This window comes from Pristis pectinata, chromosome 31 (assembly GCF_009764475.1).
Source record: "Pristis pectinata isolate sPriPec2 chromosome 31, sPriPec2.1.pri, whole genome shotgun sequence".
Lineage (NCBI taxonomy): Eukaryota > Metazoa > Chordata > Chondrichthyes > Rhinopristiformes > Pristidae > Pristis > Pristis pectinata.
The window spans coordinates 5,681,968-5,754,056 of record NC_067435.1 but is presented as its reverse complement, the minus strand read 5'-3'; the positions used below and the strand labels follow the sequence as shown (position 1 = coordinate 5,754,056).

Here is a 72,089-nt window from a genome sequence, read left to right as displayed (position 1 = left end):
TAGACTCATTCAGCACGGAAGCTTCAGTCCGCCGATTCCACACACACATTTACCCTAAATCGATTTAATTCCCCTCACGTTCCCACCAAATCCACACCCCTCCGCCCCCCCCCCCCCCCCCACCACCACTCCAGGGACAACTCACTGTGGACAATGAACCTAACAAACTGACCTCCTCCGCGCTGCGGATTCCTGTGGTTCTACAGAATTGAAGGCCAGAGCTGAGGGAAGGGGGAGGGATGTGGAGCAGCACTGTGTCACACCAAGGGTACCAGGAGATAGGGCAGTGTACTTGGGTGTCAGTTTGTGGGCAGTGGGACAGTCATTCCTCGTGTTTACTGTTCTCTTTACTGGAGGTTCAGTCTCACTAGGGACTGCCTCTTTGATCTGGCTCTTAACTTCATTACCCGTCCAGTTCCACTCGTCCATATTGGGGTTCCTGCTTTATAGTTTATTTGATTTTTATTAGGGGTGAAGGGAGGTCACAGATGGGTGTCCCAAGCATTGTGTGTGTCTGTCTGTGTGTGTGTCTGTCTGTGTGTGTCTGTCTGTGAGTGAGTGCGTGAGAGTGTGAGAGTGCGTGAGAGCGCGTGAGAGTGTATGTGTGTGCATGTGTGCACGCGCGTGTGTGTGTGCGCGTGTGTCCCTCGATGTTCTCCATAGTTCAATAGGGTCATGCCTGATCTTTTACCTCAGTGTCACTTCCCTGCATGAAACCTTTCATGGAATCTGCCTGAGGAAGTGGTGGAGGTAGATACTCGCACAATGTTTAAGAAGCGTCAGACAAGGACTTGAATTGTCACAGTAAGGAAGGCTATAGACCAAATGGGACTGTACGTGTGCACAGTAGTTGACATGGACATGGGCTGAAGGCTGTGCACAACTCTCTGGCTGTACATGCAACCACTGAACATAGTTCATCACACAGACCCTCCTGAGAATGAGAGTACCGTCTCTGAAAAGACTATAAGACATAGGAGCAGGATGAGGCCATTCGGCCCATCGAGTCTGCTCCACCATTCGATCATGACTGATTTACTTTTCCCTCTCATTCTCCTGCCTTCTACCATTGACGCCCTTACTAATCAAGAACCTATCAACCTCCACTTTAAATACACCCAATGACTTGGCCTCCACAGCCGTCTGTGGCAGTGAATCCACAGATTCACCACCCTCTGGCTGAAGAAATTCCTCCTCATCTCAGTTCTAAAGGAACGTAAAGACTGAGGAGGACAAAGCTTCGAAAAACAAGTCAGTTGTCTTGCTGTCCCCGTGATAATTCCATCCACTGCTCGAAGCCTCAATGCTAACAGCTGCAGACAAGGCTCAACGGCAGAGATTTGCAGTTGGTTTGGTGCGAGATGTTTATCTTCTGTATGACTAACTAGCAGTACTCTGTGCTGAGGTGGGAGGTGGGAGAGATCCCCGCTCAGACATACTGGATGTGGTCAGCAACGGTTGAACTGGTGGTTGTGGGCATTGGGTTTGTGGTTTGCATCTGTTAGCTTTTCGTTGGATGGAAACAAAGAGGCTGCCTCTATATTTAGTGCATCTTATTTAAACTTGCTCTGATGGCTGGAGGGGTGAGGGGAGGGATTTACGTTTAGGCTTATTCCTGACTTTCACAGGGGACTGCCAGACATCGAGAACCTGTTCTGGTGCCCACCAGCCCAAGTTGGAGCCCGCTCTCCTTACCACATCTCCGAGGGGGAATGATCTCACCACTGGGGCGGAGAGGACCGTGGGTTTGAAGGCCCTTGGCACTCTGGCATGGTCCTGAGAGCAAACAGCCTATTAGCTCCGTTGCCTTGCTGATGAAACAATGGCGCTCCAGGTGGACGTGACCAGTTCCGGATCAATGGGGCTGCCGGTTGAGGGGGAGGGGTGTAGAAGAACTTAAGAGTAGAAACAGGGGGAGGTCACCTCTCCTTGTCATAGAGTCACGGAAACAGGCCCTTCAGCCCAACTCGTCCATGCCAACCAAGATGTCTATCTGAACTGGTCCCATTTGCCTGCATTTGGCCCATATCCCTCTAAACCTTTCCTATCCATGTACCTGTCCAAAGGTCTTATAAGTGTTTTGATGCCCAGCTCTGCCACTTCCTCTGGCAGCTCGTTCCATGTACCCACCACATTCTGTGTGAAAAGGTTGCCCCTCAGGTCCCCCTTAAATCTTTCCTCTCTCACCTTAAACTTATGCCCTCTAGTTTTAGACTCCCCTACCCTGGGGAAAAGATTGTGACCTTATCTACACCCCTCATGATTTTATACACCTCTGTAAGGTCACTCCTCATCCTCCTACATTTCAGGAAAAAAGTTCCAGTCTATCCAGTCTCTCAAGCAAGTTGCAGACGAACAAGTCATTTGTTGCAAAAAAACCAAAGGCTGAGGAATGAATTCTCAGTCTTCTTTCTGTAACCCTTCTCTCTGTCATTCCCCCCTACCCTGCCTGCTTTCTAACATTTATACTGATTTTTTCACTTAGTTGACATCATTGGCATGTGATGTTTTTTCAACCACATTTTCAGGTCAGATGACTGGAGTGTTTAATTAAGTAAACGTGGATCCCATTGTTCTCTTGTTTATGTTAAGAGGCTGAGTAGGGAATGTTGGTTAGAAGTTTAACTCAGCAAACAACAAACATCTTGAGCCTTGGACAATTTCTGCAGTTTCTGCAAAAGGGATTTTACCTTAATGAGCAACTACTCCTTGACCTTTGGACAGGTCATGTTGCTGTGCTAAGGAGCTGAGGTTAGCAATAAGCCTTTTTGGGGTCTGGAAGGTGAATGTCCATCACAAGTTGAAGGAAACTGTTGGTAACTAGAGCATGAGATGTGGTTGAGGATTAGTTTTAATGATAACTTTCAAATGGAAATTTGGAGGAATATTTGAAGGGGAAAATTTGCAGGGCTGTGGGGTAAGAGCAGGAACTTTGGACTAATTTGGAAATCAGCATTTGGGAAACTGTAGCCTAATTGGGGACAGTCAGCATGGCTTTGTATGGGACAAGTCGTGTCTTACTAACTTGATTGAGTATTTCGAGGAGGTCATGAAGGTGATTGATCAAGATAGAGCTGTGGATGTTGTCTACGTGGATTTTCGTAAAGTGTTCGACAAGGTCCCTCATGGGAGGCTCATCCAGAAGATTAAGCTGAATGGGATCCACGGTGAAATGGCCATTTAGATTCAGAGATGGCTTCCCCATATAAGACAAGAGGGTAGTGGTCAATGGGACTTAATCTGGCTGGAGGCCCATGACTAGTGGTGTTCTGCAGCAGTCTGTACTGAGACCTCTGCTGTTTGTGATATTATATAAGTGACCTGGATGAAAATGTAGATGGGAGGTTTAGTAAGTTTGCAGATGATATGAAGATTGGTGGTGGTGTGGATAGCATAGAAGACTGCCAAAGGATATAGCAGGATGTAGATCAGTTACAGATATGGGCGGAGAAATGGCAGATGGAGTTTAGCCTGGCCAAATGTGAAGTGTTGCTTTTTGGCAGATCAAATGTAAAGGGACAGTACACTGTTAATGGTAAGACAGCAACAATGGTGTTGATGTGTAGAGGGATCTTGGGGTCCAAGTCCATAGCTCCCTAAAAGTGGCGACACAGTTTGATAGCATGCTTGCCTTTATTAGTCGAGGAATTGAGTTCAAGAGTCGAGAAGTTATTTTTCAGCTTTATAAAAATCTAGTTAGGGCGCATTTAGAGAATTGCATTCATTTCTGGTCACCACATTATAGGAAGGATGTTGAGGCTTTGGAGAGGGTGCAGAAGAGGTTCACCAGGATGCTGCCTGGATTAGAGGGCATGTGCTATAAGAGAAGTTGGACAAACGTGGGTTGTTTTCTCTGGAGCGGCGGAGGCTGAGGGGAGACCTGATAGAAGTTTATAAAATTATGAGGGGAATAGATAGAGTGGACAGCCGGTATCTTTTTCCCAGGGTTGAAATGTCTAATACTCAAGGGCCTGCATTTAAGGTGAGGGGGGGAAAGTTGAAAGGAGATGTGCGGGGCAAGTTTTTTACACAGAGAGTGGTGGGCGCCTGGAATGCACTGCCAGGGGTGGTGGTGGAGGCAGATACAATAGAGGCTCTTAGATACGCACATGAATGTGCAGAGAATGGAGGGGTGTGGACATTGTGCAGGCAGAAGGGATTAGTTTAGTTGGGCATTTTATTGCTAATTTAGTTAGTTCGGCACAAGGGCCTGTTCCTGTGCTGTACTGTTCTATGTTCTATGTTCTTAACTGAAGATCTCCTTCAAAGCTTTGGCTTTGATATGAACAGGTTGATTGACCTTCCGATCCAATACCTTCTGGTAGATTGGCAACAGGAATACAATGCAGGAGAAGTTATTCACTCATCTGATCCCCGCAGATGTCTCTTTCCCTGGTGACACAAGAGGCTGTAGATACAGGAATCTGGGGCAACAAAAAATCTGCTGGAGAAACTCACTGGTTCAGGCAGCATCTGTGGGGGGAAAGGAATTGTTGACATTTTGGGTTGAAACCCTGCATCTGGGGTGAGGGTGGAGAGGGGAGAGGGGAGGGGTATTATACTGGCCATCTCCCCTCTCCACACTCAGTCAAAGACAGTCGAGTTTATTGTCATCTGCACAAGTCCATGTGTGCACAGGTGCAATGATGCAATGAAAAACTTGCTTGCAGCAGCATCACAGGCACATAGCATCAGATAAGCAGCATTCACAAGAAAAACATAAACTTTTTTACAAGAAAGAACGCAGTTAGAACAAAGAAAATCAAAGTGATCATAGCAAATCACTCTCATTGCTGATGCAGAGTTTCAACCTGTGAGATCGACAGTTCCTTCCCCCCCCCCCACCCCCACAGATGCTGCTCGACCCGCTGAGTTCCTCCATGACATTGTTTCTTTCTTTGGTAGTGGGTGAGTGTAAAGGAGGAATACATTTGTTGTTCTGCAGCACCCTGCAGGAAATCCCAAAGGAAGTTGCAGCCTTGTTAAGAAGTTTTCAAAGTGTAGCCACTGCTAATGCAGGAGTGCAAGAACTGTAAGGGTCAGGAATCCTGGATAATTTTCCTTATCTCATCCTGGGAGTGAATGGGCAATGCAGAGAGCAAGAACCAGGAATCAAACTTGGAACTTCCCACATAAAGTGTTAGGACACAGAGGGGAATCTGCCTGTTCTGAATCCCCATCATTTCTGATTGCTCTTTCCTTTAGGGTCATAGAGTCATAGGGTTATACAGCATGGAAACAGACCCTTCAGCCCAACTGGTCCATGCTGACCAAAGTGCCCCATCCAAACTCGTCCCATTTGCCAGCGTTTGGCCCATAACCTTCTAAACCTTTCCAATCCATGTACCTGTCCAACTGTCTTTTAAAAGTTGTTATTGTACCTGCCTCAACCCCTTCCTCTGGCAGCTCGTTCCACATAGATACCACCCTTTGTGTAAAAGAGTTGCTCCTCAAGTTCTTATTTCCCCTCTCACCTTAAACCTGTGCCCTCTAGTTCTTGATTCCCCAACCCTGGGAAAAAGCCTGAGTGTGTTCACCCTATCTACACATGATTTTCTCCATTCCATTTCTCTTTAGTATTTTGTACCTTTGCTACCATTTTTGTTTGAATATTTTGAGCGGAGTTGGAAGCTGGGAAGGAATAATCATTTCCAAGTTGTAAAGGCTGTTCTCTAACTTAACGTCTCACTCAGTCATTGCCCCATGAGACATACCAATCACTGCAGACATCTCAACTTAGTTCAGATGTCAGGCATTTCGACACCCCAGGATTTTTTCCTGGATCTTGTTTTATTACGAGGTGCTGCTGTGAGTTAAAATAACAAATCTGAAAGTGATTGAGGAGGGGAAGATGTTCAATATCCTTCCACAAGTGGGGCCATACACACACCCTTCACCCATGCTCCTGATTACCCCCCCCCCCCCCCCCGTGGTATTATGTGTCATTATGAAGTTATAATAAAGAACTACAGTTCCCAGTAGGCAATGCAAGGGGTCACATGGGGGGAACAAGAAGTGGCTGTAAAAAGAGAGGGAAAGCGAGCCAGTCTGGTGTTGGTTAATAAAAATGTTCAGATGTTAAACCCACACAAAGTTTCTCTCTTGATGAAGAACAAACATAACACGCCCAGTACAATAAGATGGACTCTTGACCTCACAATCTACCTTGTTATGGCTTTGCACCTTATTGTCTGCCTGCACTGCACTTTCTCTGTAACTGCAACACTTTTTTCTGCGTTCTGTTATTGTCTTACCTTGTACTACCTCGATGCACTGTTGTAATGAAATGATCTGCATGGACGGTATGCGAGACAAGTTTTTCACTGTACCTCGGTACCTGTGATAATAATGAAGCAATTAACCAATTTAATTTACCAATTTATCTGACACCAGCATCTCCACCAGGCCCCACGAATCACAGGGAGGAAGCTTCAGAAAATTGAGAACAATTTTCTGAAGCTTCCTCCCTGTCCCTTTACAAGCACTTGACCAGCTCCCAGGAAACCCAGAATTCCCTCTCCCAGGAAACTAGCCAACAGTGGAAGAGATGTGACCAAGTACCCAAGCTCTGAATAAAATATGACAACGTTTACACAACAATCTGCCTTCTGGCTTACCAGCCAAGAAAACTGCTTTAACTTAAAATCTGTAATTAAATAAAACTTGCACACTTTGGAGTTAATTTCTTTGAAAACTGAGGCAGAGCTTTCTATTAATGAGGGAACAGAGAGAGAACTTTCCCTACAGGTTAGACAACAGGATGACAGACGTAGTTCTGAAATCCAGCAAAAAGTGTAGACGTTGGAAATCTCAAATAAAAATAGAAAACGCTAGAAATATTCAGCTTGAGCTGTTGAATCTTTCCAGCATTTTCTGTTTTTATTCCATCTAGTGACCGACCAGCTTTAATGAGACTACAGGCCCAAAGTATTTCTTTACTGGGTTACTCCATGATGTTTATCCATGTCACTCTAATACACCCTGATACTACCATGGTATTTTCTTACTTCAGGCCAATAACTCCAAAGTAATACTCTGTTATCATTTCTCATCGTGTTACTCATGACATGATGTTACTCCAGGATACTGCTCCAAGCTGTAACTCCAACCTATTACTCTATCGCACTAACTGGAGACATTACTTCATTTTAGAAATCCACAGGTTTACTCCCATGCTTTGTCCCAATGATACTGAGGCTATTACTCATGGTATAGTCACACAACAGGCTGGGTTTAAGGCAGATTCTCAAGCCAACCCCTTGAGAACTAGACTCAATAATGCATCTTCTCTAACTTGTTAATCTGCCCTTTTTCAGGAGCTGAATAACTTACTGAGTATATGGCTTTTTTTCCCAACATTGACTTCAGTTCTAACCAACTTCTACAGGTGTACGGTGGAAGGCATTCTGACTGGTTGCTTCACAGTCTGGTATGGGATCTCCTATGCACAGGAACGCAAGAGGCTACAGAGACTGGTGGACTCAGCAAGTTTCATCACGAGCACAGATCTCCCCACCATCAAGGACATCTACAAGAGATGATGTCTCAGGAAGGCGACATCCTTCATCCGGGACCCCCACCATCAGGGCCATGCCCTCTTCTCGATGCTGCCATCAGGCAGGAGGTACAGGACCCCAAAGACCCACACCTCAATGTTCAACAACAGCTTCTTCCCCCCTGCCGTCAGGTTCTTGAACCCACCTGAAAAACCTAATTCTACCTCGGACTATATTTCCCACAACTTGCACTGGTGTCGTTATTTTAGTTTTTGTTTACTGTGCTGTGTAAATTATCTATAATTTAATGTTCATTTAAATTCATGTAATTTATGTTGGTCAGGTTTGTAATGTACTGTGCTGCTGCTGTAAAAGGCTAAGTTTCATGGAATTTATACCCTGGATATGCCTATGACAATAAACTTGAACTTGAGTTTTTTTTGATGGTGTATTTCCTTCAAATGAAGATTCACAGCTGAGCGTGCGCTGACCTTCTAATGGTATGGGGCTCTCCCCACCACGATCCGTGGGTTATGGAGACGGGCTGAAGACCTTGCGTGGAAGGTGTTCAGGGATGGAATGTAACTGTGTATTGAACAATGAAGCCACAGTCCTCGGGGATGCTCTTGAAATGGTTTCAGGTGCAAGACGGTAATGGTAAAAAGAAAGAAAGTGTCCCCAAAGTTCCCCTGAGAGAGACAGAAAGGGAAAAGCAGAAAGCATCGTGGACACATCAAGCCGCACACATAAAACTTCCTAATTATAGCTTTTAGCAATTTGAGATGAGAACAGAACTCTTTCTCTGATAACAGATAGTAGTCAGTAGCCTTCATAGGTGCAGATCCCAAGTGCTTGACTCAGGGTGGACAATTCAGAGGGGCAGCTGATTCCCAGGCTAAGCACAGTGCCAGCAAAAGACAATGTCTTGTGTTGGGGGCTCCCGTCCACAGCTAAAGGCACAGACCTCCCAACAACGCAAGAAACTGAGGGACAGGAAAGGTGTTCAGCAAACGGCCCCATGAGTCTGCTCAGCTAAAGATCTGTAGCTTGTTCAAGTTTATTGCTGCCATAGAGTATAAATGCCATGAGAATTAGCTTTTTACAGCACGGTACATTACAAGACAAGGACAAACATAAATTAACATAAACTTAATGTAAATTGTACAAAATACAAAATAAACATAACGACACTAATGCAAGTTAGAAGAGAGAGAAAAAGTATAGCTCGAGGTAGTGTTAGGGTTTTCCAAGCGGGTTCAAGAACCTGACGGCAGTGGGGAAGAAGCTGTTGTTGAACCTTGAGGTGTGGGTCTTCAGGCTCCTGTACCTCCTGCCTGATGGCAGCATCGAGAAGAGGGCATGGCCTGGATGGTGGGAGTCCCTGATGGTGGATGTCACCTTCCTGTGACATCGCCTCTTGTGGATGTTGTCGGTGGCGGGGAGAGCTGTACCCGTGATGGAACCGGCTGAGTCCCACCACTCTCTGAAGCCTCTTGCGTTCCTGTGCATTGGAGATCCCATACCAGGCCATATCTGTGGCTTGTTCACTATTCTGCCCAATGCCCATTCACCCTGCGGTCCCCAAAAATATCTTACATTTATATTTAGAAGGTGCCACTCACAAGACTAGTATTTATTACCTATCCTTAAATGCCCTTGAGATGGTGGTGGGTGGTAACTGCAGGTGCTGATGGTGAGAAAGTTTCAGGATTTAAAGACCCAGCAGTGATGAAGGAGAAATTATATATTTCCAAGTCAGGGTAGCGCGCGACTTGGAGGGGAAGCTGTAGGTGGTGGTGTTCCCACGAGCCGGCTGCCTTTGGTGGCAGAGGTCATGGGTTCGGGAGGTGCTGTAGGAGTAGCCTGGGTGAATAGCTGCGGTGCATTTTGTAGATGGTGCATGCTGCACCAATGGTGGGTGGGAATGGGGTGGCAGTCGAGTGGGTTTCCTTGTCTTGGATGGTGTCAGGTTTCATGGGAATTATTGGAGCTGTAGTGAGACAGGCAAGTGGAGAACATCCCATCACACCTCTGCCCTGTGCCTTGCAGATGCTGGAAGGACTTTCCATCAGGAGAACATTCCTTTCTTTTTGCACTACTTCAGTTTGCACTATCATATTTTGCACCCTTCTGGGGCTTAGAGCTCACCATTGTATTTACTGTTGTATTAAAATTTCTTTAAGATTTCTTTATTAATCACGTGTACATCGAAACACACGGTGAAATGCATCTTTTGCGTGGAGTGCTCTGGGGGGCAGCCCGCTAGTGTCGCCCACGCTTCCGGCGCCAACATAGCACGCCCACAGCTTCCTAACCCGTACATCTTTGGAATGTAGGAGGAAACCGGAGCACCCGGAGGAAACCCACACAGACACAGGGAGAACGTACAAACTCCTTACAGACAGCAGTGGGAATTGACTCCGTGTCGCTGACGCTGTAATAGCGTTACGCTAACTGCTACCTATCACTGTTTATACTCTTGAGCTTCACAGGAGCAAGGAATTTCATTGCACCCTGGTGTATGTGACAATAAACTAATCTAATCTGAGTCATTCCACAGGTGAGGGGTGGGGTGGGGGGGAGGGAGAAGGGGTGGGTCAGACATATTATCCCTGCCACAGACCCACACCAATTCTGGAAAACAGGATTTCCTTGGGGTTAGCAGGTACATCTCGACATTGTGCTGGCTTCAGAGTGAAGCACTTGACTGAATCCTTTTCTAAAGTACCCAGTAATTGCTGGAGAGACCAGCTGCCTGATGACCTGTCATCAGAAATGAATTGATGATTTGTTCTGATGAAGGATCCTTAACCCAAAACTTTAACTCTGTTCTCTCTTTGTAGATACCTGACCTCGGATGCTGTCTGTGTGGAGCTTCTCTCTGATTGCCCCCCCCAATGTTTCATAGTTGTTTCTTAGAGTGACACAGCGGCGCAGCAGGTAGTGCCGCTGCCTCACAGCTCCAGAGACCCAGGTTCACTCTTGAACTCGGGTGCCATCTGTGTGGAGTTTGCACGTTGTCCCTGTGACCGTGTCGGCTTCCACTGGGTGCTCTGGTTTCCTCTCACATCCCAAAGACGTTGAGGTTGGCAGGTCAGATACAAAAGCTTCAGAGCACGTACTGCCAGACTCAAGGACAGCTTCTATCCTGCTGTTATAAGACTCTTGAATAGACCTCTCATATGCTAAAAGATGAACCCTTGAACTCTGACCTCCAACTCTACCTCGTCGTGGCCCTTGCTCTTTATTTGTCTTCCTGCATTGCACTTAACTGCAACACTATAGTCTGCATTCTGTTTTCTTTTTACTACCTCAATGTACATATGTATAGCATGATCTGTCTGGATGGCACGCAAACTAAAATTTTGCACTGTATCTTGGTACATCTGACAAGAATATACCGATACCAGTATAAAGTGAAGATAGTATGTAGGTGAGTGGCAGATTCTGGGGGGTATTGGGTGGGAATGTGGGGACAATGCTAGAACGTAGGAGATTGAGGGATGACCTGATAGAGGTATATAAGATCATGAGGGGCATAGACAGGGTGAAAGCACACAGTCTTTTTCCCAGGAGGACTGCTAAAAAGGGCATAGGTTTAAGATCAGAGGCGAGAGATCTAAAAGGGACATCAGGGGCAGCTTCTTCACGCAAAGGGCGGTGTGTATTTGGATTGAGCTGCCAGAAATAGTGGTTGAGGCGGGCACATTAGCAACGTTTCAAAGCCATCTTCACAGATAGCAGAGGTTTAGAGCGCTACGGGCCAAACCCAGACAGATGGGACTAGCTCGCTGGGCAACACTGTCGGCATGGATGAATTAGGCCGAAGGGCCTGTTTCTGTGCTGTATGACTCTAATAAAATGAGGAGGTAAGATTAGTGCACATGGATGGTCAGTGCAGACTTGGTGGGCTAAAGGGCCTGATTCTGTGCTGGATTCTCTCAATGACTCTTCAAAAGTTAGCTGGCAAGGGTTATGGAAATGTCCTGCAGTTGTGACGGTGGCCAATAGTTGCAAGCAGGGTGTTGTAGTTCAGTGTGAATTATATGGAACATCTTACCCTGCTCTCTGACCCATGTGGGGTCCAGTACAGGTAATTCTTGGCTCTCCATGATACTTGCGAGTTAGAGGTGCTAACTCTGACTCAGAATATTCCAGGAACTTCAATCCATGAAGTTTGTTTCTAATCTCCTAACATTGGTCACATGATTCATCCACCTTGGCCTATCCAATTGGAGAGGATTGGAAGCTAAACAGCCTTATTTTTCTTCAATAATTGTAAAACTGAGAAAGCAGAGTGTCCAAAGAAATCAAAACACTCTTTTCTTTAATAGTCTGTGGTTTTACTCTTTTTTATTCAATGTGGGAGTTTAATCTTTCATTCCTGGAGACAGACGCTGCTCCTCTGACACCGGAGAAGATTGAAGATGACAGTTCTGAGCAGCTGATGCTCCAGGCGTCTGTGATCTAAAACAATGCTTTTATACCCAGGAATCATCTCCAACATTTCACCGAGAGCTTTTCCCTTTCTGCCGATAATTTGATCAGCCACATCCTGCACTTCAAAGGATTTCCCTCACAACTTTCCACTTTGAAAATTTGTGTTCAAATCTGGGTTACACCTGTGAAAAGGAAGTTCTGTCTGCCTGTGGGTGACTCTCTCTGTCCATCCCTCCCTCTCTTTTTCTATTTATCTCTGTCTGCCTTTTCCTTTTCTCTCTCTCCTTCAGACCCTGCTTGGCTCTCTCAACCTGTCTATCTGCTCTTCTCTCTGTCTGACTGTGAATCTCTCTCTCATTGTCTGCCTATCTCTCTCTCTCTCTCCCTTTGTCTGCCTGTCTATCTGTCTCTCTCCATGTGTAGGTTTCTCTCACTCTGTCTGCCTGTATGTGTATGTGTGTGTGTCTCTCTCTCTCCTTGTCTGACTGTCCATTTTTCTCTCTCTTTCTCTGTAGGCCTGTCTGTCTCTCCCTCTGTGTGTGTGTGTGTGTGTGTGTGTGTGTGTGTGTGTCTGTGTGTGTGTGTCTCTCTCTCTCTGTCTGTCTGCATCTCTCTACCTCTCTCTCTCTTTCTATCTCTCTTTGTCTATCTGCTGTCTCTCTGCCTCTCTGTCTGACTGCCCATCTGACTCATGCTCTATCCGTCTTTCTCTCTGTATGACCATCCGTCTGTCTCTCTGCCTGTACATCTCTTTACCCGTACGTCTCTCTGTCTGTACATTTCTCTGCCTGTCCATCCCTCTGCCTTACTGTCTTCCTCTCTATCTGTTTGCCTGTCTGACTTTCCGCTGCCTTCCGGTCTGTCTGTCTCTTGCCTGTTTCTCCCCCCAAGAGTTGAGAAATTGGTTAAAAGCAGGTGTGGTGCAGTGCTGGCTGACTGTGCAGCCTGGCTTACACTTGGAGGCTGGAACGGTATCTGTGCCCATCCCATAGGACCAGAGTGATTTCAGGGTGGCTTGTGCTGTTGCTGTACATCAGTGAAGAAGTACATCAGCCCTAAAGTCCACTCTACAGTCTAACAGTGACGTGAATCTGAGAGGCCATGTCCTGCTCCCATGTACTGAAAGAATCATTTGCCTTTTAGACTCCACCCTGCCGGTCACTGTCCAGATGGACTCTTGTTCAGAAATAAAAACCTAAGTGCTGGAAACACTCAGCAGGTCAGGCAGCATCTGTGGAAAGAGAAACAGAGCGAAGGTTTCAGGTCTGAGACCCTTCGTCAGAAGTGGGAAAGGGCGAAGGAGACCGATGAACGATCTGCTGCAGGAACTCAGCAGGTCGAGCAGTATCCGTGGGAGGAAAGGAACTGTCAGTGCTTGGGGCCAAGACCCTGTATCAGGGCTGAGAGTGGAGAAGGGAGATGGCTGGTATATAGAGCAATATGGGAGTGGTGAGACAGGGGTGTGAGGTGATTGGTGGACTGTGGAGGGGTGAAGGAAGACGGGCAGGTCGAACCAGGGAGGGGAGAGGTGGAGGGGGGGAGATAGAGGCAGGTGGAATTTTGTTCTCTTGTTCAGGATCAGTTACAGAACAAACCCGAGACCAGACCTCCTGTAGTTCTCATATGTCTCCAGCACATGGCACTAGAGAGCCATCAACCTATAGTGTTTGGATGAGATCAAACAAAAAAATTAGTTCAAAACAGGCCAAAGTATGAAGATCACAGCGATGCAGAAGCATCTTCGACAAGTCATGGCAACCAGGGAATAGAATAAACACCCCCTCTGCTCATGTGAATAAAAAAATTAAGGTCCTGTTGTAAATATTGGGTTGTTTTCTCTGGACCGTCAGAGGCGGAGAGGAGATTTGATAGAAGTTTATAAGATTATGAGAGGCATAGATAGACAGAATCTTTTTCCCAGGGTAGAAATGTTCAAATACTAGAGGACATGCATTTAAGGTGAGCGGGGGAAAGTTTAAGGGAGATGTGCAGGGCAAGTTTTTTTACACAGAGAGTGGTGGGTGCCTGGAACATGCTGCCAAGGGTGGTGGTGGAGGCAGATATGATAGTGGCCCTTAAGAGGCTGTTATACACACGAATATGGAGGGAATGGAGGGATATGGATTATGTACAAGCAGAAGAGATTTAGTTTAGTTTGGCTGAGAAACACGATGATGCTGGAGGAACTCAGCAGGCCAGGCAGCATCCGTGGAGAAAGGCAGGCCCAAAACGTTGACCGCCTGCTTTTCTCCATGGATGCTGCCTGGCCTGCTGAGTTCCTCCAGCATCATCGTGTTTCTCATCTAGATTCCAGCATTTGCAGTCCTTTGTTTCTCTAGTTTAATTTGACATTGTGTTCGGCACAGACATTGTGGGCCGAAGGGCCTGTTCCTGTGATGTACTGTTCTATGTTCTAATGGAAGACAATGACATTATTAGATTCAGATTCAGATTCCGATTAGCTTATTCTCACATACACCAAGTGCAGGAAGTTCCTTGCTTGTGTGAGGCTCACAGAGTAAACAGTGTAACATGCAGCTCTACAAAACTCTGGTTAGACCACACTTAGAGTACTGTGTCCAGATCTGGTCTCCTCATTATAGGAAGGATGTGGAAGCATTGGAAAGGGTGCAGAAGAGATTTACCAGGGTGCTGCCTGGTTTAGACAGTATGCATTATGAGGAGAGACTAAGGGAGCTAGGGCTTTACTCTTTGGAGAGAAGGAGAATGAGAGGAGACAAGATAGAGGTGTACAAAGTATTAAGAGGAATAGATAGAGTGGACAGCCAGTGCCTTTTTCCCAGAACACCAATGCTCAATACAAGAGGGCATGGCTTTAAAGTAATGGGTGGGAAGTTCAAGGGAGATATCAGAGGAAGGTTTTTTACCCAGAGAGTGGTTGGGGCATGGAATGCGCTGCCTGGGGCGGTGGTGGAGGCAGGTACATTGCTCAAGTTCAAGAGATTGCTAGATAAGCATATGGAGGAATTTAATATAGAGGGATATGTGGGAGGAAGGGGTTAAGTAGCTTTAGGAAAGGTTTTAAACGTCGGCACAGCGTTGTGGGCCAAAGGCCCTGTATTGTGCTGTACTGTTCTATGATTCTGTGATAATAATTAAATACAACAATAAATACAGCGACAAGCACAAAACAACAGAATGGTGCAAAGTATCGTCGTGCAAACTGAGATAGTGCAAAAAGAAATGCTAATGTGACAATAATGGAAGAAAATAAAGGAAGAAACAAAAATGGAATAATGGAAGAGTCGGAGAACCTGGCAACACCACCGGGAAGGGGATGTGAGGGAGGTGGTTGGTTCAGGAGTCTGACAGCAGTGGGGAAGAAGCTGTTCTTGAGTCTGGATGTCCGGGCTTTCAAACTCCTGTATCTTCTCCCAGAAGGTAGAAGAGAAATAAAAATCAAGAAACTGGTAAATTGTAATCAACTATTTTGCATTAATTCACAAATTAAAACCAATTTAAGTCACAACAAAAATTTGGGTGTTATACATTGAGGTATAGAGGTGATTTAAATGGGTGCAGAGTGAACTCTGGGCAAAGTTTTAGGGACCTCATTTATTGAAAAGACGCCACATCAAAGGTCATTGCAGAAAATAAAAGCTCATTGCTGGAGGTAACACATTGTTGTGGATGGAGGATCGTCAGGCTAACAGGAAACAGAGAATGGGCATCAATGGGTCTTTTCTGGTTGGCAAGGTGCAATGTGAGTGGTGTGCCACAGGGGTCGGTGCAGAGGCCTCAACCTTCTACAGTTTATATAGATGATCTGGGTGAAGACATCTACCCCTAGGGAAACAAAACAAGTATTCAGCATATGGGAAGACACAGCACCATGGTGAAAACGGGGGATACTAGTACAATCTACGCACAGGCAATGGGAGTAACTGCCAAGCCAGGAGTGAGGTGTATGAGAGAGAAATTTTATGTGGCACCTTAGAGAGATTTTTAAGGAGTGTGGTATATTAGAGAGAGTTATAGTGAATAACGTGGTACAGCAGAGAGGGTTATAGTGTGGTAAATTCTGTAGATGCTGGAATCTGAAGCAATAGACAAAAAGTGCTGGAGGAACTCAGCAGGTCAGGCAGCATCTATGGAGGGAAATAAACAGTCGATGTTTCTGATCAAGATCCCCGTTGTGTATCCCATATAACTCCATGTAATTCTGCATAACTCCACATAATATTCTGGTACAAGGTGGAGTATCTCAGACAATGATATAAAGAGGAGTGTGGTATACCACAGGGTGTCTTACCAACAGAAAGTATCTACAGGAGGCATTGCCCCAAGAAGGTGACATCCATCATTAAAGATTCCCACCATCCGGGCCATGTCATCTTCTCGCAGCTTCCATTGGGCAGGAGGTACAGAAGCCTGAAGTCCCACACCACCAGGTTCAGGAACAGCTACTTCCCTTCAACTATTTGGTTCTTGAACCAACCTGCACAACCCTAATCTCTACATCAGTACAACAACATTAGGACCACATTGACCACTTTGCATTACAATGGACTTTTTTTTTGTCTAATTGTGTTAACATAGAACATAGAACACTACAGCACAGTACAGGCCCTTTGGCCCACGATGTTGTGCCGACATTTTATCCTGCTCTAAGATCTATCTAACCCTTCCCTCCCACATAGCCCTCCATTTCTTTATCATCCATGTGTTCTTGTAAAATTTTGTATAATTTATGTTTGTTACGTTTTTTTTGTGAATGTTGTGGATCTGATACTATGTGCAGTGTGATCCTCCTGCAAGTAAGTTTTTCACTGGACTTGTGCATATGAAAATAAACTCGACTTTGACTTTGACTTTGAATTGTGCCTTTCACTCAACATCCCACATTCCGACATTTACTCCTTGGATATATCCCGAGATGTCGGCTGCCAGAAGCTTGGTGGTAAACAAGATGGGAGTTAGTGTCCCTGCATCTATAACAACGTGTGTCAAAGTGGCGCAGCTGGTAGAGACAGTGCCTCACAGCGCAAGAGACCCCAGGTTCAGTCCTGACCTCGGGTGCTGTCTGGGTGGAGTTTGCACGTTCTCCCTGTGACCGCGTGGGAGAGTGAGGTGTGTGTCACATCCATTGGGGAACATGATATCAAAGTTTGTGGCATATGAAAGTGTTATAAGCATTCAATAAAACACATTAGTGTGTTGTAGTGAGGCAGTGTTATGGTGAGAGAGTGTATAGAAATGTATTAAAGCAGTATATTTGTTATAAAGAACAATGTGATATATTGTGTGGTCATTAATGCTAGAAAGAAGATTGCAGAGGAATGATATATACCATTGTTACAGTGAGGGGTGTGTAATATTAGATTGTATGGACTGTGTAATATTCAAAACTGGTAGATTGACTTATTATTGTCACATGTACTGAGGTACAGTGAAAAACTTTGTTTTGCATGCCATCCATGCAGATCATTTTATTACAACTGTGCATGGAGGTAGAACAAGGGAAAACTATAACAGAATGCAGAATAAAGTGTTACAGTTACAGAGAAAGTGCAGTGCAGGCAGACAATAAGGTGCAAGGCCAAACGAGGTAGATTGTGAGACACAAGAGGTTCTGCAGATGCCGGAATCTGGAGCAACACACAAACTACTGGAGGAACTCAGCAGGCCAGGCAGCAGCTACGGAGGGAAATGAACAGTCGATGTTTCAGGTCGAGACCCTTCATCAGGACTGGAAAGGAAGAGGGCAGAAGCCAGAATGAAAAGGGTAGGGGGAGGGAGAGGAGCACAAGCAGGCAGGTGATAGGTGAGTCCGGGTGAGAGGGTAAGTGGGTGGGGGGGGGGGTAAAAGGAAATGATGTGAGAAGCTGGGAGGTGGGAGGTGGAAGAGGCAAAGGGCTGAAGAAGGAGGAAGCTGATAGGAGAGGACAGAAGACCATGGGATAAAGGGGAGGTGGGCAGGTTGTGAGGGAGGGGGAGGGGGAGGGGGAGGGGGAGGGGGAGGGGAAAGGAAAAACAAGAGGGAGGGGGAGGAAGGAAAACTGAGGGGTGGGGTTACCAGAAGTTAGAGAAATCGATGTTGAGGCCATCAGGTTGGAGACTCCCAAGGCGGAATATGAGGTGTTGTTCCCCCAACCTGCGCCTGGCCTCAACGTGGCAGTAGAGGAGGCCGTGGACAGACATGTCAGTGTGGGAGCGGGATGTGGAATTGAAGTGGGCGGCCACCGGGAGGTCCTGGCTGTTGCGGCGGACGGAGCGAAGGTGCTCGACGAAGCGGTCACCCAACCTGCGTCGGGTCTCACTGATGTACAGGAGGCTACACCAGGAGCACCGGATGCAATAAATGACTCACAGGTGAAGCGCTGCCTCACCTGGCAGGACTGTCTGGGGCCCTGAATGGTGGTGAGGGAGGAGGTGTGGGGGCAGGTGTTGCAGTTGGTGCGGCTGCAGAGATAAGTGCCGGGAGGGTCATCAGTGGGGAGGGACGAGTGGACAAGGGAGTCACAGAGAGCGCGATCCCTGCGGAAAGCGGAGGGAGGAGGGAAGGGGAAGATGTGCCTGGTGGTGGGATCCCGTTGGAGATGGCAGAAGTTGCGGAGAATGATGTGTTGGATGCGGAGGCTTGTGGGGTGGGAGGTGAGGACAAGGGGAATCCTGCCCCTGTTATGTCGGGGGTGAGGTACATTGTAAGGTCAAGAGTCCATTTTATCGTACTAGGGACCGTTCAATAGTCATATAACAGCAGGATAGAAGCTGTCTTTGAGGTGAGCCAGTAAAGCTTATGCTCTTGACATTTAAACCAATTTTTTTTTCACCAAAATTTCCCCCCAGTTCTTTGCCATTGTTAGTTCAATGAAATTACTCTGAAGCCCTGCACTGGAGTCTGGTGCATTCAAGAGTTAATACCTGACAGGCTGCCAAAGCGCGCACGGGCATTGAGCGACAGCCGAATTAAAAAAAAGTCTGACTGTTCCATTCTCCCGGCTCAATATCCACCCTCTACCTCCAGCTGAGCCAATCCTCTAGCAGTGTCTGCTCACCGAGCCTCCACCCTTTTCCCCTCCAAAGAACCTCCCTCGTCCCCGCCTCGCACATCAGAGAATGTATAAAGCAGCCGTGGCTTCATGTGTAGCGGGGCTGAGTTTTTAAAAGCGCTGGTTTGACCATTCGCAAGTTCGCTCTTACTCTCAGAGAGTAAGTGGCTGATTTGAACGGTGCACACACGGAGTGAGAAAGGATCAGCGTTCGCCTCTAACTCAGTGAGTGTACCAAATTCATCATCAACCATTTCTGCTTCATGTGCAAGGGAGAAAGATTCTGCCCCAGAAGGAAACCTCTCCGGTGTAAGTTACCCAGTGACATGTTAATTACCGCCGTCTCTAACTAGCCGCCCCGTTGACTAGAAAGTTTTAATCACTCGTTGGTGAAGATGTTTGGGGTTTAGCCACAGCAGCGCCGGTCTGGGGGCACTGACCCAGACGGTAGTAGGTTGTGGGCAGCGGAACGCACCCCCACCCACCTTTATTTTGCTACTAATTCTGGGGTTGGGGGGGGGGAGCGGAGTTGAGAAGAGAGTTAATAGGACTTGCGGCTCCCACCGGGGCGTCCCGCCCTGGTGTCTGGGCGGGGGGGGGGGGGGTGAGGTGGGGGCAGGTTGTGAGTTTGTGTGGCTGTTCCCTCCCCGCAGTCTCGTCCCTAACAAAGAGGTAGGTAGGTAGATGGGTGGGAAGGGGGGGGGGGGGGAAGAGACCTCGCCGGGTCCAACTGCGCCGGGAGATTTCGGGGCCGGTGCGGGGAGACTCCGCTCCTCCTGGCCGCTGTTTAACCCTCTCGCTCCCGCCGTCCGAACAAAGCGCCGGCCGAGCGAGCAGGAATGATTTAACCCTGCTCTCTCCCTCCCGGCCTGAGCTGCTACCAGCCACATGTCGACAAGCTTAGAAGCTCTTCCACTGCAAAAGGCGTCACCTTTCCTGCTGTTCCCGGGAGCCACCGACTTCAATGTTGCTGGCGGATGCTGGACACTCACCGGCGGTCGTCTTTCTTCCCATCCTATCCCTTCCCCTCCCTTTTCACCCCCTCCATGTCCCCATACTGTAATAAGAGGCCATTCGGCCCATGAAGTTCATGCCAGCTCTTGAAGCAACTCTCGTCCTGTTTCCTGATTTGTATCTGCATCTTACTCTTGTCCCATCAACATTTACCCCCTTCTCCTGCCCCTTGCCCCCCAAATCACCACTCACCTACACACTAGGGACCATCTACAATGACCAATTAACCCACCAACCTGTGCATCTTTGGATGTGGGAGGAGATGGGTTCACCTGGGGAAACCCATTGGAGACACCGGAGGTTGCAGATGCTGGTATCTGGAGCAACACACAATCTGCTGGAGGAACTCGGGGGGTTGAGCAGCATCTGTGGGTGGGGTGGGGGGGGGAAGGAAATGTAGATGTTCTGGGTTGAAACCTCGCACCTGGGGGAAGTTGATAATTCCTTCTCTCTCCCCCCCCCCCCCCCACCCCCACAGATGCTGCCTGACTTGCTGAGTTCCTCCAGCAGACTGTGTGTTGCACCTGGAGAAACCTGTGTAGTAAAATGTGCAAACTCCTCAGACAGCACTGGAGATTGGGATTGAACTTGGGATGTGTGGGGTAGAAGTGCTAACTACTGTGCTGCTCCTTGCCTGTGTAGCTTTTACAAAGCAGCGCACTGTCCAAGAAATATTTCTCAATCACTGTGTTGCATCTCCACCTGTTGGCCCTGATGTGTGCTCCCTGAGTATCTAGTCCTTCTGCATTGTCCTGACTGTGCCCCACAGCAAGTGGGGTGGTGCTGCAGCAGTTAGTCCTACTGCCTCTCAGCTCCAGTGATCCAGGTTCAATCCTGACCTGGGATGCCGTCTGTGTGGAGTTTACCCGTTGTCCCTGTGACTGAGTGTGTTTCATTTATGGGTGCTCAGGCTTCCTCCCACGTTGTTTGGTGAAATGGCTGCTCTAAATACTCCTTCTGGTGTCTGTAAGTGGTAACAGAATCAAAGGGGAGTGGATGGGTGGGTGAGAGACTGTGTTACAGGGAAATGAGGGGAAGGGAATGGGATTGTTTCCCTGGGAGGTGCATGGGCTCCTGTATCATAACCTGATGTTGTCCCACTGTGTGCTTGCCATCACTGGTGTCTGCCCATGATAAATATCCTGAGTTCTTGCAACCTCCTGCAGTATGTGGACTCTGGGGTGGGGAAAACACATGGAGTTGCCTTGAGCTCCATTTAACCCAGCAAATCCCACTTCTCCAAGCCCCAGAATTGTCACAAGGCTATGATTTCAGCTGATAATTACATGGCTGGTTCTAATATGTTCAATTCTAACCTCTGGTGCTGTGGTGTGGAGTTTTCACGTTCTCCCTGTGATCGTGTGGGTTCCCCGGGTGCTCTGATTTCCTCCCACATCCCAAAGACATCGGGGTTGGTAGTTAAACCGCCCCCTAGTGCAGATGGGTGGTAGAATCTGGAGGGAATTTTGAGAACGTGGGAAGAATTTTTAAAACAAAGGATTCGTGTAGGATTAGTGTAAATTGATGGTTGGCATGGACTCCATGGGCTGAAGGTTCTGTTTCTGTGCTGTATGACTGACCTGAATATTGATATTGTTCATGGCTCAGAACCATTTCTGTAGCTTCTATGTGAAAGAAATGGATGTGAAGACGGGTCTGGGCTCCAAGGGAATGACACTCTATTTTAGTTGGCAAATCCAGTCAAGGCAAAATCCTGATAAGATCACGTCAATAAAGTGGCAAGTGTGTGACTGCTTTCAATGCAATACATGAGGAAATGTGGGATAGGATGGTGTTTTATATAAATGATTGAACTTGACATGATTGTAAATTGGCAGCTGATTACAAACTGATTTGTAAACTGGTGTGTGATGGTGATGCTGCAGTGGTGCTGGTTACGGAGAATTGTGTGACTGATTATTCAGCTGATGTATATGCCTTTAATTTATAATGGCAGCAATGATCTACAGGACATCAATGTTATTGAGGAGTAATCAAAATGGATTCAAATTAAAGTGCGGTGTCTGTTAATTGGCTACTGTGACATTATACCTGTACAGTTACATTATTCTTGGCTGTAATGGACTGTACACAGCAGGGAAAATCCCTTGGGAAGGAGGACTAGGCATGAAAGCATGTCTGTAGCATAGTGAAAATAAAGACATTAATCATTTTGCTTCATATTTACAGAAAGACATATTTTGAGAAACAACAAACCATATTTGAAAGTTACCAGGTGTTTAAAGGGGGAATGATTCAGGAAAGACTAGTTGTTAGTACAGTGCCGTTCTTGGCTGCAGGACATCCCAAAGCAGTTCACTTCAGAGTCAATGAAGTGATTTTTGAAGTGACTGTGGCAGCCAATTGGTACAGAGCAGGGTATGTGTTTAGCAACGTTGTAATAACCAGGTAATCTGCTCTCCTGAGAGATGGGTCTCTGGAACTCTTTATCTGTGAGCCAGACAGATTCATTTTAACATCTTGTCTGAAACAACATTTAAAGCCGGGATCTTCAAGGTTGCTGTTTGTCCAGGGTCAAGTTCAAGCTAGTTCTTTAGCAATAATTCTTGTTGTGGGGGGAGGCAGGGGCTGTCAACAGACTCCAAACTTGGGCTCACCTTAACTACTATCTGCAGAACAGTATCGAAGGTTAAAACGTGGGAGACATTTGTCCTGAGTCTGTTAATGGAATCCAGCTTGTCCCATCTTACCGTCTCTACTGAAACCTGCAACTTTTTCCTCTTTCACATACTTGTCTACTTCCCTTCTGAACACTGCCATTGAATCTGCTCATACTGCTACCCTAGTGGTGCCACCTTGTGTGGTTCTCCCTCCTAATTAACTCCTCCACCATTGGGATGAGTTTCTCACCATCCACACTGTCTGCACTCTATGGAATTTAATTACCTGAGTCTGGTTTTGTCATAACCTTTTTTTTCCCCCATGGGGAAACAATCTTCTCCAGTCTGTGTCCTTCATCCCCAGAACTGTTCTAGTAAATCTCTTCAGCTCCCCCTCCAAAGCCTTTGCAAAGCCTAAGGTGTGGTGCCCAGAACAGGAGACACTACCCCAGTGGTGGCTGAAACAGTGTTCTTATAGGAGTCATCATGACATCCTTCCTTCTCCATGTCTCTGAAGCTTTTTAAAAAAAATTATCCTTAACTAGCCCTGCTACTTTCAATGATTGACACTTGTGCAACTGATCTTTCTTGCTATAAGAATGTGCCCTTTTAGTTTGTGCCACCCAATCCACCAGCCTTTGTAAATCCTCCCAAAGTCTGTGAATGTGCACTCGCTATTTGTCTGCCACTTGGAAATTGTGCCCTGTACATCCACGTAGATGTGAATTAGCACTGAACCTGGGGAACTCCACTCTAACATCTGCCCTGTCTGATGAACAAGTGTTTGCCATTGCTGCTTCTGTCACTTGGCCATGTTGCTGCAGAACCTATTGTGTAGTGGGGATTGCTGGTGATTTCTGTTGCCCGTACACAGCTCACTAACCCGTTTATTCTAGTTACCGAACTACAACTACTGCCCAGCTGAAATAGGCAAGCTAGGCACAGACTGGGTATGGATAACATTCCATTATGTGTCACTAGGAAACACTGGCATCTAAGTTGTGCCACTGATGTATAGATGAGGAAACATCATGGTATGGGCGTGATTAGTCAGTCTGGGTCCCTTGGGTGCTCTGTTTTGACTCTGATGCCTTGTTTGCAGCGGTTGGTGAATGTTGCAGTAATGTATAGGTGCTCCATCTAGTTGGTGAGTTATCTATTCATTGGGCTTTGGGTTCAGTCTCGGTCGGTTGGTCACACTGGCCTCCTCTCCCACTTCTATAGTGATGCTGCTGCAAGTAAGTTCATTGCACTTGTGCATGTATGTAGTTGTGCAAATGATGATGAACCTGACTTTGACTCAGGGAATAGCATCATTTTCAAAACCTCCTATCACAGCAACCAACAGATCTCTTGTTTCTCAGTTGCTTGTGTGTTGCTGAAGAAGCCAGTGTTCATGCACCTTGAAGGTGGTGGTGAGCTGGCACCCTTGAACTGCTCCTGTCCTCCTGGTGGCAGTGTTTCACACTTGGTGAATGGGATACCTTTGTTCTGGATATGTCTGGCAGGCACAGTAGTGTAGCGGTTAGCGTAACGCTTTAGAGCGCCAGTGACCTGGGTTCAACTCCAGCCGCTGTCTGTAAGGAGTTTGTATGTTCTCCCCATGTCTGCGTGGGTTTCCTCCCACATTCCAAAGATGTACGGGTTAGGAAGCTGTGGGCATGCTATGTTGGCGCTGGAAGCGTGGCGACACTTGAGGGCTGCCCCCAGAACGTTTGATGCAAAAGATGCATTTCACTGTTTCGATGTACGTGTGACTAATAAAGAGATCTTACCTCATGATATGTCTGCATGGCATGCCATACAAAAGCTTTTCACTGTCTTGGTGCATGTGACAATAATATACCAACGGAGACAAGACTGCCAATGGTGGAATCTGGAGCAACAAACAATGTGCTGGAAGAACTTGGTTGAGCAGCATCTGTCGGGGTGGGTGTGGAGAAATTGCCGACAATTCAGGTTTAAGCCCTGCATCAGGACTAAGGGGAGAGGGGAGATGGCTAATATAAAGAGGAGAGGGGGAGTTTTGCACACTCCTCTCTACACCGGCCATCTCGCCTCTCCACTTGGTCCTGATGCAGGGTTTCAACCTGAAATGTCGACTGTTCCTTTCCTCCCACCTAATATACCAATGGTTGAGCAGTCCTGCAGTGAAGTGTTCCATGATGTTCCCGACTTGTGTCCACTAGATGGTGGAAAGGCTTTGAGGTCTGTGTTGGTGCAGGATTCTGTCTGATCTTTGTTTGTATTTCAAAAATAAACTTTATTCATAATATACAAAGGAAGAAACTGCAAAAACATTTTGCATTAATGGTCAATACATTCAATAGTGTTAACTTTTTTAAAACCATAGCACCATTGCCACTCGTGTAGCCCCATGGGGTAATGCACTGTTTCATTACGAGGGGCTTCCCCACAATGTGTGGTAGAGGAAGGAACCTTCACTGTGGTTCTTCCCCCACAGAGCCTTTGCATTGGCTGCACTGAGCTTCATTGCTTCCCTCAGCACGTGCTCCTGCAGTCTGGAATGTGCCCGTTGGTAACATTTCCTTACAGGCATCTTGCTGTCTCTGATCTGCTCCTGTTGCCACAGTATTTGTGCTAGTCCAGTTGAGTTTCTGGTCAATGGGGACCCGCACAGGCACTCCTCTCCCTGTTTCAGTAAGGCTGTGTCCCACCTTGGACAACCAACCCACTTAGATTCTGCAAGACCTGAGATCAAATTTGGCTACCCCCCAGAACACTACACACATAGATGTATTTCACTGCGTTTCAATGTACATGTGTGACTGAAAGAAATCTTATCTTGCAAGTGACAATAATAAACCAATACCAGTTGTAGGGTCTCATATGGATGTAAAAGATCCTTTGGGACAGTTTTGAAAAGCTGGGAGATTTTCCTGGTGTCTTGGCTAATCCATCCCTCAATGGAAAGAGCATGAAATGGTGGTTATAATTGGTGCTGTCTGTGGGAGCTTGCAGAATGTATCCTGGTTACTGTCCTTTGTCTTAGCTGTAATGACACAAACTAATTTCTTGATTTGAGTGTGGGCATATCAAGAGGATGTGACAGGTGCAACATAAATTCAAGCTTTTGTTTGTTGCATCAGCGGCCTGAAGACTGATCTAGCTGCACCACTGTACCACCACCCCCACTCCAAGACCAGCTGAACATCTCCCATCTGCTACCTCATTGCTTCAGTGGGCCAGGTTTTGATCCTGACCTCCTGTGGGGTTTGCACGTACTGCCTGGGTTTCCTCCAGGTGCTCTGGTTTCCTCCCACTTTCCAAAGATGTGCAGGATGTTTGGTTAATTGGCCACAGTAAATTGCCCCTGGTGTTGTATGTGGGTGGCAGAACCTGGGATAAAATGGTACAGGATTGGTGTAAATGAGCATTTGATGGCTGATGTGGACTTGATGGGCTGAAGGGCCTCTTTCTGTGCTGTATGACTGACTGGCCACTTCCTCTCTGACCCTGTGTTTTACTCTCTCTGCTTCCTTCACTCACTGCTGAGTTTGTGTAATGTTACCCATCTCTTCCGCTGCTCCCACATGCTGTACCAGTGAGCCTTGCCAAGTACACTGCTGGCTTTAAATTAGCTGTAAGAAAGCAGGAATATATCTGGAGAGCAGGAAATGGAGCTCTGACTAATGTGGGACATAAGCCAGACTCTTTGATCTTTGTATTTCATTCTGACAATACAAAGTTAAAGGAAAAGCCACTTCATTTGATTTTAAAACTCTATCACAGCACTCCCTGCCACAGCTGAAGGGATCTTGTGCAACTTTCATTGCATCACAGTTGAGGTTGAAAAGCCATAATTGCCATGTCTTGGCTGAATATAGAATTGTCAACTCTGCAATTTATCCCTCAAAATATTTAATTGCCGTAGCAACTTATTACAAAGCCCAGAATTGGTGCTAAATTTCAGGTCGAAGGCTGTAGATGGTTAAAGGTTACTGGGGCATGCGGGGGCTTGTTGGAAAAATATCTTGAGGGCATTGTCTAGAATTGTCAGACCATCTGGAAGATGAGGGATTGAGGTCTAATTTTCCAGCTTGCCCCAGGACTGATGATCTTGCACTTGATTGTAGAGCCATCTGTATTCAGTTTATTAAAAAAAACTTTTTAATTTCCCTGCCCAGAGAGCAGGAATGCCTTCCACCCTCTGTCTCACTAGGGCAGGGAGGTGGATGCACTACTGACCTCACAATCTACCTCATCGTGGCCTTGCACCTTATTGTCTGCCTGCACTGCACTCTGTAAATGTTTTATTATACTTTGTTCTCTTGTACTACCTTAATGTACAGATGTGGTGAAATGATCTGTATGGATGGCAGGCAAAAGTTTTTTCCACTGTACCTTGGTACATGTGACAAGTCAATTAACCAATTCATTCTCTCTCAGTTCCTGTGCTGGTCTTGGGAGAAATTGGCCTATTTCCTATGTTGCTCTTATAACAGTGCTGTGTAATGGGGAGAGGCCAAAAGTTGTATCAATGTGACTTGTCCAAAGTTTACATTGAGGGCACCACAGGCAGAACAACTTGCTCCCCACTGTAAACACAGTATTGCTAGTTAGTCTTGTGACTTTGCTCAACAGGATTTAAACACCAGTAAGTGGTTGTCTGTCACTTCCTACTGCAGTAAACAAGCTGCAAGTGGATGTTCCCTGCTGTAGTTGAGCTGGGATACCAGGAGCTACAATAGCTGAATCCTGCCCTATTTAAAAGTGGGCATCCTTGTACCACTTGGCCACAGCTGTACTCTCACTTGTATGTTTTCCCCCTCCTTTCTATCCCGAGGATGCCATCACTTATCCCAGCACAATCCTCCCTCTTTCCCTTTTTTTTAAAAAGCTTTCTGAAGAAAACAACAAAGGTCGGCACAACATTGTGGGCCAAAGGGCCTTTATTGTGCTGTACTGTTCTATGATTGGTTCCCAAGCCTGTGGAGGATATCCACTTCAAACCCAGAACAGCTCAGTCCTGCAATGTTTGTTGCGGGAGCAGTGGGTAGGAGCCTCGGCTCTTAGACACTGAATTCTCTGAAGCAAAAGCATTTTAAAGACTTGATTATTAATTTCCAGACCTTCTGAGTAAGGAAGCAGTAAGTATTTACCCATTATTGAACAATATCTTTTGTGCTTCATCTTGGGTACAATCATGTGCTTTTTATTTCAAGTTCTATAACTTGGTTGTCCATATAGTCGGCATGGGTAACTGCACCGAAACAGATGTTTGTGTCTAACCACTGACTTGTGTTAACCGATTATTCTCTTCTCCCCTCTTTTTCGTGTGTGTGTCTTGTTCTGGTGGTGTAAAGGAGGAGGACATTCGCCTCATTTTGATTGAGCTGTTCAGTTTTCCCTTTGGGCCAGATACATTTTTCCTCTTATTTTTAGGTGCATAACTAATTCCCTTTTGAACATAATGCTGAATCTGCTGTTTGTTTCCACTGCTCTTGGGCAGCGTCCCAGCTCCCAGAACTTGGGAGTTTTTGCTTCTCCCCTTCAGTTCTTTCATCAGTCACCTTAAGTCTGTAATGTCTGGTGACTGACCCTCCTACCTCTTGGGAGAACTGTCTTTTATTTCAGTACAGCATGGGAACAGGCCCTTGGGCCCATGATGTAGGTGTCCTTTCAACATAGACTCGATAGGCTGAATGGCCTCTAATGCAGCTTTCCAGCAAATCCATGAGCTTATTTCCTGCAACCTATTTCTCCCCCCTCCTCATGTGCCCATTAATACCCTTTTGATTCTCCTGCACTTGCCTACCCATAGGAGTAATTTTCAGTCGCCAATTAACCTACCAACCTGCATGTCTTTGGGTTGTGGGAGGAGATGGAAGGAAATGAGCACCTGGAGGAAACCCACATGGTCACAGAATGTGCAAACTCCACATAAACAGCACCCAAGGTAAGGATTGAACCTGGGTCTCTGGAGCTGTGAGCCAGTTGCACTACCTGCTGTACACTGTTCTGCCCCAATTTCTTTGAATAAAAGGGTAGCCCATTCAGCTGCTTGTTCCTGCTCCACCATTCTATAAGTTATGCCTGATCTTTTACCTACTTTCCTTCACTAATCCCAAATCCCCTCTGATTCCCTTGTATCTGAATCTGTTTACCTCTATCAAAACCATTCCTCTTTGATTGCTTTTAATAACTTTCTTGCTTACTTCCACCTCTCCAGTCGAACAATCCCAGTCTTTCCAATCTATCCAAGCAACAGAAGCTGCTCTTGTTTTTTTTTCTTATCAGGGCAGTGGACAAGAACATTTAAGACCAGTGCTGTGTCCCTTCCAGAGGTCTGCAATTCTGCTCTGGTTTGGAGGGGTGTGGTGGGGGGTGGAGAGTAGAAATTGTACACTAAAGCTTCACGTGCTGCTTCTACACATCTTGGTGGTAGACTTAAGCTTTCAGAACTTGAGTTTCATTATTTGGAAGCTGTTAATGTTGGAGTTGAACAGAAATTTAGCAAAGTGGAGATCTGAAACTGGATCAGGAAAGCTTGTGTCCACAGTTCTACAACAAAACCAATTTGCATCTCCATTGTCCTTGCTCTTGTAAAATACCCTGTGATTCTTTGCAGGTATGCTATCAAATAACATTAGACTTTGACTATAAAAGGGGATATTGGGGTAATTGTCCATAACACCTGGGTCTTTGACTAATCTTGAGGTGTGCGCAGGGAGGTTGCAAGATTGCAGGATTATATATAGGAGGGGATTCCAGAGTTTGGGATGTGGGTGGATGGTGGAATGATGCAGATCTCCAAATGGAGGGCAATGTACAGGAATGAGTGGGGGTGAAGAGTGGTGGTAGGGGAAAGCAGGGGGGGGGGGTTGTAATCCCAAGGGATTGGGAGTCAACATGGATCAGTACACCAAAGGAATGGGGATTGTTAAGAGTTGGGCCAAGGGCAGCAGAATAACAGATGGTTATGTCTCCTGAGAGCAGTCAGTGCACAGTGGGGACATTAGAAGTGGGATTAGGGTCCACCATATCACCCTAGAGTCTGCTCCATATTCAGTAAGATGGCTGATCCAATCTTGGCCTCCCCTCTGCTCTCCTGCCTGTCCCTATTGCCCTTGACTCCTCCATAGAAGTATTTTGATTATTTCTGCCTCAGTGACTCTGCCACCACAACTGAGGTGGAGGATTCTGAAGCTTCACAAGTTGGCCTCCATATTAACTGGGTGCCTACAATCCAGAGACTATGCTCCCTGGTTCGATTTTCTGCATTTGGGGAAACATCTCAGTAGCTACCTTCCAACTCCACACAATGTCTTAAGATCACTTCTTGTTCTTCCCCTGAATAGAAGCCTAAGTGACCCATGCATCTTTGGGGTAAATGTATTGGAGGTGGTTCACAGAAAGCTCACGCCAAATATACCCCTCCTTGAATGAGGGAGACCAAAACTACATCTGGTATTCCAGGTGTGGTCTCACTGAAGCCCTGTAATAAGAGAAACTAAAGCAAGTGTCCTGGCTTGTGTAATTAAATGGGATAAAACGCAAGAAGTCTCGTCTTGGAGCCCTGTATCTTGGTGCTATTGAATGAAAATCTGTATTAAACATTTAGTAACCCAAATTAATTGAAACTTGCTCTTTAATTAAAAACACTTTCTGTAAGCTTGTATGCTAGCTGGTTATTTAATTCTGATTCCAATCTGCAGAAGCAGGGGGTTGAATGAGGAAACTCCGCAGCTAAACTGGTGACATCACATTGGGAAGCAGCTATAAATCTCCAGCTTTTGTCCCAGGCTTTTGATGGTTTTGAGCATTAGGAATTGGAATAAGCGAATGAAAACAGTTACCATGTGTAACAATTACATCCTGTGTTTGGCAGTAGAACCACTCCGATCTCTGCTTGTAAAGCCACACAATCCCTTTGTTTCTCAGGCTTGTCAGTTTTATTCACTTTGGACATTGACTTTACTGAGCCGTGATCCTTGCACGGACCAGTTCTGGGGTCGAGACAAAGGGAAAATGGAACTTGCATTTATATGGGCTTTCACATTCTCTTCAATGTTATCCCTGTGATGTATTTCTGGAGTGCAGTCACTGTTGTAATGTGCATGGCGAGCTCCCACAGTCAGCAGTGAAATGATGCCTGGATCACAGATTTTTGTTGTTACTGAGGGCTGGATGTTGGGCACATTACCATAGAACTCCTTGATTCTTTATATAGCAACTGGCAAGTTTGTGTTTTGCGTTTTGACCGGGAAAGCAGTAACACAACACTTGAGCACTTCCTCACTACTTCTTTTGAAAGAGCAATGTGGATTGCAGCTGAGATCTTTGGAGTGTGACGCTAAACTCTGACACAGGCTGGCATCCGTCCATGGAGAATATTAATTCCCAAACATTGATGCTATCCACATGGGGGGGAAAAATAAAGAGACTAAACAATTGTCTTTTAAAATACCCCAACACCAGAATTGTGACATTGCTTCAGTTTCCAAATTTAGCACCAATTAGTTGAAAATATGCAGAAGTTGAGAGATCTCAGAAGTTTAAAGGTTTAATGCAATGGGATTACACATCTGCTTTTGTCCAGTCTGGACATATTTAGGAATTCCACTGGATTGTACCCCTTAAGTTTTGAGCTAAACCACTTCCCTTATTACCCACAGTCTTATTGGGCCAAGTTTCTTTTAATAGAATTCCGATGAAATGACACTATGCCATTGGATTATCATATAAACATAAATGACCCAAATAATTTCCTTCTACTCCCATTTAAGTTTTATGGAGCAGTTTCCCATTCACTCCTCCTGTAGGTAATTAGTGTATGAACCCTGTCCCACTTGTATAAAAAGAATCCCAAAGCCCTAAACTTGTTCTCCTGTGCATTGCATGCAATGCAATCCTTTGGAATTCCTTTTCGTTCACTTTCAACACATGGAATGCTGTAATATCAATCTTTTTTCAATTGGTTACAGCTAGTGAGTGTTTGAAACGTGAACAAAACCTTTCACGAGCAGAAATTGCACGCAGAATCTAATTCTGTTTCGTGTCTTGCTGACTCACTGATCAAATTGGCTGCAGGAGCAACTTGTTTGGGAATTAGTTTTATCTACAGCTTGTTTTTCCTCCAAAGAAAACCTGATTCAGAGGTTGTAGAATCCACTAGATCTTCAAGACCTAAATAGGGTTACTGGGAGGGAAAATGTACATGTGCAATAAATTTTGATAAACTGTCTTCATTTGGGAGTTCTTGTGAAACACAAGATCAGGATATGCCTGAATATTTACTTTCAAAAAAACTGCTGAAGGAACTCGGTGGGTCAGTGGGAAACGGACAGTCAACGTTTTGGACCAAGGTCTTTCATCAACAGGATCTCTTCCCCCAACCGTTCCCATTTGCCCACGCCACCTCCCTTATTTGGTTCCATGCTCCTCCTCCACCTCATTCTATGCTCTGCAGCCTTTTATCACCTCCTAGCCTCTTGCTATTTCCCCTGTCACCCTTCCTTGCCTGGATCCACCTATTACCTGCCAGCTCTTGCTCCAACACCCTACCCCCCACCCCCATTGCCTCCTTTTTATACTGGCCATCTCCCCCTCTGTCTTTCAGTCCAGATGAAGGGTCTCAAACTGAAACTTGGCTGTCCATTCCCCTCCACAGATACTGCCTGACCTGCTGAGTTCCTCCAGCATTTATTTTTGGCTCCAGATGCCAGCATCTGCAGTCTCTTGTCTGTTATTTTCACCTCACCTTTATCCATTAAGATGTCTCTTGTACCTTTTTTGCTTGGCATTTGCTCATGTGCCTTAATGTGGTTTGGTTTTGTCTTGTCCATTGATGTTCCTGAGCAGAGCCTTGTGACACTACCACATTCAAAATGCCAAGTTGTCCTGCCAATATCCAAGGTGATTTTGCTCTATTTATGAAAGGCTATATTTTTGCGATGACTTGTGGTGAATGCAGTCTATTGTGTAACTGGGCCACACAGATGAGGGTAAGATATCTTTATTAGTCACATATACAACAAAACAGTGAAATGCATCTTTTGCATAGTGTTCTGGGGCAGCCTGCAAGTGTCACCACACTTCCAGTGCCAACATAGCATGCCCACAACTTCCTAACCTGTACATCTTTGGAATGTAGGAGGAAACTGGAGTACCCAGATGAAACCCATGCAGATACAAGGAGAATGTACAAAATCCTTGCTAACTGGTTTCCTTGTATCCCAGGTTCAACCTTGTTGGATTGGTTGCTCAACTAACAGGTTTGGAGTTGCCCTGCAATATAGGAATGCTAAAATCCCAATCTCTTCTGGGAATGTGAATCCTCTGGGATTCTTGTGGACTGTCTGATTCTTTGCTCTCCTGGAATATTAACTGTAGTCAGCCAGGAGATGAGTACTACACAGGATGCCAATCAACCCATTGACATTGAACAAGCTCTCTTGCAGAGCAACCCAGCTGATCCCATATCCTTTGTACTTCTGCATTTATTTTCCTCCAAGTATTTATCCAGTTCCTTTTCAAAGCTTTGGGGAGAGGTGGTGGACACTAAAAATCAGTACTTGGTTACATTTCAGTAACCAGTGTAGGAATTTGGCAGGTGTGGGGGTGGACTGAAAGCTGATTAATGGTCAACAATGAAATGGATGAGCAAATGGGGAAAGACATGATGGGAACCAAAGGTTTGGTTGGGAGTGTGGGGGTTGGGTGAGGAGGAAGGCAAGTGACCCAGGAGTGTGATACTCCACCCAACTGAAGGGTGAAGACCTTGCTGGCTGCTTGCCAGGGACAGGCTAGTCATGTAAAAGCCAACTGACCACCTGTGTAGCCACACCCAAGCAAGAACTTTGGGGGTGGGGAAAACTTACTTGGGTGGGAATGCGTTGCTAACCTGCGACAATTTGTGTGAGGTGGCAGCTTGTGTATAGCTGGTTGCTGCAAGGCAACTTCCATTTGAGAACAGGAAGCCAGTTGCTTTAGGTTGTCAGGTAGTACATTGAGGAGAACAAAGTAGTGAGGAAAACCTGGTTCAAAATCCTGACATGGTTACAACTGTCAAAAGTGGGGGACTCTGCAATAGACGTCCCACACTGGCTGCTGGTTCATTAGGCTGACATTGCATTGCTCCATCTTTGAGATGCAATTTAATTTGGGTTGCTTTTGGTTGATAGGTTGAATTTTTCATTTTCTTGATCAATCTTGTCTTTTTCCCTTCATATTTTTCCCTTGCTGTATGGTGCAGGCTCTGCCTCCTTGATCTGGGTTTCTCATTTGATGTTAACAAGCCCAGAACCCCTCTGATGGTGAAAGTCAATGTCGGACTTAAGAGGGAGCACTCTTGGCCTTGAGACTGGGGGTTGTCACATTCCAGAAACTGAGCAACCAACTGAAGCTGTCACTTGCGTGGAGGACTGACAGAGTACTGCATTATCAGAGGTCCCATCTGTTATGTTAATGAACCCCTTGCTGCTCTTTTGTTTAAATGTAAAAGACCCTGTGCCATGCTTTCACAGTAAAGCAGAGGAAGTCCTCTAATTCCTGAGAACATCACCAACAGCCTGTCCTGGTCAAATCACATAGATGCCACGGCTGAGAAAGCTCACCAGTGCCTCTACTTCCTCAGGAGGCTGAAGAAATTCAGTTTGTCCCCTTTGACTCTCTCCAACTTTTATCGATGCACCATGGAAAGCATCCTATCTGGATGCATCACAGCTTGGTATGGCAACTGCTCTGCCCAGGACTGCAAGAAACTGCAGAGGGTTGTGGACACAGCCCAGTGCGTCACAGACACCAGCTTCCCCTCCTTGGACTCTTGTCTTTACTTCTCGCTGTCTTGGTGAAGCAGCCAGCATAATCAAAGACCCCACCCACCCGGGACATTCTCTCTTCTCTCCTCTTACATCAGGTAGAAGATACAAGAGCCTGAGGGCACGTACCACCAGACTTAAGGACAGCTTCTATCTCACTGTGATAAGACTATTGAACGGTTCCCTCATATGATGAGATGGACTCTGACCTCACGATCTACCTTGTTGTGACCTTGCACCTTATTGCACTGCACTTCCTCTGTAGCTGTGACACTTTACTCTGCTGTTATTGTTTTTACCTGTACTACATCAATGGACTCTGTACTAACCCAACATAACTGCACTGTGTAATGAATTGACTTGTATGATCAGTAGCAAGGCAAGTTTTTCACTGTACCTCGGTACAAGTGACAATAATAAACCAATACCAATTGCTGAATTTACAGCAAATACACTGCCTGTGTGGTACTGGCTGCAGGGAACATACTGGGATAGGGAAGGGCCTCAAAGTTCCTCAAGTTCAAAGATGCTTGTATGCACCTTGTGCTGGAATTTTCTCATAATCCCAATAGTTCGAAATGATCGGGTATTTGGGACAACATGGAACTCAAAAGCTCGGGCAGTATCTGTGGAGGAAAATGGACAATGTTTTTGGGTCAAGACCCTTCATGATGAAAGAGGGGAGATGGTCAATATAAAAAGGAGGGGTGAGGCAAGAGCCAGCAAGTGAGGGGGGGTGATAGGCAGATGGAGGTGGGGAGAGTGGGAATGATCCCAGAAACTGGGAAATGATAGGTGGAAGTGCCGAAGGGCTGGAATCTGACAGGAAGGTGGGGCATGAAATTAGGGGAGGGAGGGGAAACCAGTGGGAGGAATGTGGGTGATGGGCAGATTGGGGGGTGGGGGGAAGCAGGTGGATCAGGAGGCGAGAAAGGATAAAGGGGACCAGGGAGTGGTTACCAGAAGTTTGAGAATTCGATGTTCATGCTGTCGGGTTGGAGACAGCCCAGGTGGCATATGAGGTGCTGTTCCTCAAATTTACATTCAGCCTCCTCCTGGCAGTGGAGGAGGTTGAGGACAGACACGTCGGTGTGGGAATGGAAAGTGGAATTAAAATGGCTATCCCGGCTGGCACAGGGTTGGAATGAAGGTGCTCGGCCTGGGTGTTGGTTTCTTTTGCATGTTATGTGTCTGGGTGTTCTGTGATGCACGTCCTGATGTAACTGGTGCAGAGCTGTTCTGTGGAGTTGAAGCCTGTGGGGTGGGGGAGGGGGTGTCATTTGCCTTCGGTGGGTTCACAAGATCACAAGATAAGGGAGCAGAAGCAGGCCATTCGGCCCATCGAGTCTGCTCCAAGGAAAAGGGAAAAAGAAATGGGGTGGGAAAAAAAGAAGAGAAAAAAAAACTATTCTAATCCCATTTGCCAGCCTTATCCCCATATCCCTTGATACCCTGACTATTTAGATATCTGTCTATCTCCTCCTTGAATACCCCCACTGATCTGGCCTCCACTGCTGTGCGTGGCAAGGAGTTCCACAATTTCACCACCCTCTGGGTAAAGAAACTTCTCCTCATCTCTGTCTTGAAACTGTACCCTCTAATTCTAAGATTGTGCCCTCTGGTCCTGGACACGCCCACCAAGGGAAACAGCCTAGCCACATCTACTCTATCCTTACCTGTCAACATTTTAAATGTCGCTACGAGGTCCCCTCTCATCCTTCTGTACTCCAGCGAGTACAGTCCAAGAGCCGACAAACGCTCGTCATACTTAAGCCCTTTCATTCCTGGAATCATTCTCGTAAATCTCCTCTGAACCCTCTCCAACGTCAGCACATCCTTCCTAAGATGTGGGTTGTTGGGGGGGGAAGGTGGTGGGTGTGCACTCTTTACCTGGGCAGTTGCTGAGGTGCCCATCCTGTCCCAGGTTTCCAGTTTCATCACCCCCACCCACTTGCTGCTGATGTCACTAGGACCCTTTGAACATCATCCTGACTGACCCCACTTCCTGAACTGGGCTGGTTCTAGCCCCCATCTGACTCCCAAATCCTCACCTCCCAACTGACCCCTCCATCCCATCTCCCTCCAGTCAACATTGATCTTTACCCATGATCATTTGTGCTCCACAATCACCTACCCTCAGGATCTTTCCCTCTGTGGGGGTGGTTAGAAACACTCTGGTGATAATCCTGGTGTTTTTTTATCCTTTTGATTTACACTTTCATGTTTGATATCTTGAGCATGTTAAATTCTAAGGAATTTTAAAACTGCTTTCATATACAATGGTCTCTGGTAAATTAAATGCTTTGATTGTGAAGGTTTTTCAGAAAGAATTGGATTTGTACAGATTTCAGAGGAAGTGAAACATTGTATGAGAGGTGGGTGGGATTCAGTGTAAGGAAGGTGGGGGGTATTGGAAGGTAGGCATTGAGGATGTTGTGAAAGGCAGTTGTAAAGGGGCAGATGATGGTGTTTGTGGTGGGGGGGGGTAGAAGAAGAGAATGGAGAAACAAAAAGGGAAAGTTGTAGTCTTGAGGCTAAAAGGCGCACAATGGAAGATGCACAGGATTTGCAAGCAAATTGAGAAAGGAAAAAAACCGAACTAGAGTGGGGGTGGGGGGAGGAAAAGAAGAAACACAAGATGCACTCTTCCTATCACACACAGGGAGAGGAAGAATGAACAGGTGTCGATGCAAATAATCCCCAAGGAGCTGTCTAGACGTTTTTAATGCCTTATTATCCAGTAATGTTGCTGAGGATTGACCTTTAACCTCCTCCCTTTCCCATCGGCGGCAGCAGGTGCTGGTTGCTGCTCTCTCTCTCGGCTCTGGGACACAGATGAGTGAGTGAAGGCGCTGTATCACTGCCTCCCACCAGAGGCACAATGGGCCTCTTTGTCAGGGCAGTGGCTGTGCTTAAGTACTGTGGGGATTCTTTATTTCTTTCCCTTGCCATCGTCGTAAGTACAAGGGAGGGGGGGAGAACTGGCTTCACTGTTGCACAGTGAATGTTAGTCTCCCAGTCAGTAAATTATCACTAATCTGTCCAGTCACCCTATCTATTGATACAGTGGCATCTTCAGCACCAGACCCTAGTTGTTCAATTCAATATAAAACACTAAAGTTTGACTATCAGTGTAGCACCATACCTGCCCATCATTCCCTGCATTGCTGGAGTTTGCCCCCTTAAAGGTGGGACTATTCTTGAAACATCATTCTGTAGCCTCGTTACTCCCTGACTGAGCTGCTCCAGTACTTTGCTCCGACTCTTTCACAGTGTGAATTTCAGAATTCCTGCTTGCAAAATGAAAATGGGAAATGCTGGAGTTGCTTGCTCTGTAGCAGGGAATGTTTCTACCTTTTCAGGAGCTTTCCCTGCATAGTCTGTGCGTAGTGTGGAGGAGGAATAAAAGCAGAAAATGCTGGAAACACTCAGCAGGTCAGGCAGGATACGTAGAGAGGGAAATGTCAATGTTTAGGGTCTGAGACAGAACAGTGAGGTTCCGTTCTGAAGAAGGGTCTTCAATGTGAAACATTAACTATTTTTCTCCCTCCCCAGGTGCTGCCTGACTTGCCAAGTGTTTCCAGCAGTTTGTTTTTCAGATTTCCAACACGGGTGGGAGGAGAAGTTGTTAGCAGTGGTTTTGTGCTCAGTTTATCAATTCCCTTGCCAAATATCACCACCTTCTGCCTTTTTAAGCTACTCTATCTGTTCCCAAGCCAGATGAAAAGATATTTGGGAACGTGACCTAAAACTTGGCGAAAGAGGTCCATTTTAATTGTTACCCTTTTGTCTTGCTGCATCTGGAAAAGTATACAAATACAAATGGTGTTTCCGCAGCAGTTGGGAGGCGGATTCCAGCAAACGATCTATTGAAAAGTTTGGTATAAAGATTTGAATTTGTAGCTTGATCAACAGAAACCAGTGTGAGGGCTAGCTACATAATGGAATGGTGTGTGTGTGTGTCTCCTGACAAGTGGCACTGTTCTCAGCTGTGATTGAGAAACGTTATGATTTATTGGGCAGGGTCACAGTGCTGAGTAGCTGACTGCCCATGGCTAACATACAGCAGTCTGTGTAGTGATGTTTTCTGAAATTACTCTTCCATTTGTATTCACAGCTGGATTCTCCATCCTGAAAACTGAGGTCTATGGGTGCAGAAACCCTCCAGTTCCTTCTCAATGTACCAAGCAAACATGGTGAGTTACCACAGCCTTGATTGTACAATGCATCGCAACCTAACCAGATGTTGTACATCAGTAGGATGTTGATGGGGTTAGGTGTAGAGGGGTGGGAGCAGGTGTGTATAAATAGTTTGTTTCTATCCAGAGGTTCCATGTTGGATCACATACTTTCCAATGGGAATCATTGGGAGGTGGTTAAAGATTGGAATCCTGCCTGATTTGCTCAGAACCACCCAAAGCCAATCCTGATGACTGGTAATACCCCAAACCAAGTCCTGCTTTCCAAATGCTGTCTGATCCAATGCGCCAGTACCCTTACCCACACGGGGATCTAATTCTAATGCAGAGAGTAGTGGACTTGGCCCAAAACATCACTGGCACATCCCTCCCCACCATTGGTAGTATCTGCAGGAGGTGCTGCCTCAGGAAGGCAACATCCATCATCAAAGATCCCCACCATCTGGGCCATGCCATCTTCTCTCAGCTCCCATCGGGCAGGAGGTACAGAAGCCTGAAGTCCCACACCACCAAGTTCGGGAACAGCAACTTCCCTTCAACCATTCAGTTTTTGAACCAACTGCCACAACCCTAATCACTATAGTTTAGCAACACTATAATCACTTTGCACTAAAATGGACTTTGTTTCTTTTTGTTCTAATTGTGTTCCTTGGGTTTTTTAAAAAAAAAATTGTGTATAATTTGTTTTCCTTTGAATGGTTCTTGTACGATGCTCTGTACCTGTGATGCTGCTGCAAGTAAGTTTTACATTGCACCTGTACACACATGGACTTGTGCATCTGATAAACTCAACTTTGACTAATTCAGAATCAAATCTGATCACCTTTGTGTGATCAGGTCCCTGGAAATGCTGTGTTCAGTTTTGGGTTCTTTAAATTGACAATGATTGTGCCCAGTACTAGTGTGGTGATAGACTAGCTCTGTTTCAATCTTGCTCTTCAGTGCATCTGTATAGTTGATCACTGGTATAAGGGTTTAACACCACCAGAGGCTTGAACTCTGCTACCTGCAGCTCAAGGTTTATAGCTCTGGCACCTTGTGGTCAAGCTGCAGCCTTGGATTTATCCCTGGGCAAGAAATAGTCTGGCAGGTGCTACTCCCTGCTGCAGAGTTGGCACTGCATGGAGGATGATGCTGTGACCATGGCAAAGTGCCCAATCCCAAATTAAACCACATGGGCAGTGTCTGGGCATAAATCTCTGGCTTCCTTCTGATACCCAATGCCATTCACATGACACAGAACCAGGTGGGGTCAGACCCCAGAAGGTTTTCTTGCTCTCCAACTTTACCAAGATGTTGGACCCTGGACCACCCCCCACTTCACCTCCCACAGGCAACCCCCCTCCCAAAAATCCTTCAGTTTATATTGTCTGATAATCAGAAGACTATTAGATATTGGAACAGAATTAGGCCATTTGGATCTGCTTTGTCATTCAATCATGGCTTTTTTCTCAAACCCCACCCCCATTCTCTCCCACCACCTTCCCCTAACCCCCTTACCAATCAAGAACCTAGCAATTTCTGCCTTAAATACACCCAATGACTTGGCCTCCACAGCTGTCTGTGGCAATGAATTCCACAGATTCACCACCCTCTGGCTGAAGAATTTCCTCCTCATCTAGTTTTTAAAGGGATGCCCCTTTTATTCTGAGGCTGTGCCCTCGGATCCTAGACTCTCCCACTGATGGAAGCATCCTCTCCACATCCACTCTATCCAGGCCTTCCATCTGCAGAGTATTCTGGGTTCCCATCTCCCAGTATAAGACCATGCTCAAGGGAACAAGAATGCAAAAAAAAAAGCAGGATTAGCCCGCCAGGACCTTCAAGCCTATGCCACATTCAGTATGATCATGGCTGGTCTATCCCAGGCCAGTTCCCTTAAGCCCAATGTTTCTTTCCAAAAAAAGGTTAAGCACCTTTGTGTAACCCTATGGAATGGGGATACCACAGCAAGCTAACGTGACAGTGGCAACACTGAATCTGTTGCCAGCTTGTGCCATGGCTCTCCTTTTGTGACTCTACTGATGGGCACTTAATCTGACTTCACTTGGGAAATGTATACAATGCCTGAACATTGAGATCTGCCTTGGTGATTGAACCACATCAGATGCTGAGCTTCAGGCTCGTTGTTCAAGGATGCTGCTGAGGAATGCTCTGAGCTCAGAGGGAAGAGTTTGTGATTGTAAACACACTTTGGGCTAAACAACCAGTGAGGGGAAGTAACAACCTTTCATCTAATGTAGCAAAGAAAGATCCCCTGGGCCAAGAGTTGCTGGATTACTGTTAAGTGTTTGTTGTTTGTGATTTGCTTTGGATCTTTTGCATTGGATCTCGGCTAACACCTTGTCTGAGAGATGAACTCTGCTCCCAATCCTGATCTACCACTGAGTGGGAAAATTCCCTTTTATGCTGTTAAATCTACTTCCCTGAAACCACCCCAGTCCAGCTGTTTGAAGGTTGAACGGAACCAAGCTCCTTCATTTTCCAGATGTAACAAGCCCTACATTATTTTCCCATTTGCAGTACACTGATCAGGCAGCAGGAGATTTTTGTTTCTGCTTGGGATTGTTTACCTTTTGTGCAAAACATGATAATTATAGGATTCAAAATGTAGCTATAATTCCCAGAATGCACCATGAATCTGCAGCCTCCTGTGTCATAAGGAAATCTGAGAACACTCCCAATTATAGAGTCGAAGGAAAATAGTATTTATGCAGGATTCCTGGAGCTGCTGAATGTTGTAGGCTGTGAGGGAGCATTCTTTTGCACTGATGTAAAGCTAAAACCATCCCCTCCATTGGCTGGGAATTAGTAAACATTACCTGTTTGAAGCTGATCTTCTGAAGTGGATGGTGGGGATAATGTGCAATTCTCCCACAAGATTTGTTTGTAAATGTTCCAGTTTCCTGGCTTGTCCACCATTTTATTTGCTTCGGTCTCTTGCACTTGGCCATTGTGAATTGCCCCTGGTGGGTGGTGGAACCTGGGGCAAGTTGATGGGAACGTGTGGTGAATATGGCATTGGTGTAAATGAGTATTTGATGGTCAGTGTGCACTTGGTGGGCTGAAGAGCCCTTTTCTGTGACCTCTTGAAGCAAGTCATGATTACCCATCTCTAACCATGGTGCTCTCTGACCTACACTTGTCTTCTGGACTGCTGAGGGTTTGGTCATGAGGTTCTGGTCCACTCCTTGCTCTGGTGCTTCAAGCCCCTCCCCATCACCACCCCTCAATCTTGATGCCTCTAAGTCTGGCCTGCGTACAATGATTCCTTTATCACTTCGCCTCTTGATGATCACTCAAGGCTGTCCAGATCCTGACCTGACTTTCCCTTCCTGAGCTTCAGCTCCTTGTTTTCATTTTGTCTTTTTTTGTATACAAAATGCACAATTTTTTAAATAGTATTCATAATAGTGCAAACAATTTGAATGTCATGGGCCATGCCATTGTTACCAGAAGCATATCATGGAGAAGGAATTGAACTGTCATTGTGCATTATTTCCTGAACAGCATTTAGTAGGTGCCTGGAACTATGCAGAGTTCTGACAGGTGCCCAGCATAGGACTGGAATTGCTACTGAAAGAGGATTTACCACTGCCACTCCCTGCTGCCTGACTGATGGATGTCAACTTGCTATGCAAGTTGATGGGGTGATTAAGGTGTATGGTGTGCTGGCCTTCATTAGTCAAGGGATTGAGCTCGAGCTGCGAGGTAATGTTGCAGCTCTATAAAACTCTGGTTAGACCACACTTGGAGTATTGTGTTCAGTTCTGGTTGCCTCATAGGAAGGATGTGGAAGCTTTACAGGATGCAGAGGAGATTTACCAGGATGCTGCCTGGATTGGAGAACATGTCTTGAGGAAAAGTTGAGCGATGGAGGATGAGAGGTGATTTGATAGAGGTGTATAAGATTGAGAGACATGGATAGTGGACCGTCAGCACCTTTTTCCCAGGGCAGCAATGGCCAATACCAGAGGACTACCATTTAAGGTGAGTGGAGGAAAGTTCAGGGGAGATGTCAGAGGTAGGTTTTTCAGAGTGGTGGGTGCCTGGAAAGTACTGCTGGGGTGGTGGTAGAGGCTGATACAATAGGGACACTTAAAAGACTCTTGGATAGGCACATGGATGGAAGAAAAATGAGGGTAGGAAGGAAGGGTTAGATTGATCATGCAGTAGGTTTGTATAGGTCGGCACAACATTGTGGGCTAAAGGGCCCGTACTGTGCTGTACTGTTCTATGTTCTAATAGTCTGTCATTGCCTGTCTGTCCTTATCAGAAGTAGAAGTTGGTGTCTATGATGAAAAGATAACTGGAACTACACACAATCCCATTCCACACCAGTGGAATTTACCTCATCCTGAGGTTAGAGGAGCAGCCTTTCCAATAAGGTTGGCCCACACAAAACCCTTTAATCTTGTCATGTTACCATTCTCTCAAGTACATTTATCCCTTGCTGGAAGTCAAAGCCGATGGAATTCTGAAATAAACCCAGAAAATGTTGGAAATACTCGGGTTGAACTACATCTGTGGAAGGAGAAACAGTTAATGTTTCAGGTCAAAGACCCTTCCCCATAACCGAAACATCTACTGTTTCTTTCAGTAGATGCTGCCTGACCTCCTGACTGTTTACAGCATTTTCTGCTTTGTATATGACCATTGCTGGGGAGGGTGATGACTTCAAGTGTCAGTAACACTCTCAAACCAGCCCAGAAGTTAACCTGCAATAGTGTAGAAACTACACTGCATTGTAATGAGCGGCTCTGATTCCAGAGTAGCAGCCAGCCCCTCAAACCTGCTCTGCAATCAATAAGATCATTGGCTAACCTATGTTGGCTTGAAGTAAACTTTCCTGCCTCACTTTTCTTCCCCTGCCCCACCCTCCACCCCCAACCCCTGGATAACACTGGTCCAGAAATCCATCCATAAGTGTAGTAAGGTGCATTTTCAATTGTGTGGTACTGAAATAAATGGTGGGATCTATCTAGGCCATTATATTCAGCATTTGTTGTACAAGGAGGAATTGGAGAAAAGTGCAAACCAAAGTCCTGTATTTCTATAGTGCCTTCAATGAGCTCCCACACTTCCCAAACCAATAAGCTGAAGTTCAGTTGTGGGGTCTAAAGTTTTAAAAATATCAGGCAGTTATCACTCGGGTCCCCTGAATTGCACTGGGACAAATGTTTGCGTAATCTCGTTCAATGATATTGATCTCTGCAGAGAATTTCCCTGCTATTCAGAGCAAGTGGTGGGACCTTCTGTGTGGCCCAGGGTGTTGAGTGGGAGCTTTAAACATCTCATCCAGACTTCCAGAAAATAAAGTAACACCATTTTTTTTGGAAGAATTCACCAAACTAAATGGCTAATTTTTGCTTTGCGGCACACCTGGTATCCTTGGAGCCTCGATAGCAGACGTACGTTGGTAAATGGAGCTTGCTGGTCACTGGCCTCCACTAGGAGATCCACAGCTCAGGTGTTGGGGGATGATTATAGTCAGAGGGTTTGGCAAGGGATTTGGATTAGTTATGTGACTGAAGGATAACAGTTCAGAGGTTGCTGCAGTACTGTAATGCTGCTTGTCTGTACTTTGTCAGCCACTTTGGGCTGTGCTGGCCTCACTTGTACTTGAGGCCTCTTCACTCACTGCCCTGGCATGGCTCAGCACACACTTCTGCCTTAAATTCTTATAACAAGTGAGCAACACAGCTGGTTAAAAGGAACATAGAACATAACAGCACAGGCCCTTCAGCCCATGATGTTGTGCTGACATTTTATCCTGCTCTAATATCTATCTAGCCCTTCCCTCCCACATAGCCCTCCATTTCTCTATCATTCATGTGTGTATCTAAGAGTCTCTTAAATGTCCCTAATGTATCTGCCCCCACAACCTCTGCTGGCAGTGTATTCCATGCACCCACCTGTGATTTTTTTTAAAAAAAAAACTTACCCCTGACATCCCCCTTGTGCCTTCCTCCAATCACCTTAAAATTATGCCCCCTGGTGTTAGCCATTTTCACCTGGGGGGGGGGGGGGGGAGTCTCTGACTGTCCACTTGATCTCTGCCTCTTGTAGACCTCTATCAAGTCACCTCTCTTCCTCCTCATCTCCAAAGAGAAGCCCTAGCCCTTTCAACCTATTCTCATAAGACATTACTTCTACAGTGGTTGACAGCTACGAGGAAGATTATGCCCTTGGATTCTGATCCTGTTTGGATTTGTTGAATGAGTTGGGCCACACCTGGATAACTGTAGGATAAGATATATGATATATTTATTAGTCACATGTACATTGAAACAGTGAAATACATCTTTTTGCATTACAGAAAATGTTCTGGGGGCAGCCCACAAGTGTCACCACTCTTCTGGCACCAACATAGCATGCCCACAACTTCCTAACCTGTATGTCTTTGGAATGTGGGAGGAAACCAGAGCACCCAGAGGAAAACCATGCAGACACAGGAAGAACATACAAACTCCTTACAGACAGTGGCAGGAATTGAACCCAGGTTGCTGGTGCTCTAATAGCATTATGCTAACCACTACACCACCATGCCATTTGGTCCATTGTACCAGTGCTGCCTGTTTGGGGGGGAAAAGCTCTGGTTCTATCCCACTACAGCAGTATGTAGGAATGTATCCAATTTGTATCTAAAGGTCAATTTCTTTCAGCCGATGCATACATTCATCACAATACAGCATGAAACGGGACCTTCAGCTCACAGTCTGTCCCCATTTGCACTAATCTGATTTTCTTTTTGTTGTTCTCCGGCATCCCCCGTCAACTCCCTCTGGATTCTACCACTTGCCTACAAACCAGGGGCAGCTTGTGGCTAATTAACCTACCAAACTGCAGGTCTTTGAGTTATGAAAAGAAACCAGATCACTGGAGGAAACCCATATGGTCACAGGGAGAATGTGTAAACTCCACACAGACACCAGAGGTTAGAATTGAACCCAAGTCTCTGGAGCTGTGAGGCAGTGCCTTGATGCTTACCAGCTTGCTTTCTTTTTGAACAAAGTCCCTTTGCCCATTTGAGTCTGTATTGTGCAGGTACTGACTCCGGTCTTGTAAGCAGTTCCTTCTTGCCTCCCATCTGTTCCCCACAAATAGGGATACGACAATTCTATTAAACCTCCTGTACAAGAGAACATGGAACACTACAGCACAGTACAGGTCCTTCAGCCCACAATGTTGTGCTGACATTTTATCCTGCTCTAAGCCTTCCCTCCCACATAGCCCCCTATTTTTCTATCACACCCCCCACACTCTTCAGCCTTGTGGAGGGGCTCGAGCCCCTTGTCCCAAAACCATTCCGGTAACAAAAATGAAAAAAATTGTAGATACTGGAAATGTAAAAAATGCTGATCAGATGGAATCTGGAAAGAGGTTTTATTTTTTAAAAAACTTAATTGAACCTTGCAGGTGATAACTGACTCTTTTCACGCATCCTGAGGTTAGAGTATTCTACTGGTGTGGAATGGGATGACTTCAACTCCCAAGAAAAAGGGGCAGACATTGTCAATTACAGACCATTGCAACTATCAGTCAAGCTAAAGATCAGGCAGCAGGGAGTGGCAATCTTGCTTGATGACCATCAGAACTAACCAGTTGCAATACCTACTGTAAAAGCTGGTTATCTGATGTCAAGGGCTGTAGCGTACCGAGAGGGGGGAAATGGAAGTGCTGTTCCGCAAGCTTGTTGGGCTTTGGAAAATCACGGGTCAGTGTGGGATGGAGAATAAAGCGGCAGTCGGCTGGAAGTTTTGGGGTCACCACAGCAGACAATGCAAGTGCTCAGCAAAGCTGTCACTCAGTCTGCATTCAGTTTCTCCAGGAGGCTGCAATGAATACTGTACACTGTCCATTGGCATAAATATTGAATTCTCCTACTTTGTAACTCTCCTTGTAACTCAGTCCCTCAAGTCCTGGCAGCATCCTCAAATCTTTGCACTCTTTCCAGAGTGTCTTGGAGAGTGTGGCAATAGGGAGGGAATTTTGGGGCTTGGACTGTATGTACGGCCATCTGTAGTGGATTGTTTGAAATTGAAAATGAGAGTTCCAGCTTGAATAAATTGTTGTTGAAGTGTACCTAACCAATTCTTGCAGCTGATCCCTTTTGCTCAAAGCTTTGTTTGTAGTTTTGATGTCTATCTATGGGCAGCTGAGAGACACTGTCGTTGTCCTTGGCTCTCTGATTGGGGGTGGTGGAAACTTGTCTTCCTTTCCTGACTGGTGTGTGTTGGGCAGTGTCTGATCTAGATGCAAGGCAGCACACCTTGGAGCAGTAACCTGACATTCAGGCAGGCAAGTAATGAAAAGGAACAGTTTCTGAATGCTGGTTCCAAGGGACAATTTCTTAGTGCAGCTTGTAGAAAGCTGGCCAGGGATGTGGGGGGAAGCAGACCTTTGTTATACACACCACTAAATGCACAGTATGGTAGCTTAGATGTTGAATCTGGCTTCTAAAATTCAGTTTCATTGACATCATGTGATGTGCTCTCTCACTCGCTGTTTTGTCCTCGTTCCATGGACTTGCACGCTAAGGTGTGGGATGGCCTGCAGCTGTTCCTCCAGAAATTCCTGTCGGAGGACAGGTTCCAGCACCTACTGTCAGGAGCAGTGTGCATCCCTGCCAAGCAGGTTCAAACTAGGTGGCCCAGATTTTTAAAAATGCTTTTGCTTTTCGTAAGAGGGGTGTGCACAAAGAATTGGGCAAATGAGAGGGGCTGGTGGTCCAGAGGGTGGAATTTGGGAGAGATGGTTCTGGTTGGGATACAATTGTCCTTGCTCTTCTGTACCCCACCTGCCTCTTGTCTGTCATCCATCTTGAGGTTTCAGGCCCACAAACTTTTCCCTGTTCCATTGGGTGCTCACCATCTGTCAAGTAGCTGTTTTTCCTCTTTCCATTAACTAATCGCCCTTTAAGGGAAAATAAAAGGTAACTTTTTTAAAAAAAACTTTCCCAGAGATGCTGTTCCACTGCTTCATGCCGTGGTGATCAAAAAATCTTAGACTCCTTGGCTCCGGGGCAGTGCTGTGGGGTCGAGGACCCAAAAGCGATGTCAGTGTCGCATTTGGCTCACACATCAAGTTGAATTGTAAATTCCAGTGCCCGTGATGCCCCCATCCCAACTGCCCTTGGAATAAAATGGTGGACCACGAAGCAGCCCTTGGAGCAATTCCTGTCCTTCTGTGGCATTAAACACACACACTACCTCTGTCATACAGAATCTGCAGACACAAGCTGGCTGTGGCAGAGCCTGTTGGAGCTGCAATTATTTTGCCAGGGAGCAAACCGCTGTGCTGTTTATATAACGCACAGAAACAGACTATCTGGCTCCCTCCATCCATGCCAACCATAAAGTACCTGTCTATACTAGCAAAACAAAAGCAAGATGCTGGTGGAACTCAGTGGGTCAGGCAGCATGTGTGGAGGGAAATGGACAGTTGATGCTTCCAGTCATGACCTAAAATGCTAACTGTTCCATTTCCCTCCACGGATGCTGCCTGACCTGCTGAATTTTTACTACTTGCTCCAGATTCCAGCATCTAGTCTCTTGTCTACACGTCTATACCAGTCTCACTTACCAGCGTTTGGTCCATAGCTGCCTTGGCAATTCATGGTGTATTGGTTCTGAGGTGCCCTTGGCACAGGGACTTCACGTACCCTACCATTGATCGTGTCGATTTAACTGTCTGTCGTCCAGCAGACCTGACCACCTCTCCTGAGGTCTGACCAAGGGCAAATGGGCACCTGTATTATACACAAACCATGACTTGCTTTGCTCAGAGTCCATGTTAACTTGTCCTGTTCTCTCTGAAATTAAACTACGAAATGCAGGGAATACTCAGCAGGTCAAGCAGTGTAACGGTGACTTTGACCTGAAATGTTAACTCTGTTTCTCTTTACAGATGCTGCCTGACCTGCTGAATATGTCCTTATTTCATTCCAGCAGCTGTTCCATCCTTCTTGTTATCTTGCTGCTGTTTTCTCCCTCCCAGTGCCGCAGGGAATTGCAGAGAGACACACACATGCCCACCCACCTCCTGACACAGAGCATTGTCACCCAGCCCCAGGGCATTGCCATCCATCATTCAGAATTGTTTTGTGGTGAAGTTTGGAAGGAAAAGGAATGTCATGTGGGCAGCTTTAATAAAGACTCTTGGAAACTCATTGTGAGGTCTGTGCTTGGAGCAAAAACACCGCAGATTGTGAAATGAAAACAGCAAGTGCTGGAAAGACTCAGCAGGTCCTACAGCAGCTGTGGAGAGAGAGGAACAGCTGACGTTTCTAGTCAATTACCTTTCATTAAAACAGACAAGGATTAAAAATTGAACCTGATTTGACTCGGATAAATAGGAACAAAGGGAATGTCCGTGATTTCCATATTTCCTTGCAACCTTCTGACCGATTGGCCCAGAAAATTCCCATTATCCCACTGATCTTCCCTGTAACTTGTTCTTCCCCACATTCCCATCATCTTGCCCTAGATTCTACCAGATAAGGAAGTTGTGGGCATGCTATGTTGGTGACACTTGTGGGCTGCCCCCAGAACACTACGCAAAAAGATGCATTTCACTGTGTGTTTTGATGTACGTGTGACTAATAAAGATATCTTATCTCACCCACACACGAGGGGCAATTTACAGTGGCCAGTTAACCTACCACGCATCTTTGGGCTGTGGGAGGAAACTGGAGCACTCAGAGGAAGCCCACAAAGTGAACGTGCAGACAGCATCTGAGATCTGGATTGAATCACTGATGCTTTAGAGGTAGTGGCTCTACCAGCTATGCCACTAAGTTGCCCATGGTGGTCAGGAGTGGCAGTACTACTGGCTGAGGGAGGGTGAAGACTTGTTAAACCTATGGAGCTTGGCTCTCCTGGTTTAAGACCCTGTGTTAAATACTATAACTCACTCCGGCTAATGTTTATTGAGTTATCCTTTTGCCCGGAACGTGGGCATCCTCCGTTACTTTGAATCCCATTTTCTTTCCCTGCATTCCCGAACTTTACGAGGCATCAGAGTAAGCGTGATTCCGGCTTTCCCATCTGGCAGCGGGCCTCGGCACTGGCATTCCCAGAGCGTGTTCCACTTCGGTTACTACAGACCTGGAACTTCAGGCTGTCAGACAAGGGGGCATGTTGCCGCACACTCCCACTGACCCACGGTGCATGTGCCTGGGAAAGTGGTGCTAGTGAGCTTGCAGAGGTCAAAGGGCAGGTGAGAGGCGGGAAATTGGGGCACTGGACTTTAATGGCCAACTACGAGACTTATGGTATTGATCCATTTGCAGAGCAGCGTCCCTCCTTACCAATTCTCATTGCACTTTATACCTGCCGCTGGAGTGTAAGTACGCCAGCAATGCAAGAACAGCAGAACTGTGTCGTTAGAATCCACTTTATCATCACTGGCATATGTCTTGAAATTTGTTGTTTTGCGGCAGCAGTACAGTGCAAGACATAAAATTAAATGTTTGAAAAATAAATAGTGCAGAAGAGGAATAACAAGGTGGTATTCATGGACCGTTCAGAAATCCGATGGCGGAGGGGAAGAAGCTGTTCCTGAAACGTTGAATGTGGGTCTTCAGGCTCCTGTACCTCCTCCCCGATGGTAGTAATGAGAAGAGGGCATGTCTCGGATTGTGAGAGATGGATGCCACCTTCTTGAGGCACCGCCTCTTGAAGATGTCCTCGACAGTGGGGAGGGTTGTGCCCGTGATGGAGCTGGCTGTCTACATTTGTTCAAAGTAAGCAGCAATGCATTAATGATCAGATGTAGAATATAAAACTGTACAACAAAGGAGCAGGTTCTTTGGCCCATCGTGTCTGCACCGACCCCAGCTGATCCCATCTGCCTGCACGTGGTCTGTATCCTTCCATTCCCTGTCTGTTCACATCTGTCTAAATTACTCTTAAACATTGCTATTGTATCTGCTTCCACCACCACCATCCCCAACCATCCCCCCCCAGCAGCACGTTCCAGGCACCCACCACTCTCCGTTTTTAAACAAAACTTGCTTTGCACTTCTCACTTTCAACCTGTACTATCTAGTATTTGACAACTAGATTTGTTGATTTTGATTGAGGGGTAAATATTAACCAGAATCTTGACAAGCTCTCTCTGGCTCTTTTTGAAAAGGTGCCACAGAATCTTCTTGGTATTGGTTTATTATTGTCACTTGTACCAAGGTACAGTGGAAAAACTTGTCTTGCATACCGATCGTATAGGTCAATTCATTACACAGTGCAGTTACATTGAGTTAGTACAGAGTGCATTGAGGTAGTACAGGTAAAAACAATAACAGAACAGAGTAAAGTGTCACAGCTACAGAGGAAGTGCAGTGCAGGTAGACAATAAGATGCAAGGTCACAACAAAGTAGATTGTGACGTCAGAGTCCTCAGCTTATCTCTTGGTTTAATGTTTTGAAGGGCTTTCCCAGACACTTCTCTGGTACTGCAACAGAGTGTCAGTCATAACCTGTATTCTCCTCCCCCTCTCCCCCCCCTCACCCTTTTATTCTGGCTTCTGCCCTCGTTCTTTCCAGTCCTGATGAAAGGTCTCAGCTCGAAACGTCAACTGTTCATTTCCCTCCATAGATGCTGCCTGACCTGCTGAGTACCTCCAGCATTTTATGTGTGTTGCTCTGAACTCTGGATTGGGATGCGAATTTTCCAATTTTCTGAGCCACCCACTGCTCCACAGCTGACAAGGCCACCAGTTAGTCGTCCCCTTTGGGAAGCACAACGCTGTTTGGACGTTGGGCAGTCTTGCTAATTTGTGGGGATGGAGTTTGAAGTCCTGCTCAGTGCACTGGTTGGCTATTGGATAAAAGGTGAAGGGTGTCCACTAACGAATACTGAGCACAGTGCGGAACATTGAGAGGGTCCATTTGCTTCATCAATGCTGGCAGTGGTCCATAACAAAAAAAGGAACTTAAATAGCTGACAAACCGTACACGAGGAACAGCAGCAGCCAGCAATCTGCCCCTTGGGCTTGTTCTGTCATGATCAATGAGATGGAGGCTGTTCCCTGCCTCAGCCTTTGATTTCCACAAGGTTGCCCAGCCGGAGTGTCTGCAGAGAGCAGCTTTGAGCTTTGACGAGGCTGTGCAGAGCTGCCTGTGAGCACAGACCGCGTGCAGTTGTACCATTGTTTGGGCTTGGTGAGCGTGGTCAGTCCTGTACTGGTGCCTTCTGACCACTGTACATTTCACTAAAATATGGCATCGGGAACACTTCCAAACAAACCTCTGTGGAGGGATCTTTGATTAAAGCAGCCAACGTAATCAAAGACCCCTCCCACCCCGGACATTCTCTCTCCTCCCCCTCCCATCGGGTAGAAGGTACAAAAAGCTTGAAAGCAGGTACCACCAGGCTCAAGGACAGCTTTTATCCCATTGTTGAATGGTCCCCTAGTACGATAAGAAGGACTCTTGACCTCACAATCTACCTTGTTATGACCTTGCACCTTATTGTCTGCCTGCACTGAACTCCTCTGTAACTGTAACACTTTATTCTACATTCTGTTATTGCCTTCCCTTGTACTACCTCGATAGAATGATAGAAAAATAGGGGGCTATGTGGGAGGGAAGGGTTAGATAGATCTTAGAGCAGGATAAAATGTCGGCACAACATTGTGGGCCGAAGGGCCTGTACTGTGCTGTAGTGTTCGATGTACTGATGTGATCAAATGATCTGTATGGATGGCATGCAAAGTAAAGTTTTTCTCTGTACCTCAGTACGTGTGACTGTAATAAACCAATTACCAATTCTCTTTCAAACATCTGACTAGCAGCATGCTGTAATCTCTGTTGCTGGGCATGGAGGAGGGTGGAAAGGGGTAGTAAAGTAATAGGGGTGGTACCACACTGGTCATTGTCTAATATTCACTTCCACAGTCTTTGGAGCTCAGCATCGAATGGGGTGGGTATGATGCTGCTTGGGGCTAATTAGTGAGAATGTCTTGTGCAAATCTTTTGGTCCCTGTCCCTTTTCTGCGCTACAAATTGGCCGTGTTATCGATTTGTGGAGAGTATTTTAGTTTGAATGAGCACTGTCCATTGCTAGAACGTCCACTGTCCTGAAGAACCTGCTTACAAAATGTTAATGCCTCAAAAATGAGTCTGAGTCAGACGGCACGGAAACAGGCCCTTCGGCCCACTGAGTCCATGCCGACCATCAAACACCCTTTTACACTAATCCCATTGTATTCTCCCCACATTCTCATCAACTTCCCCCCTCCAGATTTTACCCCTCGCCTACTTACAGCGGCCAATTAACCTACCAACCCGCATGTCTTTGGGATGTGGGAGGAAACTCGCACGGTGACAGGGAGAACATGCAAACTCCACACAGACAGGATCTAAGCTCAGGTTTAAACCAAGGGCTCTGGCACTGAGAGGCAGTGACCTACTAGCTGCACCACTGTGCCATCCTGAAGCAGCTAAATCAAACTTGATTAAATTTAAAAATCTGAATAAATTTCACATGATAAAAGTCTCTGTCCCTTTAAGAGCTTCACTGCACATGGAGGGTCCCTGAGGTGCTGTCCAGGTGGGTTTGGGATCCCAGTAATACAGGAATTTGGACTTCAGCTTCTCAGTTCATTGCTCTCACTTGTAAGGCCTGTGGAAGAGAATTTCTCCTAGCTCGTAATTTCCTCCGCTGTTCAACAGCAAAGTGCAAGAAAGCGACTTTCCAACCCTTGTGATTGTTGAGGTGGAGTGGAACATTTCCTCTTTGCTGCCCTTCCGAGGCAACACTTCCCTTCTCAGTTTACCTCCCTGGCTCTTGAAGCTTCAGTGTAACGAGCAATTGGCAGGGATCATCCTCACAGTTTGCTTTGCAATCAGAATTAAAAACTTCAACTAGGTCACCTTGAACTTTGCTGCTTTTCCAAAGAAAGCAAGTGCATTTCCTTTCAACCTGGGTTGTTGTTATTTTCGGCTGCACAGATGAATTCCTGTTTAAAATTTTTTTTTCCCGGGGAGCCGGAACAAGATCAAGCCAGCCCAGGGCATAAACTGGGAGTGGCACTTACATGAAAGTATTGGAAGTAAAAATATTTTGTTCTCCTCCCCCATCCCTCCCCCCCCGCCTTCCCCCCACCCACACATGCACTTCTAATCTGCACAGACGTACAGTACCATTCGGGAACAGATTAGGGCAAACGTGCGTGTGTTTGATCCTGTACATTTTCCCAGCTGGCAGCTTCTCCTGCAGAATTGGGTCACCACACATTGAAACAGTTGTTCGCCTGTGTGCATATTATCTCCTAAAGCATAACTATTGCCTTGTTATTTTTATTCTGTGATTAAAATATTCATGAACCATGTCATTTTTAACCATTATTCCAATTTGCCAAGCTTACTTTTTCTAAAGTAACATTAATCTTTAAAACACTGCCCAGATTCTGTGAAAGCCATCTATCTCTTGTGCGACAGTGCACGCACATGTGTTGAAATATAGTGCATGGGATCGTTATGGCACAGACCATTTGGCCCATTTAGTCAGTGCTGGTCCCCCTCCCCCAGTAGTGCAATCCCACCGCTCTTTGCGTACAGCTCTGCAAACTATTTTCACGCATCAGTCAGGACATTGAGTATAGAAGTTGGGATGTTATGTTGCAGTTGTACAAGGTGTTGGTGAGGCCGCACTTGGAGTATTGTGTTCAGTTTTGGTCACCCTGCTATAGGAAAGATGCCACTAAGCTGGAAAAAGTGCAAAGAAAATTCACGAGGATTTTGCCAGGACTCAAGGGACTGGGTTATAGGGAGAGGTTGGCTAGAACTATATTGCTTGGACCGTAGGAGACAGAGAGCTGATCTTATAAAATCATGAGAGGCACAGATAGGGTGAATGCAGACAGTCTTTTTCCCAGGGTGGGGGATTCCTGAGAACTAGAGGGGCATAGGCGTAAGGTGAGAGGGGAGAGATTTACATAGAAACCTGAGGGGTTACTTCTTCACACAGAGTGGTCTGTATATGGAACGAGCTGCCAGAGGAAGTGGTTGAGGCAGGTACAATAACAATGTTTAAAAGACAGTTGGACATGGTACGTGGACAGAAAAGCTTTAAAGGGATATGAGTCAAACGTGGGCAAATGGGACTAACTTGGTCGGTACCATGGTCGGCATGGACGAGTTGGGCCGAAGGGCCTGTTTCCATGCTGTACATCTCTGACCCTAGCTGCCCCGACCATCTCCTGTTTGTCAGTTTAGATTGTTTCCACTCCCACAGGCAGCGAGTTCTAGGTCGTCACTGCTCTGTGTTCTTTCTTTGTATATACAAAAAAATTACCCCACATCCCCCTTGCATCTTTTTTGCCTGTCACTTCAAATCTAGTGCCCCCTAATCCTTGAACACCCACTAATGGGAACAGCTTCCCTCTATAGAATGGGCTATGGAATGCAGAGCTGGGCTGAGAAGTGGCAGATAGAGTTCAACCCGGATAAGTGTGAAGTGATACACTTGGGGAGATCGAATTTGAAGGCAGAATACAAGGTTAATGTGTGGAGGAACAGAGGAATCTTGGGGTACACATCCATAGATCCCTCAAGGTTGCTGCGCAGGTCAATAGGGTTGTTAAGAAGGTGTATGGAGAGTTGGCCTTCATCAGTCGGGGTATTGAGTTCAAGAGCCGCGAGGTGATGTTGCGGCTCTATAGAACTCTGGTCAGACACACTTGGAGTATTGTGTTCAGTTCTGGTCACCTCATTATAGGAAGGATGTGGAAGTTTTAGAGAGGGTGCAGAGGAGATTTACCAGGATGCTGCCTGGATTGGAGAGCATGTCTTATGAGGATAGGTTGAGTGAGCTGGGGTTTTCTCTTTGGAGAGAAGGAGGATGAGAGGTGACTTGATAGAGGTGTACAAGATGATAAGAGGTATAGACCGAGTGGACAGTCAGAGACTTTTTCCCAGGTTGACAATGGCTAACATGAGGGGGCGTAATTTTAAGGTGATTGGAGGAAGGTATAAGGGGGATGTCAGGGGTAAGTTTTTTACACAGAGAGTGGTGGGTGCGTGAAACGCACTGCCGGCAGAGGTTGTGGGGGCAGATACATTAGGGACATTTAAAAGGCTCTTAGATAGACACATGAATGATAGAAAAATAAGGGACTATGTGGGAGGGTAGGGTGAGATAGATCTTAGAGCAGGATAAAATGTCAGCACAACATTGTGGGCCGAAGGGCCTGTACTGTGCTGTAGTGTTCTATGTTCTATTCCCCTCTCTCTAAACCATTCTTGATCTTGTCCATCTCCATTACATTGCCTCTCCTTCTCCTTTGCTCCAAGGAGAATGTTCCCAGCTTCCCCAGGCTGACCCTGGAGGTGAAATCCCTCAACTCTTGGAACTGGCCATATAAATCTCTTCTGCATCCTTCATGTCCTTCCTGAGGTGCAGCAACCAGAACTGGGTGTCATACCCCAAATGTTGGCTGCACCACTGTTTAAAAAGTTCAACTGTGCCTCCCTGTTTTTTTACCCTGTGCCTCTATTGCACAGCCCAGAATCCTAAATGCTTTACTAACCACACCCTCAATAGATTCTTTCAAATATTTATGCTCGTACTCCCGGGACCCTCTGTTCCTGTACACCCTTCAAAACTTCACCATTTTACCTGTATTGTTCCCCTGTATCGCTCACAGTGTTCTGTTAAATTTCATGTGGCATGTTTCTGTCCTTTCGACAGCCTGTCTTGTCTGAAGACTATTAATGTCCTTGCTATTTACCTCAAGCTTGTGTCATCTGCCGGTCCTGAAATGTTACTCTGCACAATCCAAGCGACTTGAAGAGCAGTGGTCCCAGCATTGAGCCTCGAATACGACTGTCTATCATCCTTTAGTCTACCTGTTGTCTTTTTACCCATACAGTCACCGATCCCTTTAATCAGTTGGCCTCAGTTTGATACCCAGCCTTTCTGTGTGGAAGTTTCTCAAGAACTTTCTAAAAATCCATGCAGCTAATATCCACTGCATTCTGTTCATTGGTCTTGTGTGAAATTCAACCAACTCGGTCCAACTTGATTTTCTTGCCCTGCACCTTTGTTAATGTTGCCCAAGTGGCCGTCCATCTGTTTTCTGATTGCCTCTGAAAGCTTTCCCACAGCCAGGTGAAGCCTGTAGTGACCAGGCAGTTGTTTTGAACCAGGCTGTTACATTTACCATTTTCCAGATTCTGGCCCCTTCCCTGAAACCGCGGAGGATTAGAAGATTATGTCAAGCCCTTCTGCAATCCCCTCAATGACCCAGACTGCGTCCCACCCAGACCTGGTGACCTATTTAAGCACAATCAGCCTTTCTGCTATCTCCACTGTGTCAACTCTCGCCATCTGTAATCTCTGCTACTTCCCTTTAAACTGAGAATTGGGCAGCATCCTGTTCCTTGCTGAAGTCTAATACAAAGTTATCATTAACTATTCCAGCCTTATGCTTGGATCAAGCGTTGGTCCTATATCAACTCTTACTCCCTGTTTATGGCGTACACGTCTATATATAAAAAACTTGGATTCCTTTCTATGTTGACTGCCATTTAATTCTGATACTCTTTGCCTGATTTACTCTCGTTTTTGTTCCCCTCCCCATACTTTGTGTATTCGTCCTAGTTCTCACTGTTATTCACCTTTTATGTCACACACACAGCCTCTTGTTTCATCATATTCTCATCGGCCAAGCCTTTTCCCTGCTTGACCTGTACCCAAAATGTCTGTTTTGAAAGTCACCCATCACTCTTTTGGCTTTCCTGCCAACCTTCCGCTTCCTGCCCAGATCCCCTTAGATCATGCTGAAGTTGCCAGTGCCCCAGTAACAGAGTTCTCCTTGTCTCCCTCCATTCTAATGGTACTTCCACCGACCACCTGGCCCACCTCTGTCTATAGAACCAGAATCTTGCTGGGATGAGAAAGTAATGACCAAGAGAGTTCTCTGGCACACACATCAGTAATTCCTGCCTTCCCTCGCTCCTCACTGTAACATTATCACAGTCGATATTGGGATAATTCAAATCCCTAATACCACTAAGCTACAGTTATTGCTTATCTCTGCATTTTCCTGCACATTTGCTTCTCTATCCTGCTACATGCTACATCTCTTGATTTAATGGTTCCCGTGAATGCCCGTAATGTGATAGCTTCCTTATCAACTCTAACCAAATGAAATCCCTCCTCCATGCCTCGAGGACATTCTCCACGTTCTGTTCAGACTTGAGGTTCAAGACCCATGTAAGAAGCTGGGGTTTGAGCTTTGGGGTCCGTGTTACAGTGCTTGAGGCACGATAACTGGCCTTTGCAATCCCCCCCCCCCCCCCCCAACCATCATCATCCCCTCAGGAATCTGCTCATGATCACAGTGCCTCCTCAGTCCAAGTTTGTGAGTGTTGAGCAGGTGCCTTCATTGATCAAATGTGGGTGACACACAAGGGAAACTTTCTTTAATCAGTCTGGTTACTGAAACATTTGTGATGGTTAGGTAAGAGTCTGAATCAACATAATAAGGCTTTGCTTTTAAAAAGAAAAGACCCTTTTTAAAGGACAAACTCAGTTTATTTAAGAGGAGACACAAGCGATGCAGATGTTGGAATCTGGAGGAACACACAAAAAAGCTCAGCAGGTCAGGCAGCATCTATGGATGGAAAAAAAATAGTCAACATTTCGGGTAGAGAACCTTCACCTGGACTCAAGGTCTCATCTCAACCCGAAATATCAACTGCCCATTTCCTTTCTTAGGTGCTGCCTGACCTGCCTAGTTCCTCCAGTTTTTTATGTGTTGCTTTGGTTTAAGTACAGGTTCATAGGTAGCTCAGAGCACTCACGTTAAGAGGGAAACTTGAGATATAATCTAAGGTCATGCAGTGCAGTGCTGCACAGTCAAAGGTGCCGTCTTTCCAGAAAGACATTCTCCTGCGTGTCTTCTTTGGTTAATATAAAAGATTCTGCGGCCGTATTTGGAGGAAGAGCGGGAGAGTTCACCCTCCAATGTCTGGGCCAATGATTATCCCTCCATCCAACAAATCACCTGGTCATCCCACTGCTGTTTGTAGGGGGTCTGAGCTGCTACATTTCCAACACAACAGCGTCCACACATCAGAAGGATTAGTTGGAAGGCTCTAGGTTGTCCTGAGGTAGTTTTGTTTTGTGTGTCAGCCACAGAGTGATCTTTGACCCAAGAAGGCAGCTGCTCACTGTTCACAAGCTTGGACTGAGGGGACACTGTGATGATAAGATATCTTTATTAGTCACATGTACATCGAAACACACGGTGAAATGCATCTTTGCATAGAGTGTTCTGGGGGCAGCCCGTAAGTGTCGCCACGCTTCCGGTGCCAATATAGCACGCCCACAAACTTCCTAACCCGTACACCTTTGGAATGTGGGAGGAAACCAGAGCACCTGGAGGAAACCCACGCAGACACGGGGAGAACGTACAAACTCCTCACAGGCAGCAGCCGGAATTGAACCCAGGTTGCTGGCGCAGTAAAGCGTTACGCTAATCGCTACACTACCGTGCCTGCCGTCATGAGTGGATTCCTGACCCTCCCCTTTCCTCTCTAGCTCCTACTGAGGAAGGGAGAGAACAATTGCGGAGACCAGTAAATGTGTTCCAACTGCCTCAAGCAGTATAACACAGACCCCAGGGGTCAAACCACAACATCTTATGGGTCTTGAACCAAGATTGAACAGGATGCTATTTATCCAGTGCTTCCAAGAGGCTGGGTCCTGAGCCCTGTGAGCATTGCATTGCTCGACAGGGTGAAGGTCACAGCAACCTCGAGCGGGTGCAGATAGCAGAGAGCATCCTGTGACAAGCAGAGAATGAGTTAACGAGGATGCATTTGAGTGGAACTGACTGGATTTGCGTACTTCAGAGCACCGGGTTAGAATGTGCAGTTTTCTGTTCTCTTGTTCTGTCATATTCGGTCTGATCATTAACGTGAGCTGGGCTGCAGATGATGGTGTTCCTGCAAAGCCTGTGGTCATCTCTCCTCTTATTAATTTATAACAATGTAACCAGCCCTTGGTAAAATTCTTCAGCCAGATGTCTCCTGGGAAAGTAGGTCTTATGTAAGGATGAGTCAAAAGATCCAGATTGTAAACTACTAATTGGGCTAAATACAACGACTTTCTTGACCGGAATTGAATCTTGCCATTATGCTTTTTTTTAAAAAAGTAAAATGTGTTTTAATCTAGCGTGAAGTTCAAAATGTGATTAAGATTCCATTTTGTTTCTTGATGCCTCCCACTTTTGACTTGCCACCGGCTAATGTCTCAAACAGAAGCAGAGAATGCTGGGAACGTTCAGCAGGTCGGGCGGTGTCTGTGGAGAGACAAACAGTTGAGGTTTCGGGCTGAGGACCCTTCGTCAGCACTGGGAAAGAGAAGACTAGTTTTACGTTGCTGAGGTGGTGGGATGGCTAGGACAAAGGGAATGTCTGTGATAGGGTGAGGCTGGGTTTGGCGTGGGTTGTTGTGGAGGGTTGTCCTACCAAGGGACACTAAATAGTTTGGGTCTTTGTTCCTTGGAGGTTAGAAGAATGAGAGGTGATCTTATACAATCATATAAGATCCTAAGGGGGCTCGTGAGGGTAGATGTTGAGATGTTTTCACGAGTGGGAGAGTCTCAAGCAAGTGGGGGTGGGGGGGGAGGTGCATAACTCCAAGGGACCGGTCATTTAAAACTGAGGTATGTAGAAATGTCTTCTCAACCTCGGCGAATCTCTGGAATTCTCTGCCTCTGAGGGTGGTGGAAGCTGGATCATTAGAAGTATTTAAAGTGGAGGCAGATAAATATTTGATAGATCGAGGAATTGAGAATATTTGATAGATCGAGGAATGGGGAACTGGCACAGAAGATCAACCAAGATCATATTGAATGGCAGGGCGTGGTGACCTACTCCTGCTCCTGTGTGGAAATGATCAATGGGTTAATGGCAGCAAGGAGAGAGAAATGAAAGGTGTAGGGCTCTGGGACGGGCCCAGCAGAATGGGTGGTGCTAATTGAGAGAGCACTACTGAGAAAGACGATTCAGCAGAAACGGGCGGGGTCTGAGACGGACAGACGGAACTCCGTTTATAGCGAGAGAAACTTTAAAGGCATTTCATTGGCTGTAGAGCACTCGGGACGTCCTGTCACTGTGGAGAGCACTTTAGAAATGCAGATCTTTAACTTCTAAAGAGCTGACTTTGCGACCATGAAAAAGAATGCAGTGGTGAGATGAGTCTGGATGTCAGTTGAGGAGACAGAGGTGGCTCTGTGGGTTGTGGGAAGGATACAGAGGGGCTTTGAGGAGGTACAGGGTAAGTGAATGGGTGAGTGCATGGCAGACACTGTGGGGAAAATGAGGTCATTGACTTTGGTAGAAGATAGAAAAAGAAATTATTTTTTTTGCAGTGGTGACACATTGAAAGATGTTGGAGTTACTTATTCATTATGATACGGGAGGGGATTGCTTGGCCTGTTGAGTTCTGACTGGCTCCCAGCGCAGAAGTCCCATCAATTCCGCTTCCTCCTTATTTCTTTGTACCTCTACAATGTTTTTTTCCCTCTCGCATGTCCATCAGCTCCCTTCTGATTCCTTTGCCACTTACCTACACTGGGGGCGACTTACAGCAGCCAGTTAAGACTCCAGGGTGTGGGAAGAAACCCACGCAGTCACAGGGAGAACCGACAAGCTCCACACAGACAGCACCGGAGGTCAGGATCAAACCCAAGTCCCTAAAGTGGTGAGGCAGCAGCACCATTGGCTGTGCCCACACTTTCAGAGGAACCTTGATATCCTTGTGTACAGGACAAAGGAAGTGTCTGTGATAGGGTGAGGCTGGGGACGTCAACACAGAGTCTTGAACAAGGGGACATAGCTAAAACATAAGGGATGGGCACCTTGGTCGGCATGGGCCAGTTGGGCTGAATGGCCTGTTTCCGTGCTGTAGGACTCTATGACCATTCAAAAACAGGTACATAGAAATTTCTTCTCGCAGAGTGAATGTTAACTTTAATAAATAATTAGGAAGATATATGGTACATCGCTGTATTACAAGGTAACATAAGATAAGATTTCTTTATTAGTCACATGTACATCGAAACACACAATGAAATACATCTTTTGTGTACAGTGTTCTGAGGGCAGCCCGCAAGTGTCACCACGCTTCCGGCGCCAACATAGCATGCCCACAACTTCCTAACCCGTACGTCTTTGGAATGTGGGAGGAAACTGGAGCACCCGGAGGAAACCCACGCAGACACGGGGATTTGAGTGCAAGAGTAAAGATGCCTTGCTGCAATTTTACAGGGCTTTGATGAGACCTTATCTGGGATATTATGTCCTGGTCTGGTCTCCATCCCCGAGGAAGGATAGACTTCTGATTAGAGGCAGTGCAGCCCAGATTCACTGGATTGATTCCTGAGATTGGGAGTGAGTGGTAGGTAAACCTTCCTTCAAGCAGAGATTCAGAAGACTCTGTACTTTCTTAAATTTCAAAGAACGTGAAGTCTCTGAAGTGTATAAAATCCTTACAGGACTTGCCAAGGTAAATGCAGGGGAGATATCTCCCCCGGCCATGGTATCAGAATAAAAGGTTGGATATTCAGGACAGAGATGAGAAGAAATTAAAAAAAAAATAAACAGGAATTTAGAAATCAGAGGAGTTTGAGCATCCTAACTATATTTAGATTCTGGCTGTTCATAGTTTGATTCCCAGCTACCTCTTGTGACTCCATAATCTTCCATACTTTTCCACTAGACAATCCGTTCATGGATTTTTCCAGTGCAAACAGCACTCCAGGTTGCTCCTGCACACTGTGTGAAAACGTTTCTAGCCTTCCCTCGGAACAGCTCCACTCTATACCCAGGGGAACAAATTCTCTTTATCTCCCTAATCAGATCCTTGAATCATGATAAACACCCCTGTTAGGTCGCCTCTTCTTTAAGGGAATGTGCCTGGTCTTTGTAACCCATCTTTATAATTTAGCCTTTTAAGCCCTTAATTGGACGTGTATGGCTTTTCCCCCAAGAATTTCTCAGTCCCCTATGTGGGACCTAGTCACTTAATAATGTAGTGGATGATGTTCTATAACGGAGCCATCCTGATGGGTTTGGGAATGCTTATAGACATTCAACACTCCTTGAGGGCAGCACAGGAGTGAAGCGGGTAGAGCAGCTGCCTCAGCGCCAGAGACCCGGGTTCAATCCCGACCTCTGCCAGTGTGGAGTTTACACGTTTTCCCTGTGATCGCATGGGTTTCCCCTGGGTGTTCCAGTTTCCTCCTACGTCCCAAAGACGTGCGGGTCGGTAGTTCAGTTGGCAACTTGCTGCTAGTGTGTGTAGGTGAGTGGTGGAGTCTTGGGGGAGGGAATTGGGGGAATAGAGTGGGATTAATGCAAATGGATGACTGATGGTCAGCATGAACTCAGTGGGCCGAAAGGCCTGTTTTTGTGCTGTATGACTCTCTTTGGGAGGGAGCACGGAGGATGTAGGGTGGACTGTATGACTTGGTCTCTATGACTTGGCATATGCAGGATGTATCTGATTTGAGAGTGAGATATTGACCTCAGCTGCATAAAGTAAAATACCTTCCAGTCTCCAGCATGTCCCCATCAACAGAATAAATAAATCCTCCTCTTCATGGATTTAATCAGTACGGTCTTTCCATAACAGGCTGATGAAGCTGCCATTTGATATCCTTCAATCAGCAGGCCCATACTTAGTGCAGTGAAGAAGTGCACGTGAATGGCCATTATTCTCAAAGTATTCCAGGGCGCTAGTTAATTGAAGTAACTGCATTGAATTTCAACAGACTCGGGGAAGGGACATCTCTTAGAACTGTGAGATGAGCTGCGGTAATTCGTACAGTTTCCAAGGAAACAGGAATTTCAGGAGCCAATTGAGAATCGTCTAATGAAACAAGCTTGTGGCATTGCCTTGGGATCAAACTCTTCCAGGTCAGTTGTTGCTTGAATCTAATAGAAAGTGCTGCCTGTTTGTGTTTAAATATAAAGTACACCTTAGGCAAATGCACTTGTAAGATCTGTAATTGTCTATCTTCATAAGATTAGAGCGATGTCTTGACAATTGGTGCATGAAAAGGAAGGGACATTTATAGGTTACCCTGTTATAAAAGATGTTGTGAAGGATTGAGCAGAGATCTGCAGTTGTGTGTCGTTGTGGCACATTGAGAGCAGACCGCTGAAGCGAAGGACTGCTGAAGGTCGATTGGTTAATCTTTTGGACTTCTTCAATTTGGGCTGTTGACACTCGACGTTGGAGTGAAAGCAGAGTGACAGGACGTAGTGAAGGAGAACAGGAGAAACTGGTGGGACTCATCACTCCCCAAAAGCCCCCTCACCCATCATAAGGCACTTTCAATATCCTGCCCACAAACACCCATACAGAAGCATTGCCTCCAGAGGGAGAACTTTCCCTGAGTATAGGAAAGATGCCATTAAGCTAGAAAGAGTGCAGGAAGATTTACGAGGATGTTGCCAGGACTTGAGGGACTGGGTTACAGGGAGAGGTTGGCCAGGCTAGGACTTTATTCTTTGGAGACTGAGGGGTGACCTTATAGAGGTGTATAAAATCACGAGGGGCAGAGACAGGGTCAACGCACACAGTCTTTTTCCGAAGGTTGGGGAAATCAAGAACTAGAGGGCATTAGTTTAAGGTGAGAGGGGAGAGATTTAATAGGGACCTGAGGGGCAACTTTTTCCATTGAGAGAGTGGTCAGTATATGGAAGGAACTGCCAGAGGAGGTGGTTGAGGCAGGTACATTAACAACATTTAAAAGACACCTGGATAGGTACATAGATAGGAAAGGTTTAGGATATGGGGCAAATGGGACTAGCTCGGAATGGGCATCTTGGTCAGCATGGACGAGTTGGGCCGAAGGGCCTGTTTCCATGCTGTGTGACTATATTTGGGAGGGGAAAGGAGGTTGTAAGTGGAGGGGGGAGGGTTGATGATGTTGACTGTGAGGGGCGGGGTCCAGAGAGCTCCACACCTCGGGATAAAAGAGGAGAGCAGGGAGTGTATTAGAGTCGTGCTAACTGGAGACCAGACTCGGCTCAGAGAAGGATGGGTTTTGTGTCTCTTTGCACAAAGTGACACGGCTTGGACACCCCATCAGTGAGGGAAGGGAGAGAGGTGCAGCTGAATGTACCTTTCCATTAAATTGGAAAGCTCCTGATTAAATAAATACAGTACCATCTGCAAACGGGAGCAAATGTTAGGTGATTGAACATCATATGATAAAATGTCTCATGATTCAACGTCCAGGAATAAAACCATGAGTTGCCAACTCTGCTCACCATCCTTACTGAGATAATTAGCACTGAAGTATTTACTTAACACCGACTTATTTAATTAACATCCCGAGACTTGATAACACGCTTTGAGGTTTAGTGATTTTGTTTTATTATTCACTGTCCCCATTTTAGCTGGGTCTCCTCGCGTTGAGCCTCGTTGGAGAAGCTGCTGCAGGATTGGCCAAGGATCCAGAGGCCGGATATCGGATGGAACCCATTAGCCTTGGGACAGGTGAAAAATTGGGATTGGGAGCTGGAGGTGAGAGTGTGGCCAGGAGGTGTGGGCAAGTGTGCCTGGAGGGGGAGGGCGCCTGTTGGGAAGGTAGGACAGGTTAGAGAGGTGTAGGTGGGGTTGGAGGGGGGACTTTAAGTGAAGGGGTTCAGGAGAACGGGGTATGAAGGGCAAAGGGTGGGTGGGCAAGGAGAGGGGTATTGGGCGTGGGCTTCTGTGGCCGAGCCTGTGTGTGTAATATTGTCAGGTCAGCCACGGTTGGCGGATTAGGTTTCAGGGGTGAAGTGGGCAACGACTGATTTTATGTCTGTACTGAAAAATCAAGTTGCTGGAGGAACTCTGTATAAAGAGCTGAGGTGTATCTGACTATCTCCCCTCTACGTTCTCAGTCCCAATGCAAGATCTCAACCTGAAACATCAACCATCCCTTTCCCTCCTCAGATGCTGCCTGGCCCACTGAGTTCTTCCAGCAGTTTGTTTTTTGCTCCAGATTCCAGCATCTGCGGTCTCTTGTGTCAATGTCGAGTTTATTGTCAGATGCACAAGTCCATGTGTGCACAGGTGCAATGGAAAACTTACTTGCAGCAGCATCACAGGCACATAGCATCAGATGAGCAGCATTCACAAGAAAATCATAAATTAAACATAAATTATACACAATTTTTACAAGAAAGAACACAATTAGAACAAAAAAAAGTCCATTTTAGTGCAAAGTGGGTCAATGTAACTGCACTGTGTAATGAATTGACCTGTACGATCGGTATGCAAGACAAGTTTTTCACTGTACCTCGGTACAAGTGACAATAATAAACCAATACCAGTGTTGCTAAACTGTAGTGATTAGAGTTTTGCCAGTTGGTTCAAGAACTGAATGGTTGAAGGGAAGTAGCTGTTCCTGAACCTGGTGGAGTAGGACTTCAGGCTTCTGTACCTCCTGCCCGATGGGAGCTGCAAAACGTTGTGTGTCCTTTTATGTCTGTACCACTTGTCCTGCTTTGTAACTGACCAGGAGGAGCTGTTTCACTGTGGTGCTGCCTTCCTTGCTCTCTGTTCTCCCGGGAACTTCAGCTTTTGCTGACTGCCTCTGTCCAATGACCTGACTGTTTCGAGGGTCGGCTCACTGTACAGAGAACTATTCCTGCAGGACCAGTGCAGCGAGCAGTGAAGATGCGCTCTCCCACACCTCCTGGGCTTCAATGTTCTCATGGAATTCCCTTGATACAGGCCCTAAACACTCCACTTACTCCAAACCCGAAGCTCAGCAACGATTGTGAAAGGAAACCCCTCCCCCAGCCCAACCAATAACCCTGTTTCCCCCCCACCCCCCACCCCAAAATCCTAGCGATCAGAATAAAAACAGGTAATGTGGCAAGTCATCCCAAAGAGAAAGATGGGTTAGCACTGTGAATCATAGAATCATAAAACAGTACAGCACAATACAGGCCCTTCGGCCCACAATGTTGTGCCGACCTTTAAACCTCGCCTAAGACTATCTTCCTACCACAGAAAGATGGGTTAGCACTGTGGGACCACTTTTTGTCGGGGCTCAGCTCCCTTATTCTTTGCATAGTATTTAAGAGTTCATTACTGTGGTTAACAACGCTACTGTTATGTTTGAAATTGCTCTGGCACCTTGACACCCTTGCATTGATTTCAGCAGCCAGGAAGATGTCATTTCCATCATCTTTTCCCAACTGGGCTTCTACAGACGGACATCAGTGGCACAACCTGGTATCAGTCACACACCATCACACTTCTCTCCAGCACCCTACAGGTTTGCTCTGGTCTGGGTGACAAGTTATTTTCTATGATTATCCATTAGAAGTGACTACGAACAAACCTGACTATTGATCCCCCTGTGACCCCTTCACCACTCTGTGCAACATTCTATGATTAGCTTTGGTGTGTATTTGCATCTTCTCCCTCGTGTCTTTTATCTAATTCCCCTCCTGTCATTAAATCTTTTTTTTCTGCCGCCGACCTCTCATTCACAGCTGCCTGGCTTTCTCTGTTCCAAATTCAGCTGTTGGACAGTGCAGGAGTGTTGACTGTGGCTCTGCCTGACAGCTCCCCATTCATCAGGGAGCCTCGTTCTGGGCTTGGAGAGTGGAAGTCCAATTAACTCGACCTGTGGCAGGTTGTTTTGGGGTTGTCGGTCTGCTTTGTGAAGTTGTTAATGTTACTGATGTCAAGAGCAGTGTGAAGAAGCTCAGTTCACGTTAGGGGCGGATGGGGTACTGTGGTCAGGAACACGGAGAGGATGGGCAATCGCAGATGGTGATAAATACATGTACAGGAAAGGTTTCGAGAATATGGGCCAAATGCAGGCAAATGGGACTAGCTTAGGTGGGCACCTTGGTCAGCAAGGATGAGTTGGGCCGAAGGGCCTGCTTCTGTACTGTATTACTCTTTGACACTTTAAGTTGTGTGAATGTTAGACAATCTAAATGGGAAGGGCATTAAAGCTGGTCCAGTCTGGAAGTCTGCCTTGAGTAATGTCTGGAGTTGAATTTTTGGAGGTGTGTAAGATGTTAGAAGAAATCGTAAGTCCAGATCATAAAGGACATGCCCTCTTCTCATTACTACCATCGGCGAGGAGGTACAGGAGCTTGAAGACCCAGACTCAACGTTTCAGGAACAGCTTCTTCCCCTCTGCCATCAGATTTCTGAACGGTCCGTGAACACAACCTCGTTATTCCTTCTTTCTGCACTATTTGTTTTTGTAATTTATAGTAATTTTATGTGTTTGCACTGTACTGCTGCTGCAAAACAACAAATTTCACATCATTTCAGTCAGTGATGGTGATTCTGAGACAGTAAATATCCAGAGTAGGACAACAGCTTCAAACAAGGTGAAGGTAAATGTAGGAGTATGAAAATTCTATATATTGATTAAACTAATGCAATAGATTTCTAGATGCAGTGCAGATTGTGTGATCAGTTAAGATGCTACAATTTTAAGGGAAGAAAGATTTTGGGATGGATCTTCTGCAACAATTAGTGATAAGATTGTGGTGGACAGTCGTGGCCATTTTCTTGCTCAGTGCTGCGGACCTGCCATCTACTGGTCAGACTGAGGACTGTCACAGTACAACACAAAGCATTACTGGTAAAACCCAAGCTGTAGAGTTACAGAGTTATACAGCACAGAAAGAGGCCCTTCGGCCCAACTGGTCCAGGCTGACCAAGATTCCCATCTAGGCTAGTCCTATTTGCCTGCGTTTGGTCCATATCCCTCAAAACCGTAGAAAATCCTACCCTCATTTGTCTTCCCAAAATGCAACACCTCGCACTTATCCAAATTAAACTCCATTTGCCATTCCTTGGCCCACTTACCCAGCTGATCAAGATCCCTCTGTAATCCTGATAACCATCTTCACTGTCAACAATGCCACCTACTTTCGTGTCATCTGCAAACTTACTAACCATGCCTTGTACATTCTCATCCAAATCATTGATACAGATGACGAATAGCAATGGGCCTAGCACCGACCCCTGGGGAGCACCACGAGTCACGGGCCTCTAGTCCAAGAAACAACCTTCCACCATTGCCCTCTGCTTTCTGCCATCAAGCCAGTTGTATACTTGATTAGCCAGCTCTCCCTGGATTCCATACGATCTAACTTTTCACGGCAACCTACCATGCGGAACCTTATCAAAGTCCATATAGACCACTTCTACCACCCTCCCCCTCATCAACCTTCATGGTTACTTCTTCTAAAAACTCAATCAAGTTCATGCGACATGTTTTCCCATTCTGTCCTTCCCCTGAAAAGGGTTTCGCAGGACTGAAATATCCTTGAACCCTCACTGTCTGAGTGTAGGTTAGATCCACAGGTGCACAGAAAGTGCTCTTTGAATCGTAACCTTTAGGAATGAGCAACATATATGCAGAAAAGCTTGTCAAATAATAAATGAACACTAACTTAACAGTTTGATTTTGACCAGAAACATTCATTATGAAGTTTCCTCTGTAACAGGAGATCTGAAGATGAGATTTTATCATTGAAGTCCAGGTATCTCTGCAAGTGCACTCATAGGATAATTTGAGAGCAAAGCCTCAGCATGAAGGTACATCCCTTTAGAACTGAGGAGGAATTTCTTCAGCCAGAGGGTGGTGAATCTGTGGAATTCGTTGCCACAGAGGCCTGTGGAGGCCAAGTCATTGGGTGTATTTATGGCATTGATTGAGGCACGGTAGTGTAGCGGTTAGTGTAACAATCTTACAGCGCCAGTGACTCGGGTTCAATTCCGGCCGCTGTCTGTAAGGAGTTTGTACGTTCTCCCCGTGTCTGCATGGGTTTCCTCCGGGTTCTCCGGTTTCCTCCCACATTCCAAAGACGTACGGGTTAGGAAGTTGTGGGCATGCTATATTGGCGCCAGAAGCGTGGGCGACACTTGCGGGCTGCCCCCAGAACATTCTACAAAAAGGTGCCTTTCACTGTGTGTCTCAATGTACATGTGAATAATAAAGAGTAAACAGGCATTTTTAAAAGCACAGGAAACAGAAATTACTGCGTCTTCTCCCAATAAAAAGCTGTTTTCTCAGGAAGATGCAGTGAGTGGAGGATATTTATGTATAATTGGTATTGGTTTATTATTGTTACATGTACCTAGATACGGTGAAAAGCTTTTATGTGCCATCCAGATACGCCATGTTATACATAAGTACATCGAGGTAGTAAAAAGAAAACAGAATGCAGTGTTACAGTTGCAGAGAAAGTGCAGTGCTGCCAGGGACCGCAAGAAACCTCAGAGAATTGTGGACACAGCTCAGCATGTTATGGAAACCAGCCTCCCCTCCATAGACTCTGTCTTGGTAAAGCAGCCAACACAATCAAAAACCCCTCCCACCCTGCACGTCTCTCCTGTCCCATTGGGCAGAAGATACAAAAGCCTGAAAGCATGTACCACCAGGCTCAAGGACAGCTTCTATCCCACTGTTATAAGATGTTTGAAATGTCGCCTAGTATAATAAGCATGGACTTTTGACCTCACAATCAATCTCCTCATGCCCTTGCACCTTACTGTCTGCCTGCACTGCACTTTCTCTGTTATTGAAACATTTTATTCTGCATTCTGTCCTTGCTTTCCCCTTGTATTACCTCAATGTACTGTGATGAAATGATCTGTATGGATGGAATGCAAAACAAAGTTTTTCACTGTACCTCAGTACATGTGACAATAATAATAAGCCAAACCAAATCAAATTCAAGGGCTATGATGAGTTAGTTTGGGAGCTCCGAGTTCAAGAGTTCATCTTTTAGTTACTGCACAGCCCTTTTTCAGAGGTATGCGTTCAACAATTCCAGTTACTGCTTCACTGGAAAATTAGTCAGGGATATAACCTGTGGTCTTCTGGTCTGTGAGTCACCCATTCAACCTACTGGGGTACTTGTACCTTTTTAAGAGTAGGGGTGTACACGAGGCACTGCAGGGGAGCATGCTTGATGAAATGCAACACTGAGCCAGGGAAATTGGGATCATTGTCCAAAAGTTGGACAAGGAGAACTGGTTTTAGGGTGCAAAGATTTCATAAGAGAATTCCAAAGCTGAAGGCAAAGCTATCCAGGACGGAAGTGGGGTTGTACAACAGGTCAGAGCTGGAGAAGTGCAGAGTTTTTGGGTCTGGAGGAGGATGCAGGATTTGGAAGGGGAGAGACCACGGAGGGATTTGTCAACTACGATTACAAGAGACACCTGCTGAGGTAAATGAGATATTGATCTGTCAGTGCAAGGAAATATTCAGTGAAACTGCAGCTGTGGAACAGTTACGACTTCAGTGAACATTCAACGCTGTCGGTGAGTTTGGACAATAGAGAAACCATCGACCGTTGACTGTACCCTGCGGCCGGGATGATGTCTGCCAAGGAGAGTTGTTAGACGGGAAAGTGGTAGGAAGTAACTGGGTTGTGTTGCAGAGATGCATTTACGGGAAGTGTTCTTGGGCTGGGAACTCCACCACACCTGAAGGAGAGAAAATGGCTCCAACAAAAATTCAGTAGGTAAGAGTGATGGTGTGCATGGGTGCTTCAGCACCATGAAGGCGATCCGTGGTTCAATCTCCCACCTCACTGAGAGCCACATACAGAGGAGAGATCACAGAGGGGAGCGAGTTAGTACCTGTTAGAAGGAACACATTCTGAAGATCTCCTCAACTGTGACACAAGGGCCCTTTCCTCTGCAACCTATCCGGTTCAGGTGAAGGGTCTCGACCTGAAACATCAACTGTCCATTTCCCTCCACAGATGCTGCCTGACCTGCTGAGTTCCTCCAGCATTTTGTTTTTTTTTGCTCCAGATTTCAGGATCTGCAGTCTCTTGTGTCTTCCAGTTCAGTCTCCCTGTCACCCCACACCAATGAGAGTGGACAAGAATAAAGGCCTCAGGGAGCTGACTGTGTCCCTGCTCTAAAATGTGGCGGAGAGGAACTCTCCGTGCATGCTCAGCTGAATGGTCTCCGGTTATGCTGTCAGATATTTTGATTGTATGGCACTTCAGGTAGAGTCGCTGCCTCACAGCTCCAGTGAGCCAGGATTGATCCTGTCCTCCGGTGCTGCCTGTGTGGAGTTTGCATGTCCTTCCTGTTACCTGTGTGGGTTTCCTCCCACATCCCAAACACGTGCAGGTTAAGGGGCTAATTGGCTGCTGTAAGTTTCCCCTATTGTGTGGGTGAGTGTTAGATTCTGGGGGAGTAGACGGGACTGAGAGGAGAAGAGGTTACAGGGAAAATTAGTGAGGGGATTGCTCTGTGAGCTGGCACAGACTCGATGGGCTGAACGGTTTCCTTCTATGTAGTTAGGAAATGGGGGGAAGAATAAATCTAGGTCCTATGAAAATGACCACAAATGATTTTGTTGGCATGTCCTGCAGTCTGATTGGATATTCAGTCAAAGTTGTAGCCACAAGTGGATACACAGAGAGCCTCTCCTTTGTATTCAGCTCACTGGTCAGGTGAGAATGCTGACTGGGGAAGATGTGAGGTTAGGAATCCACAG

At 46.1% G+C, this 72,089-nt stretch overlaps 1 long non-coding RNA gene across 1 annotated transcript; it reads left to right on the top strand.

The window, feature by feature from the left end:
* Window positions 1–19,075: 19,075 nt before the first annotated feature.
* Window positions 19,076–65,062, top strand: LOC127584980 (uncharacterized). Its single transcript, XR_007958452.1, has 4 exons — window positions 19,076–19,258; window positions 38,485–38,563; window positions 63,357–63,501; window positions 64,993–65,062. It is a non-coding gene; the product is annotated as an uncharacterized LOC127584980 (long non-coding RNA).
* The last annotated feature ends 7,027 nt before the right edge of the window (window positions 65,063–72,089 follow it).